The sequence below is a fragment of the Oncorhynchus keta genome, unplaced genomic scaffold (assembly GCF_023373465.1).
Source record: "Oncorhynchus keta strain PuntledgeMale-10-30-2019 unplaced genomic scaffold, Oket_V2 Un_contig_8936_pilon_pilon, whole genome shotgun sequence".
Taxonomy (NCBI): Eukaryota; Metazoa; Chordata; class Actinopteri; order Salmoniformes; family Salmonidae; genus Oncorhynchus; species Oncorhynchus keta.
The window spans coordinates 11,970-72,969 of record NW_026290314.1 but is presented as its reverse complement, the minus strand read 5'-3'; the positions used below and the strand labels follow the sequence as shown (position 1 = coordinate 72,969).

Genomic DNA, 61,000 nt, shown 5'->3' with positions numbered 1-61,000 from the left:
CCGCAACATGCTAACATGGATCACAAACAGACAAGAGTCAACGTGGATTCAGATAGAAGCCCAATCCTGTGGTTCATTGCCCTTAAGCTCAATTATATTCATTAATAACTTTAGTGAAGTGGGCAACATAGCCAAAACCTTTGCGATTTACAGCACCCTACTAGCGTGGAGGGACTGTAAGAAATACCTGGGCATTTCCTCCCAAATATGTTCTCACTTGCCTATAGTAGGCAACCCAGACTTGCCAAAAGCCCTGAGGGATGCCAACTTTAATCTTTGGCATACTCTAGGAATCAGGACCTTTTCAGACCTATTTCATCAGAAAACCACTACACTGAAATCCTTTCAAGAGCTCTGCAGTGAATTCGATGTGCCAAGATCCCATTTTTTTAAAAAATATCTTCAAATTAGACATGTAATTCCCTCATTTACCTCCAAGAGGAGGTTTAGAACTCAGTTGAAACCCTTCTTGTCACAGCACAATCCATTAAAGGCAAAATATCTTACATCTATAGACTCCTTTCTGAGAAAGGAAGCTCCTCCTTTACTCCTTTGAAAATAATCTGGGAAAAGGACCTTGGTCTGACTATCAGTGATGAGTTATGGGCGGAGGTTTGCGACAGGGTATACTGCTCCTCTACCAGTGTAAAAATGAAAGAATCTAATTACACATTTTTGTACAAATTTTATGATACTCCTTTGAGACTCCATAGAATGAAAACAGATATGTTTCCTAACTGTAAAAGATGTACCTCTGAAAGCGGAACCTATATGCATGTATTTTGGAGCTGTAGGGAGATTGCCAGATTCTGGCAATCTGTATATACTGCTGCACAGAAAATACTAGAGGTACAGTTTGATATGACCCCGTGTATCTATCTTCTTAATGCCCAGCAGGACTTTGTTCTTGATCCTGACAGAGAAAATTTGCTTATGACGATTACATACTTTGCTAAGAAATGTATTCTTCTATTGTGGGCCTCTAATACCCCCCCCACATTTAAAATGTGGATTGACCAGTTGTTGACTTTACTCCTCTTGAAAAGCTCACTTATGACCTCCACAAGAGACAGCCCAAGTTTGATAGACTCTGGTCTCCACTATTCAACTATATTTCAAACTGGACAGAGTGAACGGGGTGACTAGGGAAATGCGCAGATACATGTTGTGTAAGGTACTGTAAAACCTAAAAACGAATTATTGTCCCGTCGTCTCAGCGAATGCTTGAAATAGCTGATAAGAACCTTGATAGTGCTGCTGCAAGTGTGTATATGTTGTTGTTGTTTTTTTGTTTTTTGTTTTTGAGTACGTGTGCGTATGTGTGTGTGTATGTATATGTGTGTATGTATGTACGTATGTATGTATGTATTTATGTATGTATATGTACCAAGGAAAATATATAGATTAAGAAAAATAAATGCTTTTATTTGACTTTATCATTCATTTTAATTGTATTTTTATTTTTTCAAATGTATTATTTTTTGACTTTTTATTTTTTTGAAAGCCTGTCACATCTGTGAATGTGGAATGTGTTTTGTTGGTTGATTGAAAAACAAGAAAACTTAATAAAACTTTAAATTGAAAAAAAAAAGTACTTTACTCTATGAAGTATGTTCAACTACTGTGGTCCTCCTTTGCAATTAAATCTAAAAGGATATTGGAATCAGCCTATGCACCGATCAAACAAAATATAATAATGTTTGTGTGTCACGCAAACTAATTTCTGGGATTGGTTATTATGATGGTGCATTTAATGGGTTTCGATGCATATTAGCTTTTTTGATTGAGTTTGTTCCACCAATATTTTCATGTTAAAATCTCAGACCCGGTTCACAGCACACAGCTGGTGAGGTGAAGGGTTGAGGGTGAACCCCAGTAAAGGTGTGAGATCCAGATCATCCTCTGTTACTCCAGGAGGAGGAGAGAAACGAAAGCGCTGCAGGAGGGAGGTGAAGAAGAGGAAGAGCTCCATCCTGGCCAGACCCTCGCCCAGACACACCCTACGACCTGCGAGAGAGACCAAAGATACAGAAAATAGCATGAAGTCTCTCCAAAAGGCTACCAGAATTGTTCTACTTCTTGCAATGAAATTGTGTTTTATAATGAAGTTAATCTACCTGCAGAAAAGGCCATGAAGGCGTCCCTCTTGACAAATCCTCCCTGCTCATCCAGAAAGTGTGAGGGGTTAAAGGTGTTGGGGCTCTCCCATTCGCTATCATCCTGTAGGACCGACGTCAGTAGAGGAATCACAGACGTCCCCTGCAGTAAGGGTGAAGCATAGGACCCCTTATTTTCAGAGTAAAAGTGATGAAACGTTGTTTAATAGGAATGGATTGCAACTTCAGGCAGAAATACACTTATGGCATGCCCATACTCCAATATTTCACAATAATGTGTTGTGATCTGGATGCCGTCTTTTTGCATCCCCCAAATGTGGAATCCTTACCGATATCATGGACAGAAATGGTTTGAGAACATTCCAAGATTTGAAAGATTCATACAACTCCTTTTTTCTATATTTACTACTAAAGTCAGCTATGCTGGTCTACAGAGTCCCTTGGGAAACCCAACTACCAAACCTTCCAGTGATAGATTTATAAATACACTATCTGGGCTCCCAAATGGACTGATCTCTATAATATATAAACAACTTTTGGAAAGCTCATATTCTGAGCTAGCCATTTAAACAGTATGGTCCACAGATCTAATTCAATCTGAACAATCATTTAACTGGAACAGAATATAGATGTCACGTATACTCCCTCTCTGGCGCACTAGGTCACCAGGCTGCTCATTATTATATACACACACCTGTCACCATCATTACGCGCACCAGCACCTCAGACTCACCTGGACACCATCACCTGCCTGATTACCTTCCATATATTACTCCCTTTGGTTCCTTCCCAGGCGTTGTTTGTGTTTCATGTCTGTGTATTGTTTGTTCTCGTTTTGTATTATGTTTAGTTTATTGATTAACTCCCTGAACTTGCTTCACGACTCCCAGCTCACATGTTACAATAGAAAAATATGACCTTGGCATCCTGTAATCCCAACCATCAATTTATACAGGTGGGTGGGAGACATGGTTTCCAGGTGGTGAAGGAGGATGCAGGGTTGGATAGGGACTGAAGGGGGGAATGGATTGGGCTTCTATTTATATGCATTTCTTTTATTGTTTTTGAATCTGTAACTTCCCTTCAAGAAAAAAGACAATTTGAAGTTGGTCACAAAATAAACAAAGAGATTTGGATATCCAGGTATCTGACCTTTTTGATGAAATATCCCTGGAAGGTGACATCTCGGCTGGTGGTGTGAGGGATGGACATGGGTGCAATGTTGGCCAGTCTCTGGGTCTCATGGATCACTGCATCAGTGTAGGGAAGGTTCTTCCTGTCCTCTACCAAGGGCTGACGACTTCCTATGACCCTGCTGATCTCCTCCTGGACCTGGTCTGAGACAGAAAGGAGGGAGGGTTGGAGTTAATACAATGAAATGTACACTGAGAATACAAAACTTTAAAAACACCTGCTCTTCTTTCCATGACAGACTGACCAGGTGAAAGCTATGATCTCTTACTGTCTCTTGTTAAATCCACTTCAATCAGTGTAAATGACAGGTTAACAAAGGATTTTTAAGCCTTGAGACAATGGAGACATTATTTAACTAGGCAAGTCAGTTAAGAACAAATTCTTATTTACAATGACGGCCTATCAAAAGGCCTCCTGAAGGGACAGGGACTGGATTAAAAATGAGTCAAATATAAATATAGGACAACACACACCACGACGAGAGAACACAACACTACATAAAGAGAGACCTAAGACAACACAGCCTGGTAGCAGCACATAACATGGTACTAACATTATTGGACACAGACAATAGCACAAAGGGGAAGGTAGAGAACAATACATCACGCAAAGCAGCCACTGGCAGTAAGACTGTCCATGATTGAGTCTTTGAATGAAGAGATTGAGATAAAACTGTCCAGTTTGAGTGTTTGTTGCAGCTCGTTCCTGTCACATTCTGACCTTAGTTCCTTTGTTTTGTCTTTGTTTTAGTATGGTCAGGGCGTGAGTTGGGGTGTGCAGTCTATGTTCTTTTTTCTATAATTTGGGATTTCTGTTTTTGGCCTGGTGTGGTTTTCAATCAGAGGCAGCTGTCAATTGTTGTCCTTGATTGAGAACCATACTTAGGCAGCCTGGTTTCACCTTTGAGTTGTGGGTGATTGTTTTCTGTTGAGTGTTTGTATCTGCACCAGACAGAACTGTTTCGGTTTCGTTAGTTCACTTTGTTGTTCTTGTTCTGTGTTCTATTTCTTTATTAAAAATATGGACACTTACCACGCTGCGCATTGGTCCGATCCTTGCTACTCCTCTTCAGATGACGAGGAGGAGAACCGTTACAGTTCCAGTCACTAGCTGCAGCGAACTGAAAAGACAAGCGACCCAGGGATGTGTGCGCTTTGGGGACCTTTAACAGAATGTGACTGGCAGAATGGGTGTTGTATGTGGAGGATGAGGGCTGCAGTAGATATCTCAGATAGGGGGGAGTGAGGGTTTTATAAATAAGCGTCAACCAGTGGGTCTTGCGACATGGATTGTGTATGCGTTCCATTCAGAGGTTGAATGGGCAAGATAAAGTATTTAAGTGCCTTTGAATGGGGTATAGTGAAGGTGCCAAGCGCATCGTATGTGTCAAGAACTGCAACGCAGCTGGGTTTTTCACACTCAACAGTTTCCTGTGTGTATCAAGAATGGTCCACCATCCAAAGAATATCCAGCCAACTTGACACAACTGTGGAAAGCATTGGATTCAACATGGGCCAGCATCTCTATGGAATGCTTTCGACACCTTCTAGAGTCCATGCTCCAACAAATTGAGGCTGTTCTGAGGAAGATGTTCCTCAGTTAACGTTTAACCTTCATTAACCAAGCCATCCCTGTCTAGTTTCATAATATATTATTCAATTTGGCCCTTTGCCAATGTTTATAACTTGTAACACCATGAGTGCTTTACTGTTTCATGTCTGTGTGTCACAGGTGGCACCTTAATTCGGGAGGACGGGCTCATAATAATGGCTGGAATGGAATCGAACACATGGTTTCCATATTTTTGATACCACCAGCCGTCCTCCCCTCAGCAGCCTCCTGTGATGTGTGTGCATGTGTTTGTGTTTATATCTATTCTTACCCTGTATATGGGGGTACTTGGCCATTAGCAGCAGACCCCAGCGCAGGGTTGTCCCGGTGGTGTCGGTACCAGCAGCAAACAGGTTACCAACACTAAATACCAGGTTGTCGTCATGGTAGAAAGAATCCATATTGCCAGATTCCTAACAGAAACAAACCCTCAGATGACATGAGTTATGTACAGTCAGTCTTTCCTCAACTCTGAGCCAAGAGAAACTGACATGCATGGTAAATGTAAATGTATTGATATTAGCCCTCTGATTACAATGAAGAGATACATGTGTCATGCTGTTCTGGGCAGATTAAGTTGCTCCTTCTTTTGACTGGACAATAATTAAGATAAGATCAAACTAGAGCTTGCTTTGTGGAGAGTGGTGCTTCTACACCTGCATTGTTTGCTGTTTGGGGATTTAGGCTGGGTTTCTTTACAGCACTTTGTGACATCAGCTGATGAAAGAAGAGCTTTATAAATACATTTGATTAAAAAAAGCAGAGCATCGATTTATCACAAAGTCCTCTCCTCATCTTTACAATCATTGAATCAATATGTTCTGACTATGAGCGTTTACAATCTAAAATAACACCAAGTAACAGCCACACCATTGTATTAACCTTATTTCTAAGGCTACATATTACATTTACATTTAAGTCATTTAGCAGACGCTCTTATCCAGAGCGACTTACAAATTGGTGCATTCACCTTATGACATCCAGTGGAACAGTCACTTTACCATAGTACATCTAAATCTTAAAAGGGGGGGGGGGGGTGAGAAGGATTACTTATCCTATCCTAGGTATTCCTTAAAGAGGTGGGGTTTCAGGTGTCTCCGGAAGGTGGTGATTGACTCCGCTGTCCTGGTGTCGTGAGGGAGTTTGTTCCACCATTGGGGGGCCAGAGCAGCGAACAGTTTTGACTGGGCTGAGCGGGAACTGTACTTCCTCAGTGGTAGGGAGGCGAGCAGGCCAGAGGTGGATGAACGCAGTGCCCTCGTTTGGGTGTAGGGCCTGATCAGAGCCTGGAGGTACTGAGGTGCCGTTCCCCTCACAGCTCCGTAGGCAAGCACCATGGTCTTGTAGCGGATGCGAGCTTCAACTGGAAGCCAGTGGAGAGAGCGGAGGAGCGGGGTGACGTGAGAGAACTTGGGAAGGTTGAACACCAGACGGGCTGCGGCGTTCTGGATGAGTTGTAGGGGTTTAATGGCACAGGCAGGGAGCCCAGCCAACAGCGAGTTGCAGTAATCCAGACGGGAGATGACAAGTGCCTGGATTAGGACCTGCGCCGCTTCCTGTGTGAGGCAGGGTCGTACTCTGCGGATGTTGTAGAGCATGAACCTACAGGAACGGGCCACCGCCTTGATGTTAGTTGAGAACGACAGGGTGTTGTCCAGGATCACGCCAAGGTTCTTAGCGCTCTGGGAGGAGGACACAATGGAGTTGTCAACCGTGATGGCGAGATCATGGAACGGGCAGTCCTTCCCGGGAGGAAGAGCAGCTCCGTCTTGCCGAGGTTCAGCTTGAGGTGGTGATCCGTCATCCACACTGATATGTCTGCCAGACATGCAGAGATGCGATTCGCCACCTGGTCATCAGAAGGGGGAAAGGAGAAGATTAATTGTGTGTCGTCTGCATAGCAATGATAGGAGAGACCATGTGAGGTTATGACAGAGCCAAGTGACTTGGTGTATAGCGAGAATAGGAGAGGGCCTAGAACAGAGCCCTGGGGGACACCAGTGGTGAGAGCGCGTGGTGAGGAGACAGATTCTCGCCACGCCACCTGGTAGGAGCGACCTGTCAGGTAGGACGCAATCCAAGCGTGGGCCACGCCGGAGATGCCCAACTCGGAGAGGGTGGAGAGGAGGATCTGATGGTTCACAGTATCGAAGGCAGCCGATAGGTCTAGAAGGATGAGAGCAGAGGAGAGAGAGTTAGCTTTAGCGGTGCGGAGCGCCTCCGTGATACGGAGAAGAGCAGTCTCAGTTGAATGACTAGTCTTGAAACCTGACTGATTTGGATCAAGAAGGTCATTCTGAGAGAGATAGCGGGAGAGCTGGCCAAGGACGGCACGTTCAAGAGTTTTGGAGAGAAAAGAAAGAAGGGATACTGGTCTGTAGTTGTTGACATCGGAGGGATCGAGTGTAGGTTTTTTCAGAAGGGGTGCAACTCTCGCTCTCTTGAAGACGGAAGGGACGTAGCCAGCGGTCAGGGATGAGTTGATGAGCGAGGTGAGGTAAGGGAGAAGGTCTCCGGAAATGGTCTGGAGAAGAGAGGATAGGGTCAAGCGGGCAGGTTGTTGGGCGGCCGGCCGTCACAAGACGCGAGATTTCATCTGGAGAGAGAGGGGAGAAAGAGGTCAGAGCACAGGGTAGGGCAGTGTGAGCAGAACCAGCGGTGTCGTTTGACTTAGCAAACGAGGATCGGATGTCGTCGACCTTCTTTTCAAAATGGTTGACAAAGTCATCTGCAGAGAGGGAGGAGGGGGGGGGGAGGAGGATTCAGGAGGGAGGAGAAGGTGGCAAAGAGCTTCCTAGGGTTAGAGGCAGAAGCTTGGAATTTAGAGTGGTAGAAAGTGGCTTTAGCAGCAGAGACAGAAGAGGAAAATGTAGAGAGGAGGGAGCGAAAGGATGCCAGGTCCGCAGGGAGGCGAGTTTTCCTCCATTTCCGCTCGGCTGCCCGGAGCCCTGTTCTGTGTAGCTTATATTAATATGGGCTATTTTTAGCCCTTTCCTGTGTAGCTTATCAGAGATAGAAATAATATGGAAAACAACAAAAAAGTAAACAAAACAGATAATCAACACATTCTTTTAAATCAGCTTGAGGAACTGTTTTAGTGTTTGAGTCTGAGTTTACATGTGATTCTACTGATACAGAGAACTGGTTAGATCCTCCCTCAGCTGGCATTCAGTCATATACGTCATTTAAAATAAATTATGTTGAATCAACATCGAATAGATGTTGAATTGACGTCTGTGCCCAGTGGGATGTTAGTGTTGGACAACTGAAGTTAGTTGTGTTTTTCAGCAGTAAAGTGAACCACAAGGTGGTGTAATAAGTACTATAAACCCGGCAGTTTTGTTCCTGGATACTGATTATCCGAATGTCTTGGTAACTTAGACAATATACCACTAGTGTGGCGCAAAATTACTTATTTACTGTTCTAATTATGTTGGTATCAAGTTTATAACACCAGCAAGGCACCTCTGGGTTTTGTGGAATATGGCCAATAAACAAGGACTGTATACAGGCACTGCACTTCGCATCATGCAGTGCCTTTGCTGTGGTAAATTGACTAGATACCACCCCCCCTCTGACCTTATTGATTAATTCTATTCTGTATAGTCATACTGAGCAATATTAATGCAACACTTTGTTATGAATGAGTGAGATGCAGATTCTGCATGAAGTCTTCATACCTCCAGGGTCTGCTTTCGGACGAGGAACGAGTCCACAAAGCCTCTACACATATGAGGGTTCAGAGTCTCCTTCAGGCCCCTCGCCAGCTCTGTCACCTCCATCTTCATATCAGCAATATTCCTTTTCAGACGTGTCAGGTTGTTTATCCACGGACCCAACCAGGGAAACATGTTGTACATCTACACAGAGATTCAGGTAGAATACGCAAAAAACAATATTATATTAATTATAACATAACACACCACAACTATGATTAGATTATTAAATGCATAAATTCAAATGTGATACACATATGCATAAATATGTAATTATTAGTTGTGAGCACCAATAGTGATATTCAATATTATTTGATATCGATATGAGCAAGGCATATTGTAATGTCGGTTTATTATTTTTACTATTGTTAAGGGTGTGTACTGGAGGTGAAGTAAGGTGCAGGAGAGCAGAGTGTAGTGAACAGGCACACTTTTATTCCGGTCCAACGAAAGTACAAAAGTACATAAATGTGCCCAAACACGGAACATAGACAAAACGTATGGCGTGTAACAACACCCACATAACATAAAATCAATTTCACACAGAGGGGAACAGAGGACTAAATACATGCTTTGTGATTAGAGAATGAAAACCAGGTGTGTATGGAACAAGACAAAACAAATGGAAATATGAAAAATGGAGCGGCGATGGCGAGAAAGCCGGTGACGTCGATCGCCGAACGAACAAGGAGAGGAGCCGACATCGGTGGAATCGTGACAAGTATTCTGTAAAAAGAACACATTACTTTTCCTGCATACACAAAACCCTCAAACAGACCCCACAGGCTCTCAATTTAGCATATTTAATTAATTGCCTGTTGATGGTCCTATAATATAGGCCTCCCTAACTAACCAGTATGAATACAATATTATAATAACAGAATATTCACGCCTGTGTAACGGCGTTCTTCGTTTGTCGAAAGAGAGTCGGACCGAAATGCAGCGTGGTGGTTACTCAGGTCTTTAATGAAAAAAGCGATACATGAAATAACTATACAACTACAAAACAACAAACAGAACGTGAAAACTAATTACAGCCTATCTGGTGAACACTACACAGAGACAGGAACAATCACCCACGAAATACACAGTGAAACCCCGGCTACCTAAATACGGTTCCCAATCAGAGACAACGAGAATCACCTGACTGATTGAGAACCGCCTCAGGCAGCCAAGCCTATACAACACCCCTACTCAGCCGCAATCCCAATAACTACAAAACCCCAATACGAAATACAACAAAATAAACCCATGTCACACCCTGGCCTGACCAAATAATTAATGAAAATACAAAATACTAAGACCAAGGCGTGACAGCCTGGCCCAAAGGACAATCTGCTAACAGTTGTCTGAACTTCAAAGAGCCATGGAAGTGAACAGATAAGTGAACATACACAGTTAAAAAATATTTTATGCAAACCGATACGATATGGAATCACAAAAAATTGATATAATTTTGAATATCGGTGCCCATCACTAGTGATTATTTAACCATATTATATAAAATAATTACAATGATATAATTAATAAAATATTTTAGCCATTTAGCAGACGCTCTTATCCAGAACGATTCACAGTTAGTGCATTCATCTTAGTGTCACGACTTCCGCCAAAGTTGGTGCCTCTCCTTGTTCGGGCGGCGTTCGGCGGTCATTGTCCCCGGCTTTCTAGCTGCCACCAATCTATGTTTCTTTTTCCATTTGTTTTGTCTTGATTGTACACACCTGGTTCCCATTACGTTAATATTTATTCCCTATTTAACCCTCTGCTTCCCACATGGTTTTGTGCGTGTTTGTTGTTTGTTTAGTGTTCAAAACTTCTGTGAGCTGGTGTGTTTTCCCTACGTGAAAATATTTTGTTGTTTCTTTTCGAGTAAAGTACGTCTTTTACTCAGTTCTGTGTCCTGCGCATGACTCCGTCCTAACCGCTGCACATTGACACATGACAGAAACACACCCCCTTATGGAGTCAGCAGGTTCACCCAGTCCTCCATTACCAGTGGAGGAACACGTCCAGCAGCACGCGACAATGCTCCAAAATCTTGGCACAGCCATGGATCGCGTGCTGCACACCATGGAGCGATGGGAGAGAGGAGGTTTTCCCACACCCCAATCAACTTCACCCCAACCCACACCGCTGTCCACCCCTCCGTCACCTGGACCCAGCTCTCGCTTCCGAGGGCATATGATGGGACGGCTGCCTGGTGCCAGGGGTTCCTACTCCAGTTGGAGCTCTACCTGGCGACCGTCCACCCGGCTCCCTCGGGACACCAGAGCGTGTCCGCTATCATCTACTGTTTGTCGGTGAAAGCGCTTGAGTGGGCCAATGCCGAATGGGGAGGAATAGATGCAGCGTTGGTCCGCTATGAGGATTTCACCCGCCGCTTCCGGGCAGTCTTCGATCATCCACCTGAGGGGAGCGCGGCAGGGAACGCTTGTTCCATCTCAGACAGGTGATGAGGAGCACACAGGACTTCGCACTGGACTTCAGGACCCTGGCTGCTGGTGCGGGATGGAATGAGAGGGCCCTGATCGACTAATACCGGTGTAGTCTACGTGAGGATGTTCGTCGGGAGCTTGCCTGCAGGGATACCACCCTTACCCTCGACCAGCTGGTGGATTTATCCATTCGGCTGGATAACCTGTTGGCCACCCGCGGACGTTCGGATCGGGATCCGTCCATTCCATCCCCCAGCACCTCCGATCCTATACCTATGGAGCTCGGAGTTGCTGCTCTAAGGATGACTGGAGGGGGGACCGTTTCCTGCACCACCTGTGGCCGCAGAGTGCACACTGCTGGTCGGTGCTGGGGAGGTTCCCCAGGGAGTCGAGGTAGCAGGCAGGGCACTGCACCCGACTCACCCAGAGCTCCCTGTTGCGCACATGTGTGTATGAATAGAATTTCCTGAGTTTCCCCCGCATTCCCAGCATAAGGCGCTAGTAGATTCAGGCGCAGCTGGGAACTTTATTGACCGTCAATTTGCACTTAGATTAGGGATCCCTATTGTTCCTGATGATGTTCCCTTCCCTGTACATGCCTTAGATAGTCGTCCTTTAGGGTCGGGCCTGATTAGGGAGGTCACGGCTCTACTATGTATGATAAAGCATGAGGGTCATTAGGGGAGAATTAGTCTCTACTTGATCGATTATCCTGCGTTTCCTGTGGTGTTGGGGCTTCCCTGGTTGGCCTATCATGACCCCACTGTTTCGTGGCAACAGAGGGCTCTCAAGGGATGGTCACATCAGTGCTCAGGGAGGTGTGTAGGTGTTTCCATAGGGGCAGCTACGGTGGAGAGTCCAAACCAGGTCTCCACCATGCACATCCCTCCTGAATATGCCGATTTGGCTCTCACCTTCTGTAAAAAGAAGGCGACTCAACTACCGCCCCCATCGACAGGGGGATTCTGCGATAAATCTCCTGGTAGACGCAGCACTTCCCAGGAGTCACGTGTATCCTCTGTCACAGGAGGAGACGGCGGCTATGGAAACATATGTCTCCGAATCTCTGGGTCAGGGATACATTCGGCCTTCCACTTCACCTGCCTCCTTGAGGGTTTTTTTTGTGAAGAAGAAGGATGGAGGTTTACACCCTTGCATTGACTGTAGAGGTATAAATCAGATCACGGTGAAGTATAGTTACCCACTGCCTCTCATAGCCAGTGTGACAGAGTCATTGCATGGGGCGCGCTTCTTCACCAAATTGGATCTCAGGAGCGCTTACAACCTGGTGCGTATCTGGGAGGTAGTCTGCTTGGACTCAAGGCGTCGGGCGAGGGGCCTTCAGTACCTCATGGAGTGGGAGGGGTACGGTCCGGAGGAGAGATGCTTGGTGCCGGTGGAGGACATCCTGGACCCTTCCTTACTGCAGGAATGTCACCGTCTCCACCCAGACCTCCCTGCACCTCGTCCTCTGGGTCGTCTAAGAGGCTGGTGTTGGTGCGCTGCTGGAGCCGCGTGTCAAGGGGGGGGTACTGTCACAACTTCCGTCGAAGTTGGTGCCTCTCCTTGTTCGGGCAGCGATCGGCCTTCGTCGTCACCGGCTTTCTAGCTGCCACCGATCTATGTTTCTTTTTCCATTTGTTTTGTCTTGATTGAACACACCTGGTTCCCATTATGTTTATATTTATTTAACCCGCTGCTTCCCACATGGTTTTGTGAGTGTTTGTTCTTTGTTTGGTGTTCAAGACTTCTGTGAGCTGTTGTGTTTTCCCCATGTTGAAATATTTTGTTGCTTCTTTTAGAGTAAAGAATGTATTTTACTCAGTTCTGTGTCCTGCACCTGACTCCGTCCTAACCGCTGCACATTGACACATGACATTTAGATAGCTTGTCATGTCACAGGCATAGGAGGGGGGGGGCGAGGAGGGGTTTATTTAAGATACTTTTTGAGGAGATGGATTTTCAGGTGCTTTCGGAAGATGGGCAGGGACTCTGCTGTCCTAGCTTCAGGGGGAAGCTGGATCCACCATTGGTGTGCCAGGACAAAGAGCTTGGACTGGGCTATGAGGATTTGATTTGATATGTTATACGTATACATCATGAATATAATGATGTATAAGCAGCTTAGTGATGGGTTATAAACTGTACAATAATGGTTTATAATAAGTTTACTGGCACATCAAGTAAAGTATAACTGAGTATGTACATTAATTTGCAAGAATTCATAACAGGCGTCTGTTTCCTAGTTTTATTGATTGCACTGAAACAGACATTTATTTAAAAAATACATTTAAAACAAAATGTTCTGAATAAGCAGACTACCTGAATTGATGCAGAACCTGTAAGGTGAACACTCTCCTTGGCCCTGTCCGCCATGCCTGTGAATAGTGGGTCAGTGTATTCAAACCTGCTGCCATAGACAATGGCCGAGATTATGTTGGAGACGGCATAAAGCACAGGCTGGGTGGTGTCAAATGCCTTACCTGTAATAGACAAAACATCTAATTAATTACAAAATAAGCTTTCCAGAACCCACACAATCACTTAGCTATTTACTAATAATGTGGTTAAAAATAGCCTGATTTTTTACCAGGAAATTAAGCCTAGGCAACTACTAGTGTAGAGATACTGACTCTCTTACCCTCATGTTTTTCCAACATTTCAATCAGGTAGGGGATTTCCTCTAAGATTTTCTCCTCACTCCCTTTCTTGCCCATCCCAAAGTCTCTAAGGTTTGTCAGGGCAAAGCGCCTCATCTCTTTCCATGAGTCTCCATTGGCAAACAGAATCCCTGTAGAGAACGTAGTTTGTTTCCATGACAATTCAAAGTAATTATAATAAATAAATTATTATAATATGCCATTTCATAATGAGCATGTACCATATATGTACCATATATATGGTACAGATATATATATATAATCTGCCAAATTATATTTTCTGGTCAGGATAATCTGTAACTATTTAAGACATCTTAGACATTTATATTATTTTCAGAAGATTAGAGTAAGAACATTTGATGAATTGTGGAAACAGTCTGATCTCTGCATTCACCATTCTAGCCTGATCTCTGCATTCACCATTCTAGCCTGATCTCTGCATTCACCATTCTAGCCTGATCTCTGCATTCACCATTCTAGCCTGATCTCTGCATTCACCATTCTTGCCTGATCTCTGCATTCACCATTCTAGCCTGATCTCTGCATTCACCATTCTAGCCTGATCTCTGCATTCACCATTCTAGCCTGATCTCTGCATTCACCATTCTAGCCTGATCTCTGCATTCACCATTCTAGCCTGATCTCTGCATTCACCATTCTAGCCTGATCTCTGCATTCACCATTCTAGCCTGATCTCTGCATTCACCATTCTAGCCTGATCTCTGCATTCACCATTCTAGCCTGATCTCTGCATTCACCATTCTAGCCTGATCTCTGCATTCACCATTCTAGCCTGATCTCTGCATTCACCATTCTAGCCTGATCTCTGCATTCACCATTCTAGCCTGATCTCTGCATTCACCATTCTAGCCTGATCTCTGCATTCACCATTCTAGCCTGATCTTTACATTCACCATTCTAGTCTCAAATGTCAGAAAGGAGTGGTATTATCTCAAATGAACTTGTCAGCTATTGGATCACTTTCAACCAACCAGAGGACAGCCTAATTCAAGCACAGTATTTGGCAACATTGGTTGTTGTCCTAAACCCAACCATTGTTTCTGCGAGGGCACTGATTGGACCAGACATTTTCTGGCTTATCCCAAAAGCCAAACTATTGGATAAAGGGCAGGCTGATACATGCAGTAAAACAGAATGGTGAATGCAGCAATCAGACTTGTTCCACCAGGCTAGAATAAGACTTTCATCAGATTGTAATGCATTTAATTTCCAACTCATCTCAAAGTGTCTGAAATTGATTGTGTAACTCAATAAAGTTTATTTAAAGTAACTGTTAGGTGAAAATCCCACTTTTAAAAGTTCATAATTTGTTAACTCATACCCACAATGTTGTTGACTCATCCTATGCTCATATTTGTGGCCAACACATACATTGGAGAACAAACGCATGGATTACTGTTTAAGCTTGTTCATAGACTGCTTCAGATTAAGGAAATCAATAAGACGGGTTATCATTTGGGTGAACTATCCCTTTAAGAATGGGACATGGCCAGCAGAAGAGTAAAATATCATTACCATGTCCTTGGTTGAAATCATAGAACACAGGAGTGATGTCCCTGTCCCCAAAGTCCTCTGCCTGGTTGACCAGCGCCTGCTTGACCGTCTTGTATCCTGCCAGAACAACCACTTTCTTGGGTCCAAAGTGAACCGTGAAGATGGAACCATATTTCTTGGAGAGCTGGACAGATAAAGTATACATAAAGTACACCATAGACTCAGTTATGTCTCATAATATTATATGACTAAGCACATAACTGGACATCACATACAGCTTGTTTAACATGTTTCAGTCAAGAAATAGCATGAAGACAGTGGTTTACAGTTTATGTCAGACCTACGTTCAAATACCAGTCAATGTAATTTAATTATTAACAAAATTAATATTTAGACAATGTTTTTTATTGGAAATACATTTGGAAAGTATTGGTGTCAAGCTCCCACTCCCAATGTCACCGGTCTACTAACCACTGGTCCTGGTAACCCATTATTATGCACACCTGGCAACCCATCTTTATGCACACCTGGCAACCATCATTATGCACACCTGGCAACCATCTTTATGCACACCTGGCAACCCATCATTATGCACACCTGCCAACCATCATTATGCACACCTGCCAACCATCATTAGCACACCTGCCAACCATCTTTATGCACACCTGCCAACCATCATTATGCACACCTGCCAACCATCATTATGCACACCTGCCAACCATCATTATGCACACCTGCCAACCATCATTATGCACACCTGCCAACCATCATTATGCACACCTGCCAACCATCTTTATGCACACCTGCCAACCATCATTATGCACACCTGCCAACCATCTTTATGCACACCTGCCAACCATCATTATGCACACCTGGCAACCATCTTTATGCACACCTGGCAACCCATCATTATGCACACCTGGCAACCCATCATTATGCACACCTGGCAACCATCATTATGCACACCTGGCAACCCATTATTATGCACACCTGCCAACCATCTTTATGCACACCTGCCAACCATCATTATGCACACCTGCCAACCATCTTTATGCACACCTGGCAACCCATCATTATGCACACCTGGCAACCCATTATTATGCACACCTGGCAACCATCATTATGCACACCTGTGACTCATCAGTCACACCTGGACTTCATTACTCCCTTGATTACTTACCCTTTAAAAAGCACTCTTTTGTTATCAGTCATCAGATAGTATTGTTTGTTTCCATGTCAGAGTTCTGGTCATGTCATTATCTGCACCGGTCATTAACTGCACCAGTCATTAACTGCACCAGTCATTAACTGCACCAGTCATTAACTGCACCGGTCATTAACTGCACCGGTCATTAACTGCACCGGTCATTAACTGCACCGGTCATTAACTGCACCGGTCATTAACTGCACCGGTCATTAACTGCACCGGTCATTAACTGCACCGGTCATTAACTGCACCGGTCATTAACTGCACCGGTCATTAACTGCACCGGTCATTAACTGCACCGGTCATTAACTGCTCCGGTCATTAACTGCGTCATTAACTGCACCGGTCATTAACTGCACCGGTCATTAACTGCACCGGTCATTAACTGCACCGGTCATTAACTGCACCGGTCATTAACTGCACCGGTCATTAACTGCACCGGTCATTAACTGCACCGGTCATTAACTGCACCGGTCATTAACTGCACCGGTCATTAACTGCACCGGTCATTAACTGCACCGGTCATTAACTGCACCGGTCATTAACTGCACCGGTCATTAACTGCACCGGTCATTAACTGCACCGGTCATTAACTGCACCGGTCATTAACTGCACCGGTCATTAACTGCACCGGTCATTAACTGCACCGGTCATTAACTGCACCGGTCATTAACTGCACCGGTCATTAACTGCACCGGTCATTAACTGCACCGGTCATTAACTGCTCCGGTCATTAACTGCACCGGTCATTAACTGCACCTATGTTACAAGTGGCATGTATTTACAACTACTTGTTGTTTTTATTTGATGCAGTTGTTTTTGCTGTGTATTACTAAATACTCAAACACAAAATGTCAAATACTTCAGTACACTATGTATTTGAACCCAGGTCTGTTATAACAAGATCCCTGAAGGGATATTTCTAGGGTGCATCTCGGAAGCCGAAGACGTGGATGTCGATTATGTCAGCCCCCCGCACCTCTCTGATTCAGAGGGGTTGTGTTAAATGCGGAAGACACATTTCAGTTGAATGAGTTCAGTTGTACAAATGACCAGGTATCCCCTTTACATTCAATATTCTCAAGTGATCTCATCTCTTTCCTTGCAACACATTGGTCACTGTCACAAAGTATTTTGTCCATAGCCTGGTTCCCAACAAAAAACAGATCTGGGACCAGGCTACTTGGGCAGGACATATCTATTGAAATACACTACAGAATAGAACACTAAACAACATTAACCAGCTAAAAGCATATACAATGTGCCAGAGTTCATTCATCAGTTTGCTTACTGAACTTTTCAAACCTGGTGAAATAGCAAAAAAATGACATACAGTAAGTGAGATAAAACAGATCAAATCTCACAGATCAAATCAACACCAACATGTTTTGTTCTGAAAGCAAAGGATGACTTCATCTTACCTCGCAGAGAGTGCAGTAGGGCTTCTTGAGGTCCAGCTGGAGCATGTTACCAAGCAGGGGCAGCGGCCTCGGTCCTGGAGGCTCCTTCCCCCGTTCCTCAGAGCTGGAACCAGAGGAGCGGAGGTAGAGGACCAGTAGAAACAGCACAGTACCCAGCAGGGTCACTGTGCTTGATGTCTGTAGAAGACCTTCTATAAGAGACATCTTGAGACTGAGCTCATACACCTTATACTGGGCTCCGTCCACTAATGATCAGACAACAGATCTCCAAGGAATGCTATTTATTTAACCTCCCCACACCACCCTATTGGAGCAAGATGGGAAGAGGGAGGGTACAACCTCAGAGGAGGAGCTAAACAATGCAACTCCAGCAGGTCTGTCTACATATAATTGTGAAACTCACATGATCTCACCTGCAGGTCATTGACAAACTCTCCATATGATTTGTGTCCTGGTCTTTCCAAAAAAGGTAATACATCGAAAGGCATTTATACGCCCGGTGAAATGGAATTAGGCTGATAGACCAGATTAACACATGTAAACTTTATTCCATCACCAAAGGGATGGTGAGGGTTACATAGATAGAATGAGGTTAAATCTAATCATATTTGGGATTTGATTGTGTTACTAAAGATCTTCAGAAATCCCCCTCTGTTGTCTATATACTTTGAAAACTCTATAAATATCATATAAAAAATATAATAAATTACTGATTGACATATTTACATCTCCAATCATATATAATAACTTTTTAGACACTTGAAGGTGTTCCACATTTGATGTTTTATTTGTTTAGTGTGAGTCCATGATGATCAGGTAAATGGTCTGGTAAAACTATCTTCAGTGCAGACAGTGAGAGAAAGAACAGGTCAGGCTGGATCCCAATAATCCCTCTGCCATGAGGTTACAAAGGGCAGTGGGAGGAAGAACAGGTGAGGCTGGATCCCAATAATCCCTCTGCCATGAGGTTACAAAGGGCAGTGGGAGGAAGAACAGGTGAGGCTGGATCCCAATAATCCCTCTGCCACGAGGTTACAAAGGGCAGTTTACACATTCCAAAGACAGAATACATTTCCAATCTCTGTAAAAATCTGAAAACCTCTTCTTGAATAGAGGGAAGCATAACTAACAGAAGTCACTTTAGCCCTGCATATACAGATACTTCATTAAAATACAACATTAAAAATATGCTTTTTCATCATAGTCCTATATTCGTATATCATGTGTAGTCTAAGCCAGAAGTCCACCCACAATTTAATTTGCTCTCCAAAAGTTTTTGTCATTTCTTTTTTAAGATTTTCAAGGATTTGAGTGGAGATCTGCTTCCCCAACCTCCCACTCTCGATGGGTTAGTATTTCTCATCTCTCCTTTAAATTGATCAAATGAGGTTCACTACCCATGGTGCTACTGACAAATCTACAAAGGTAGATTTGTCATTTAATTTGTAATCAGATCCACATCTCTGGCTTTTGAAGTACTATAGATTATTTAGGTTAGGAACCTAAAGGTGTACGCACAAATCTATATAAATAAATGTTTTCTTTACACAGCTAATCAGACAAGTTTTTGAGAGATTGTGGTTGTGAAAAAAAAGACACATGGGTCTGTATCCATGTGTTTACCCTGCCCTACAGCCACATCACCTCTGACATCTGCCTTTATCAAATGGATCACTGCTCTATTACAACATTTTCATAAATAAATTGTGACTGACACCCACATAAGATCTTTGTTGGACAAAGGAATTCAGCTCAAAATTACTTAAGTTTAGGAAATCTGTTTGCAAATACTCCCAAAAATAGATATACAGGTTCATCCAGGTAACTGCCAAAATAAAGGAAACACCAACATAAAGTGTCTTAATACAGTGTTGGGCCATGATGAGATAAAACAGCTTCAATGCACCTTGGCATAGATTTCACAAGTGTCTGGAACTCTTTTCTTCCATGAGAAATTCCATCATTTGTTGTTTTATTTATGGCTGTGGAAAACAGTCCCAGGCGCCACTCCAGAATCTCCCATAAGTGTTCAATTGGGTTGAGATCTGGTGACTGAGACAGACATGGAATAGGGTTTACATTGTTTTTATGCTCATCAAACCATTCATTGATTGTGGATAGGGGCATTGTCTTCCTATAGGGGTATAATCATGATTTTACATGACCCTAAGTATGATGAGATGTTAATTGCTTGATTAAGGAGGGTAGGAACCACACCTGTGTGAAAGCACCTGCTTTCAATATACTTTGTATCCCTCATGTACTTGTGTTTCCATTATTTTTGGCAGTTACATGTATGTGGTCTGTCTCAATGTAATCAAAGTATGAAATTAGTATGGTATTGTGAAATATAATATCTGTTTGGGCTTACTTGCTGTCAATTTGCAATGTACAAATGATAACAATTATGTTCCGGCCCAATGACTATCTGCTCAAGAAAAAAATCTTCCTGCGGCTGAATGTAGTTGCCTACCCTCCTGGTCTAACCAGTGTGGAAATACACATTGGGCCCAAACTCTCTCCTCTGCAATATTGCCTCATAAATTGCCCCTGTATCATGGGCTTCCGATGTGCTGTCATCGTGGTTGGGTGATTACATCCAAACTCTGCAAACTCACAAAAGTGCACAACACACAAGAGTTGAAACAAAGGCTACTTTCTGTCAAAAAGGTGTGATTGCTGAGGGTTATGAATCAGGGTCATTTAACATATGGTGTAAAGTCTGGTAGAACCTGACCCAGAGATCATTGACCGTTCTTAATCCTACATAGCTCCCTGTTAACCAGCAAGTGAATAGCCAACTTGTCCCAAAAGAGCAGAGGGGGAAGTTGGAGAAGAAATGGCATAGAGGAGGTGTGTTACTTTTTGGAACAGTATTTTCGCTCACGGCTTTGTGCTTACAGGAGCAGTCATGTTATATATAGTGTAGGTTAACAGCAAGGATAATCCTCTATCATATGCCTTGATCATACAGATATCAAAAGATATAATTAACCCTTGCAAAGGCTTCTGGGGTTGATCTCAAAGGCTCTCAGTTGACTTATTGTCTGCTGTGGGTTGATATTCAAACTGGCTAGGTAGGTTTAGACTCTCAGAGCATTCACATCTGAGTAAAGCCAGCGTGTCTATGTATGCTTGTGACTCAACACTATACACATCAGCTACTAAAAGGAGTGAAATTACTGCAGCATTTAACCCATAAGAGTCTAAGCCCTGCCTAAGCCGGGGGGTCTAAGCCATATGGAATTATATAAGAATGTCATACCAAGGATCATTTAGCTATTTGATTTAGAATTTTAAGACCCCTTTTTTTAGTGGACTTTACTGCTATAAGCCCATAGAAATGCATTGAATAACAGATTCACAACATGGAACAACAGATAGTCCCCCCAAAAATCAAAAGGAAGTTTGTTCTGAAGTGTCTGTCCTATATCTGAGAGATATAAGATCAGGAAAACATATACACTAATGGTCAAAAGTTTGGACACACCTACTCATTCAAGGGCTTCTCTTTATTTTGTACAATTTTCTACTTTGTAAAATAATAGTGAAGAGATTTAAACTATGAAATAACGCATATGGAACCATGTAGTAACCAAAAAAGTGTTAAACAAATCAAAATATAAATTATATTTGAGATTCCTCAAAGTAGCCACCCTTTGCCTTGATGACAGCTTTGCACCTTCCTGGAATGCTTTTCAAATAACAGGTGTGCCTTCTTTAAAGTACATTTGTGGATTTTCATTCCCTCTTAATGTGTATTCTACAATGTAGAAAATAGTCAAAATAAAGAAAAACCCTTGAATGAGTAGGAATGAGTAGGTTCTAAAACCGGTAGAGTATATATATTTATATATATTTTAGAGGTATTTAACCCCTTATTTTTGGCACTAAACAATCTAAACCCTGTCTAAGCTGGATCTGTCCTATATCTGAGAGATATAATAAAGATCAGAACATTTAGTTTTATTTATTTGTACATATATACAGTGCCTTCAGAAAGTATTCATACCCTTGACTTATTCCACATTTTGTTGTGCCTGAATTCAACATTTATTAGATGTTTTTCTGATCCATCGACACACAATACCTCACAATGATTTGAGAAATGTTTCAAATTGATTGAAAATGAATATAGAAATATCGAATTTACATACACATATTTACATACATTCAACCACTCCACAAATGTCTTGTTAACAAACTATAGTTTTGGCAAATCGGTTAGGACATCTACTTTGTGCATGACACAAGTAATTTTTCCAACAATTGTTTACAGACAGATTATTTCACAATTCCAGAAAATGATGTCATGGCTTTCGAAGCTTCTGATAGGCTAATGGACATAATTTGAGTCAATTGGAGGTGTACCTGTGGATGTATTTCTAGGACCTACCTTCAAAGTCAATGCCTCTTTGCTTGATATCATGGGAAAATTAAAAGAAATCAGCCAAGACCTCAGTAAAACCATTGTAGACCTCCACAAGTCTGGTTCATCATTGGGAGCAATTTCCAAACGCCTGAAGTTACTACATTCATCTGTACAAACAATAGTACGCAAGTATAAACACCATGGGACCACGCAGCCATCATACCGCTCAGGAAGGAGGCGCGTTCTGTCTCCTAGAGATGAAGGTACTTTGGTGCAAAAAGTGAAAATCAATCCCAGAACAACAGCAGAGAACCTTGTAAAGATGCTGGAGGAAACAGGTACAAAAGTATCTACATCCCCAGTAAAACGAGTCCTATATTGGCATAAACTGAAAGGCCGCTCAGCAAGGAAGAAGCCACTGCTCCAAAACCACCATAGAAAAAGCCAGACTACGGTTTGCAACAGCACATGGGGACAAAGATTGTACTTTTGTAGAAATGTCCTCTGGTCTGATTAAATAAAAACAGAACTGTTTGGCCATAATGAACATCGTCATGTTTGGTGGAAAAAGGGGGAAACTTGCAAGCCGAAGAAAACCATCCCAACCGTGAAGAGCGGGGGTGGCAGCATCATGTTGTGGGGGTGCTTTGCTACAGGAGGGACTGGTGGACTTCACATAATAGATGGCATCATGAGGAAAGGATATTATGTGGATATATTGAAGCAACATCTCAAGACATCAGTCAGGCAGGAAGTTAAAGCTTGGTCGCAAATGGGTCTTCCAAATGGAAAAGGACTCCAAGCATACTTCCAAAGTTGTGGCAAAATGGCTTAAGGACAACAAAGTCAAGGTATTGGAGTGGCCATCACAAAGCCCTGACCTCAATCCTATAGAAAATGTGTGGGCAGAACTGAAAGTGTGTGAGAGCCAGGAGGCCTACAACCTTGACTCAGTTACACCATCTCTGTCAGTAGGAATGGGCCAAAATTCACCCAACTTATTGTGGGAAGCTTGTGGAAGGCTACCCAAAACGTTTGACCCAAGTTAAACAATTTAAAGGCAATGCTACCAAAAACGAATTGAGTGTATGCAAACTTCAGCTCTAACTATTCACACCCCTGAGTCAGTACTTTGTAGAAGCATCTTTGGCAGCGATTACAGCTGTCAGTCTTTCTGGGTAAGTCTCTAAGGGCTTTCCACACCTGGATTGTGCCTCATTAACACATTACTCTTAAGAAACATTATTCAACTATGTCAAATTGGTTGTTGATCATTGCGAGACAATCATTTTCAGGTCTTGTCATTGATTTTCAAGTAGATATAAGTCAAAAATGTAATTCGTCCACATGAACATTCACTATCTTCTTGGTAAGGAACTCCAGTTTAGATTTGGCCTTGTGTTTTAGGTTAATTCATCTCCCAGTGTCAAGTGGAAAGCAGATTGAACCAGTTTTTCCTTTAGGATTTCTACTTTGCTTAGTTCTATTCCGTTTATTTTTTATCCTGAATTACTCCCCAGTCCTTAACGATTAAAAGCATACCCATAATATGATACAGCCACCACTATGCTTGAAAATATGGAAAGGAAAGGGGAAAGGGGGATACCTAGTCAGTTGTACAACTTAATGGCCCGTGGAAAAGTGAGAGTGGTACTCAGTAATGTGTTGTATTGGATTTGCCGCAAACATGCAGTATTACTTTAGTGCCTTGTTGCAAACAGGATGTATGTTTTGGAATATTTTTCATTCTGAACAGGTTCTTCTTTACACTCTGTCAATTAGGTTAGTATTGTGGAGTAACTACTATATTATTATCCTTAGTTTTCTCATAGTCAGTCATTAAACTCTGTAACTGTTTTAAAGTCACCATTGGCCTCACGGTGAAATCTCTGAGTGGTTTCCTTCCTCTCCGGCAACTGAGTTTGGAAGGAAGCGTGTATCTTTGTTGTTACTGGGTGTATTGATACACATCCAAAGTGTAATTCCTAACATCATGGTGCTTTTTACCCATCTACCAATAGGTGCCCTTCTCTGTGAGGCATTGGAAAACCTCCCTGGTCTTTGTGGTTGAATCTGTGTTTAAAATTCACTGCTCGATTGAAGGACCTTACAGATTATTGTATGTCTGGGGTACAGAGATGAGGTAGTCATTGAAAACTCATGTTAAACACAGAGGGAGTCCATGCAACTTATTAGGTGACTTGTTAAACAACTTCTTAGGGCTGAAATCCCGTTAACGGGATCGATATGACAACAGCCAGTGAAAGAGCAGGGTGACAAATTCAAAACAACAAAAATCTCAATTAAAATTCATCAAGCATACAAGTATCTTATACCGTTTTAAAAATACAATTCTCGTTAATCCAGCCACAGTGTCTGATATCAAAAATGCTTTACAGCGAAAGCACCACAAACGATTATGGTAGGTCACCACCAAGCCACAGAAAAACACAGCCATTTTTCCAGCCAAAGATAGGATTCACAAAAAGCACAAATAGAGATAAAATGAATCACTAACCTTTGATGATCTTCATCAGATGACACTCATAGGACTTCATGTAACACAACACAAGTATGTTTTGTTTGATAAAGTTCATATTTACATTTTTAAAAATCGGTTGGTGTCCTTTGCTAGTGGTTTCTTTGGAGCAATGAAGGCCTGATTCACGTAGTCATAAGTTCCTAGTTTTTCAGCCATGGACCCAGCCAGGGAAACATAAAGTACACCGATCTCCTGATACAGAAAGGGTAAGCATTAGCTCATATTCGCCTACCTCCTCATGCCTTTTGCACACATTGTATATAGACTGCCCATTTGTTTCTACTGTGTTATTGACTTGTTAATTGTTTACTCCATGTGTAACTCTGTGTTGTCTGTTCACACTGCTATGCTTTATCTTGGCCAGGTCGCAGTTGCAAATGAGAACTTGTTCTCAACTAGCCTACCTGGTTAAATAAAGGTGAAATAAATAAAATAAAATATCATTCTGCACCAAGACGTCCATAGGATTAGTTTTCCAGATCTGGATCTGGTAAACTGACTCTTAGTTTCCTGAGAAAAAAAGATTGAGAAACAAAGTGCACTAAATAAGTAGACGGTACCTTAATAGGTGCAGAGCCTGTAAGGTCTATGGTCTCATTGTCTGTCCACCATGCCTTGGAACTGAGGGTCATTGTATTCAAACCTGCTGCCGGACACAATGGAGATGATATTGAAGGCAGCACAATTGCCTGTTTGCTTGTGTCAACCGCGGGTCTGGTACCTGTCACACTGTTGACATTTTTTTTTTTTGCAATCTACTTGAATTGACTCCAGCAAACTGTGTTCTTGGAAGTTGAAAATGTATTAAATTTCAGTTTCAGTCAAAGTCCTACAAATAGACCTTTGAATGACAGTAGTTGGCTAACTCATGTGTTTGTTTAGGTGAGTCTGTACTTCTTCTGCGTTCCAAGCTAAGATTTCAGGGTGAGCAATTATTCAAATTCTCAAAACATTTGTACTATAACTTTTGGTTGAAACTCTAAATAGAGCTTATAGCCACACAGGTCAAGTTAACAACTATTTTAGGAAATACAAACTAGCAAAAAAAAAAAGTTTTTTAAAAGCAACTCAGGAATTCTCCTCAACTCACAAAGGGTGCAGTAGGGCCTCTTGAGATTCAGCTGGAGCATGTTACCAAGCAGGGGCAGAGGCCTGGGTCCTGGAGGCTCCTTCCTCCGTTCCTCAGAGTTGGAACCTGAGGAGAGGAGGCAGAAAAAGTACAGCCCCCAGCAGGGTCACCATGCTGGGAGTCTGGAGGAGAAGATCTTCTACATAACGCATCTTGTCAATCTGTGTTCACAGAAGTTCTACATTGGGCCACTGAGGACTTCCTTATTGATCTCTACGCCCCACCCTCAGGTACACAGGAATGTGGGGGAGGGACATGACTGGGGGTGGGATCTATTCAGGTGTAACTGCATTATGCATAGGGCCAATTGAGATGGAGAGAGGCACTTGGCCCATAGCCTGTTTTAACATGTGCAGCATCATGGAGGGCTTTCACCGTTTGAAAGTAGTCAACTGTGTGGATGGACCATTTCAGTTTATCCGTGATGTGTACGCAGAGGAACTTAAAACGTTCCACCTTCTCCACTGCGGTCCCGTCGATGTGGATAGGGGGATTCTCCCTCTGCCGTTTGCTGAAGTCCACGATCATCTCCTTTGTTTTGTTGACGTTGAGTGAGAGGTTGTTTCTCATGGTCTGAGAGTCTTTAGTCTTTGGTTACCTCCCTAACCAAGGCTCTTGTTCCCCTATTGCTCAGTTTGGCTGGGAGGCCAGCTCTAGGAAGAGTGTTGGTGGTTCCAAACTTCTTCCATTTCAGAATGATGGAGGCCACTGTGTTCTTCGGGACCTTCAAAGCTGCAGAAATGTTTTTGTACCATTCCCCAGATTTGTGCCTCGACACAATCCTGTCTTTGAGCTCTACGGACAATTCCTTCGACCTCATGTCTTGGTTTTTGCTCTGACATGCACTGTCAACTGTTGGACAGGAAAATGCCTTTCCAAATCATGTCCAATTAATTGAATCTACCACAGGTGGACTCCAATCAAGTTGTAGAAACCTCTCAAGGACGATCAATGGAAACAGGATGCACCTGATCTCAATTTCAAGTCTCATAGCAAAGGATCTGAATACCTATGTAAATAAGGTATTTCTGTTATTTTTAATACATTTGCAGAAATTTCTAAAAACCTGTTTTTGCTTTGTCATCTGGGGTATTGTGTGTAGATTGCTGAGTAATTATTTTTTAAATCCATTTTAGAATAAGGCCGTAACATAAGAAAATGTGGAAAAAGTCAAGGGGTCTGAATACTTTCCGAAGGCACTGTATACGCTGACAATATTTTAACATAACAGCCTCAACAGAATGTAGAACATGGATATCACGTAGATGTCATTGTCTGTCATTATCTCATACTGTAATCCGTCTATACTGAGCAGAGAATTGACTGATTAAACGTAATCACAAAACTGAATAAGAGGTAGGAATACAGTTTAACCTCGATTGTCTTTTAGGTCTGATTGTGTTTCACACTTTCTGAAGAATCAGTTAGCATATTGTGAACATGAACAAAGAACTGACACAAATCCTTCTCACACCTATAAAATACTTTTCTTCAGGCTTCCTGGTAATATGAATGTCTTTGACCAACCCCTACTTTTCCATTCATGGGAGTGAAAGAACAGGTTCTCTGAAATCACCAGAGAAAACCTGGGTTGTAACCACTGAGGGTTTCTGTGCCTTCCCCTCTGAAATCACCAGAGAAAACCTGGGTTGTAACTACTGAGGGGATACACACAGGTCATGCTCTGATTCACAAACAAAGCATACAGGGGTTAACAGTATATGACCACAGTGTACTACTGGCTGAGTCCAGCTGGTCCAGTTTTATTTATCTGTAGAACAGCTGGCTTATTATTAGAAATACCTCATCATTGATTATGTATAATGGGAGTGTGGTGTTTCTAAAGTAAAGGAATACTTGTTTTTGTTCCAATTTGCATAAAGCAAATTTAATTTAAAAAATAATAGCAGTAATTACACAGTAGACAAGGTTAGTTCCATGATACAGTACATATGAGTACAATGATGAAGAGTCCCTTTTTAAATATGATACATTGTATTTCATCCTAATCATATGCCTCATCGTCACAATGTTTTCAAGTTCTCTTTCACTGGCTGTAAGACATGTCCATATAGATGAACTAGCATCTATAATATGTAGAAACATAACAAAAACATAAGTTGTCAGGACAGAGCCCTGTATAATCAATAAGGCCTATTTTGTGTCTTCCAAACATGAACGTCAGCCTCTATTTAAGTCTGTAACCACTTGCCTATCAGTTTGTCAACTATCCTACGCAGTGCTTAAGTTCAACCATCCCAGAAACAGCCATTGTTGCAGAGGTTTACTTCAAAAGTGCTTTTAAAAAATAAAATAAAAGTCAACTTGCTAGATTGAGTGAGCTATGAGGGGGGTGGGGGGGCAGAGTTGATCCTTCATGGTCCTTATGAGAGGCTGTTTCACAGTCAGTTGCATTGAGAAGTTAACCATTTTCAGAAACATTCTTTTAAAAAGGACAGTTTACTTTTTTTTTAACTGAAAACAGCAACAAAAATGTCAGCTACCCCTTTAAGACGTTTACACTATGCTCCCATGACTGCTGTTGATAGTTTAGATACATAACCACATCAACCAGGGTAGCATTCGGAGAACATAGGAGAGTGAACATGTCTAGACACAATTGGACTAAATATTGGACTTGGCCTAAACATTTTCCACAAAGCAAAAAAAATGTATAAATGGAATGCTGGAACAAGACGCAGGAATTCTCTGTCTCTACAGAAATACTTTCATTCTTGTGGAAGCTATTGTCTTTAAACCTCACATTCTCATTCAACCTCTTCATTCAATTACATTAAGAAAGGGTATGCAAATGAGATAACAAAACAGCCAATGGAGGGAAAAGGTGCCTGATTTGTTGACTGGACGGTGTGTTACTCTATAGTAAAGTACTCTAAACTCTATATTAAGAGGACGTAACAGTGCATTGGTCCATAGCTGTAATGCATCTACACATTGATAAGCAAAAACATCATTTTGTTTCAGCCTTCAGGAATAACATTGTAGTACTGTAGTAGTATAATTGACAGCAGTAAAGGGACAGCACACAAACAAATAAAGTTAACATGAAATGCTTAAGCTGCAGTTAAATTAGTGTGGGTAAACTAACCAAAAAATACCTCACTTAGAGGGATAGTTCAGGGATTTCACAAGATCATTGACTTATCCCTTAAAGTCAAATAACATATCAGTACCTCAGCAGGTTGACATAGTGATTCTGTAACTATGACACTGTATCAAACTTACTGTAGCCCGTAGAAAGGGAAGTTGTGCTTCAGTCAGTGGACACAATGCTAAGGATAGAAACCACACAGTCCAACATGCCCAAATCCTTCAAGACGTTTTTTCTTTCTGAATCTTGCAATTAGGAATTTTGATGATGGTCTGAGGTCATCTCAATACCAAGCACACTTTGTGTGCCATGCAATGCAGTGCAGAGAGGTTGTTGTTCTTTCAGACATGCAATTGTTAGCTACTGTTTCTGCAAACCAATCTAATGATTTCCTACAGGAAGTGGCTTCAGTACCATTAATCTATTAAATCATTTACATCCGACCAAAAATGATGAGCAAGCGTTAGAGCATAGCATTTACCCTGGCATGGCATTAGCATGGCATTTACCCTGGCATGGCATTAGCATGGCATTTACCCTGGCATGGCATTTACCCTGGCATGGCATTTACCCTAATAAAGAAAAAAAAATTGTTGATTTGTTTTACAATTCCATCACTTGAAGTGCTTCATTGTATATTTCAATAATTTCACGAACAATAACCACTGTGCACAATTGTTTAGGATCACAGTAAGAATCATATGAGACAAAAATCATTCATAAAGAAAGCTGCATACAAGTTCACAAAAAGGTCTGTCACACATTCACAACCCTGCCTGTCACACATTCACAACCCTGCCTGTCACACATTCACAACCCTGCCTGTCACACATTCACAACCCTGCCTGTCACACATTCACAACCCTGCCTGTCACACATTCACAACCCTGCCTGTCACACATTCACAACCCTGCCTGTCACACATTCACAACCCTGCCTGTCACACATTCACAAGGCTGGGTTGTATTATACAGAGTAGACCATCATATCCAGTGGTATCCAGTTGTATACATGGTCTTTAAACGTCAAAGACAAAAAAGGGGTAACATCTAAGATTTCTTACTTGGTCGTATAGCAGACCCCCCCCCGAACTCCCTAACCCTAACCTTGCCTCTGTACTGACCTAAATGTCCAACACACTAACTGATTGAACAGAAGAGAAAGGAGTGGTTGATGGTTAAGACCCAGGCTTGGATCAACAGGTCCAGTCTGGTTGGCGGTCCAAGCCCAGCGGGGTTAGAGGGAGCTGGGGTAACACGGCCACGTTGAAGACCGGGTGTCCAGGGATTCAAACTCTGCTCCATCACTGCACAGTGTCTGTCTGTGTGTATGTAGATCAAGACCTGGTCAGAGCTCAGTGGCGCGTCACATAGTCGAGCCCATGTACACAGGTCAGCCACACAGAGTGGAGAGATACACACGACGGATGGACAGACAGAAAGAGAGAGAAACAGAGCGAGATGGAGCTCCCCCTCACTGTATCTATTTCCTGCTGCAGTGCTGGAACTGGGCGAAGCTGAGGAACACCTGTTCCAAGGAGATCTGGCTCACAGCGTAGTCGTCGATGTTGTACTTCTCTTTGGCTGCCTCTAGGGTGCCAAACACCTTGGGGAGGATGGGGGGATGAAGAGAGGGGATACAAAGAGGGAAATCAGAGGGTGAGTCAGTGCTTAGCCTGAAATCAAAAGCTGAATCTGACAACGTCAATAGTGTGGAGTAGTCAGATACAATTCATTACACTATTTCTCCACTAGATGGTGCTATTACAGTCTAAAAGACAGGCTGCCTGACAGGTTAGGTCTCCATTAGACGGTGCTATTACAGTCTAAAAGACAGGTTAGGTCTCCACTAGATAGTGCTCTTACAGTCTAAAAGACAGGTTAGGTCTCCATTAGACGGTGCTATTACAGTCTAAAAGACAGGTTAGGTCTCCACTAGATAGTTCTCTTACAGTCTAAAAGACAGGTTAGGTCTCCACTAGATGGTGCTCTTACAGTCTAAAAGACAGGTTGGCTGACAGGTTAGGTCTCCACTAGATAGTGCTCTTACAGTCTAAAAGACACGTTAGGTCTCCACTAGATGGTGCTCTTACAGTCTAAAAGACAGGTTAGGTCTGCACTAGATAGTGCTCTTACAGTCTAAAAGACAGGTTAGGTCTCCACTAGATGGTGCTCTTACAGTCTAAAAGACAGGTTAGGTCTCCATTAGATGGTGCTCTTACAGTCTAAAAGACAGGTTAGGTCTCCACTAGATAGTGCTCTTACAGTCTAAAAGACAGGTTAGGTCTCCACTAGATGGTGCTCTTACAGTCTAAAAGACAGGTTAGGTCTCCACTAGATAGTGCTCTTACAGTCTAAAAGACAGGTTAGGTCTCCACTAGATAGTGCTCTTACAGTCTAAAAGACAGGTTGGCTGACAGGTTAGGTCTCCACTAGATGGTGCTCTTACAGTCTAAAAGACAGGTTGGCTGACAGGTTAGGTCTCCACTAGATGGTGCTCTTACAGTCTAAAAGACAGGTTAGGTCTCCACTAGATGGTGCTCTTACAGTCTAAAAGACAGGTTAGGTCTGTCTCCACTAGATAGTGCTCTTACAGTCTAAAAGACAGGTTGGCTGACAGGTTAGGTCTCCACTAGATGGTGCTCTTACAGTCTAAAAGACAGGTTGGCTGACAGGTTAGGTCTCCACTAGATGGTGCTCTTACAGTCTAAAAGACAGGTTAGTTCTCCATTAGACGGTGCTCTTACAGTCTAAAAGACAGGTTAGGTCTCCACTAGATGGTGCTCTTACAGTCTAAAAGACAGGTTGGCTGACAGGTTAGGTCTCCACTAGATGGTGCTCTTACAGTCTAAAAGACAGGTTGGCTGACAGGTTAGGTCTCCACTAGATGGTGCTCTTACAGTCTAAAAGACAGGTTAGGTCTCCACTAGATGGTGCTCTTACAGTCTAAAAGACAGGTTAGGTCTGTCTCCACTAGATAGTGCTCTTACAGTCTAAAAGACAGGTTGGCTGACAGGTTAGGTCTCCACTAGATGGTGCTCTTACAGTCTAAAAGACAGGTTGGCTGACAGGTTAGGTCTCCACTAGATGGTGCTCTTACAGTCTAAAAGACAGGTTAGGTCTCCACTAGATGGTGCTCTTACAGTCTAAAAGACAGGATTAGGTCTCCATTAGACGGTGCTCTTACAGTCTAAAAGACAGGTTAGGTCTCCACTAGATGGTGCTCTTACAGTCTAAAAGACAGGTTGGCTGACAGGTTAAGGCCAAGGAGAAGGGTTAGGGAGTGAATAGGGACCGGCTGAGAAAGAGAGATTGTTACCTGTGCCCAGGTAAGAGTCTTGTCAGTTAAGTGGTAGTGCACCATGCCCTGGTGTTCATCTGTTAGTAGACTTCCTGTGGAGAGAAGGAAGTGATGTCATGTTAGACCAACCCCCTAAACCAGGTATTCCCAAACTGGGGTAGATGTAGCCTCGTTTCACTGCCAAAAATAAAATTAAACCATCTAGTGCTTATCGAAACAAAAACACTATGTCAAATACAGGCAGCCTAGTCAAATAATTAACATCCAATCACATTAACCGTTACACTCTCGCGGGAAACCTTCCCTCTTACGCAGACATTTAGAAACGAAACATGAGGAAATGTGAAAAATAAGCCACGGGGGTATTTTGAGCTAGAATAGACGACTTTTGCGTAGTAGTACATGTATAAAAGCAACTGATACCATTAATAAGAAGGGGCTTGAAGCGTCTTATATGGTGAGCTACCGAGTGGCTCGGACAGGCAAGCCCCAGACTATTGTAGAGGAGTGGCTCGGACAGGCAAGCCCCAGACTATTGTAGAGGAGTGGCTCGGACAGGCAAGCCCCAGACTATTGTAGAGGAGTGGCTAGGACAGGCAAGCCCCAGACTATTGTAGAGGAGTGGCTCGGACAGGCAAGCCCCAGACTATTGTAGAGGAGTGGCTAGGACAGGCAAGCCCCAGACTATTGTAGAGGAGTGGCTCGGACAGGCAAGCCCCAGACTATTGTAGAGGAGTGGCTAGGACAGGCAAGCCCCAGACTATTGTAGAGGAGTGGCTAGGACAGGCAAGCCCCAGACTATTGTAGAGGAGTGGCTCGGACAGGCAAGCCCCAGACTATTGTAGAGGAGTGGCTCGGACAGGCAAGCCCCAGACTATTGTAGAGGAGTGGCTCGGACAGGCAAGCCCCAGACTATTGTAGAGGAGTGGCTCGGACAGGCAAGCCCCAGACTATTGTAGAGGAGTGGCTCGGACAGGCAAGCCCCAGACTATTGTAGAGGAGTGGCTCGGACAGGCAAGCCCCAGACTATTGTAGAGGAGTGGCTCGGACAGGCAAGCCCCAGACTATTGTAGAGGAGTGGCTAGGACAGGCAAGCCCCAGACTATTGTAGAGGAGTGGCTCGGACAGGCAAGCCCCAGACTATTGTAGAGGAGTGGCTCGGACAGGCAAGCCCCAGACTATTGTAGAGGAGTGGCTCGGACAGGCAAGCCCCAGACTATTGTAGAGGAGTGGCTAGGACAGGCAAGCCCCAGACTATTGTAGAGGAGTGGCTCGGACAGGCAAGCCCCAGACTATTGTAGAGGACTTCCTGCTGCCGCGGATATGGCTGGGACAATGCGCTGGTTATCAAGGGGCAAAGTATTGACACTTTTTTAAATTGAGAGACGAGCTTAAAGTTTTCTTTACTGACCATAATAGTCACTTGTCTGACTGCTTGCATGATGACGAGTTTCTCACACGACTGGCCTATCTGGGTGATGTTTCTTCTCGCCTGAATCATCTGAATCTAGGATTTACAGGGACTCTCTGCAACTATCAATTTGCGGGACAAAATTGAGTCTATGATTAAGAAGTTGGAGCTCTTCTCTGTCTGCATTAACAAGGACAACACACAGGTCTTTCCCATCATCGTATGATTTTTGGTTTGCAAATTAACTCAAGCTTACGGACAATGTCAAATGTGATATAGCGAAGCACCTGAGTGAGTTGGGTTCGCAATTACGCAGATACTTTCCCGAAACAGACGACACAAACAACTGGATCCGTTATCCCTTTCATGCCCTGCCTCCAGTCCACTTACAGATATCTGAACAAGAGAGCCTCATAGAAATTCAAACAAGCGGTTCTGTGAAAATGTCATTTAAACAGAAGCCACAGACAGATTTCTGGATTGGGCTGCACTCAGAGTATCCTGCCTTGGCAAATCGCATTGTTAAGACACCGATGTCCTTTGCAACCATGTACCTATGTGAGAGTGGATTCTCAGCCCTCACTAGATAAATACAGGCACAGACTGTGTGTGGGAAATGATTTAAGACCGAGACTCTCCAATATAACCCAACAGTGCAGAGTTATGTGCATCCTTTCAAGCACACCCTTCTCATTAACCTGTGGTGAGTTATTCACAATTTTTGATGAACAAAAAAGTGTTATATGTAAGATGGTTAAATAAAGAGCACAATTATTATTATTATATTATTATTATTATTATTATTATTTGTTCTCTGGTCCTATAAGAGTTATTTGCCACTTCCCACGAGCCGGGTTGTGACAAAAACTCACACTCATTCTTATGTTTAGTAAATGTATCGTATGGTGTGTGTGTGTGGCAGGCTTATTACAATGATGGAAGAAAAACATTTGAGAGTGTGCTGACCCTGGTGCTAAACAGCTGGAGGTTGACTGTTTGAAGGGGTATGGGACTATAAAAGGTTTAGGAACCACTGCCCTAAACCATTGGCAGTCATACATCTTGGATTATCTTTGAACCAGCCTCAGGGGGTGGGGTGCATGCACGTGTGTCTGTGTGCATCTGTCTGTCGTCTGTCTGTCTGTCTGTCTGTCGTCTGTCTGTCTGTCTGTTGTCTGTCTGTCTGTCTGTCTGTCTGTCTGTCTGTCTGTCTGTCTGTCTGTCTGTCTGTGTTTGTCTGCATGTCTGTCTGTCTGTCTGTCTGTCTGTCTGTCTGTCTGTCTGTGTCTGTGTGTGTCTGTCTGTCTGTCTGTCTGTCTGTCTGTGTGTGTGTGTGTACACTACGTGCGCCTGTATAAGTTTGTTTGTGTGTGTGCACCCGTGTATGTTCATGAGTCTGACTCAGAGTGTGTGTGTCTCTCTGACCTGGGAAGGTGCTCTCAATGAAGTCCTTGAAGAGTTGCAGGTCGCTATCCTCCACCTCCTTGTGCACTCGTACTTTAGCCAGTAGTGTGTATCCGCTGCCAAACTTACTCTTCAGGTGCTGGGGACTGCCCAGACACTTAAACTGACCGTTCACCATCACAGCCAGCCGGGTACACAGGGCCTCGCATTCCTCCATACTACAGCAGAGAGAGAGAAGGGGAAGAAGAGAGGAACAAAAGAGGAGAGGGAGAAAGATAAACCCACGACAACATCTATTTTATTCTCTGAGTCACTCTGTTCCTTCCTGTGACACAGTAATGACTGTACTGGAAGGTGGAAGATGATGATGATGGCGATAAAGAGGATGGTGTGTGTGTGTGTGCTCACCTGTGAGAGGTGATGATGATGGCCTTTCCAGACTCTCGGGTGCGCGTCACAGCGTCCCACAGCAGTCGCCTAGCAACCGGGTCCATGCCAGTGGATGGCTCGTCCAGGAAGATGACCGGGGGTCCACCAATCAGAGCCACAGCCGCACTCAGCTTCCTCTTATTGCCCCCACTGGAGGGAGAGAGAGTGAAAGGGGGGTTACGAAGTGATTTGAGGGAGAAGGGATTGGGGGGCAAGTGGGAGGAAGGAAGGAAGGAGGAAAGGCAGTGTGTTTGTACTCAGTAATATCTTGACATTCATGAGCTGTCTCTAGAGAGAGAAGGAGTAGTGTACACTATAGGACAAGATATGTCTCTAGAGAGAGAAGGAGGAGTATGCACTATAGGACAAGATACAGTGGGGCAAAAAAGTATTTAGTCAGCAAACCAATTGTGCAAGTTCTCCCACTTAAAAAGATGAGGCCTGTAATTTTCAGACAAAATGAGAAAAGAAAAAAATCCAGAAAATCACATTGTAGTATTTTTAATGAATTTATTTGCAAATTATGATGGAAAATAAGTATTTGGTCAATAACAAAAGTTTCTCAATACTTTGTTATATACCCTTTGTTGGCAATGACAGAGGTCAAACGTTTTCTGTAAGTCTTCACAAGGTTTTCACACACTGTTGCTGGTATTTTGGCTCATTCCTCCATGCAGATCTCCTCTAGAGCAGTGATGTTTTGGGGCTGTTGCTGGGCAACACGGACTTTCAACTCCCTCCAAAGATTTTCTATGGGGTTGTGATATAGAGACTGGCTAGGTCACTACAGGACCTTGAAATGCTTCTTACAAAGCCACTCCTTCATTGCCCGGGTGGTGTGTTTGGGATCATTGTCATGCTGAAAGACCCAGCCACGTTTCATCTTCAATGCCCTTGCTGATGGAAGGAGGTTTTCACTCAAAATCTCATGATACATGGCCCCATTCATTCTTTCCTTTACACGGATGAGTCGTCCTGGTCCCTTTGCAGAAAAACAGCCCCAAAGCATGATGTTTCCACCCCCATGCTTCACAGTAGGTATGGTTGGATGCAACTCGGCATTCTTTGTCCTCCAAACACGACGAGTTGAGTTTTTACCGAAAAGTTATATTTTGGTTTCATCTGACCATATGACATTCTCCCAATCTTCTTCTGGATCATCCAAATGCTCTCTAGCAAACTTCAGACGGGCCTGGACATGTACTGGCTTAAGCAGGGGGACATGTCTGGCACTGCAGGATTTGAGTCCATGGCGGCGTAGTGTGTTACTGATGGTTGGCTTTGTTACTTTGGTCCCAGCTCTCTGCAGGTCATTCATTAGGTCCCCCCGTGTGGTTCTGGGATTTTTGCTCACCGTACTTGTGATCATTTTGATCCCACGGGGTGAGATCTTGCGTGGAGCCCCAGATCGAGGGAGATTATCAGTGGTCTTGTATGTCTTCCATTTCCTAATAATTACTCGCACAGTTGATTTTCTTCAAACCTATTGCAGATTCAGTCTTCCCAGCCTGGTGCAGGTCTACAATTTTGTTTCTGGTGTCCTTTGACAGCTCTTTGGTCTTGGCCATAGTGGAGTTTGGAGTGTGACTGTTTGAGGTTGTGGACAGGTGTCTTTTATACTGATAACAAGTTCAAACAGGTGCCATTAATACAGGTAACGAGTGAAGGACAGAGGAGCCTTTTAAAGGAGAAGTTACAGGTCTGTGAGAGCCAGAAATCTTGCTTGTTTGTAGGTAACCAAATACTCATTTTCCACCATAATTTGCAAATGCATTCATTAAAAATCCTATAATGTGATTTTCTGGATTTTTTTTCTAATTTTGTCTGTCATAGTTGAAGTGTACTACCTATGATGAAAATTACAGGCCCCTCATCTTTTTAAGTGGGAGAACTTGCACAATTTGCAGCTGACTAAATATTTTTTGCCCCACTGTATGTCTCTAGAGAGAGAAGGAGTAGTGTACACTACTCCTTCTCTCTCTAGAGACATATCTTGTCCTATAGTGTACACTATAGGACAAGATATGTCTCTAGAGAGAAGGAGCACAACAAAAATAGCAAGAAAAGAGCTCTGTGACCTGCAAGTGCCCTACAAACACACCAGATTAACGATTTTGTATGTGTACAATAGACGGCCTCCTGTAGTATGATACTGTGAAGAGATTTCAGCCACAAAAGTACAAAGGGAAAGAACACAATGATTCATCCAGTTCCACACACACACTGTCCCCCACTCCCAAACCAACACACCCACACACTGTCCCCCACTCCCAAACCAACACACCCACACACTGTCCCCCACTCCCAAACCCAACACACCCACACACTGTCCCCCACTCCAACACACCCACACACTGTCCCCCACTCCAACACACCCACACACTGTCCCCCACTCCAACACACCCACACACTGTCCCCCACTCCAACACACCCACACACTGTCCCCCACTCCCAAACCAACACACCCACACTGTCCCCCACTCCCAAACCAACACACCCACACACTGTCCCCCACTCCCAAACCAACACACCCACACTGTCCCCCACTCCCAAACCCTACACACCCACACACCCACTGTCCCCCACCCCCAAACCAACACACCCACACACTGTCCCCCAAACCACACACACACACACACTGTCCCCCACTCCCAAACCAACACACCCACACTGTCCCCCACCCCACTCCCAAACTAACACACCCACACTGTCCCCCAAACCAACACACCCACTGTCCCCCACACTCCCAAACCAACACACACACACCCACTGTCCCCCACTCCCAAACCAACACACCCACACCCCCACTGTCCCCCACTCCCAAACCAACACACACACACACACACAGTCCCCCACCCCCAAAAACACTGTCCCCCCACCCCCAAACAACACACCCACACACTGTCCCCCACTCCCAAAACCAACACACACCCCAAACCCTACACTGTCCCCCAAACCAACACACCCACACACCCCCACACTGTCCCCTGTCCCCACCCCAACACACACCCACACACTGTCCCCCACTCCCCCAAAACAACACACCACACACTGTCCCCCACCCCCAAACCAACACAAACACATACTGTCCCCCAACCCCCCCAAACCAACACAAACACACACTGTCACTGTCCCCCACCCCAAACCAACACACCCACACACTGTCCCCAACACACACCACACACTGTCCCCCACCCCCAAACCACACACCCACACACTGTCCCCCACCCCCCAACACACCCACACACTGTCCCCCACCCCAAACCAACACACCACACACTGTCCCCCACCCCCACACACCACACACACTGTCCCCCACTCCAACACAACACTGTCCCCCACTCCCAACCAACACCCACACACTGTTCCCCCACACCACACTGTCCCCCACCCCCAAAACACACTACACACACTGTTCCCCACACACACACTGTCCCCCACCCCAACACACACCACACACTGTCCCCCACCCCAACACACCCACTGTCCCCCACCCACACACACACACACTGTCCCCCACCCCAACACACACACACACTCCCCCAAACCAACACACCCACACACACACACACACACACACACACACACACAGTCCCCCACCCCACCAAACCACACACTGTCCCCCAAAACCAACACACCTCATACTGTCCCCCACCCCCACACCCCACCCCCCCCACAAACACATACCAACACACACACACACCCCACAACACACCTACACACTGTCCCCCACCCCCAAACCAACACACACACTGTCCCCCACTCCCAAACCCCCAACACACCCCACACTGTCCCCCCCCACTCCCAAACCAACACACATACCACACACTGTCCCCCACTCCCAAACTAACATACCCACACACTGTCCCCCCTCCCAAACTCCCAAACTAACACACCTGTCCCCCACCCCAAACTAACACATACCCCCACACACTGTCCCCACACCCACACCCCCAAACCAACACCCCCACACACACTGTCCCCCCACACTACTCCCACACAAAACACCACACACTGTCCCCCACTCCCCAAACTAACACACCCACACTGTCCCCCACCCCCAAACCAACACACTACACACACTGTCCCCCACTCCCAAAAAACACCCACACACTGTTCCCCAAAACACACACCACACCCCAAACTGTCCCCCACCCCAAACACCCACCCAACACACACACACACAAACCAACACACTGTCCCCCCCCCCACTGTTCCCCAAAACTAACACACCCACACACTGTCCCCCCCCCAAACTCACACAAACTACACACCCCACCCCCACACCCACTGTCCCCCACTCCCAAACTAACACACACACACACTGTCCCCCACTCCCAAACTAACACACCCACACACTGTCCCCCACCCCCAAACTAACACACCCACACACTGTCCCCCACCCCCAAACCAACACACCCCCCCACACACTGTCCCCCACCCCCCAAACCAACACTGTCCCCCACCCAAACAACACTGTCCCCCACCCCCAAACCAACACCCCCAAACCCCCCAACACACACACCCACACACACCACACTGTCCCCCCCAAACCAACCCACACACTGTCCCCCACCCCAAACACCCACACACTGTTCCCCCACTCCCAAACTAACACACCCACACTGTCCCCCACCCCCAAACCAACACACTACACACACTGTCCCCCACTCCCACCACCAACACTGTCCCCCACAACACACCACACACTGTCCCCCACCCCAACAAACCAACACACACACTGTCCCCCACCCCAACACACCCACCCACTGTCCCCCACACTGTCCCCCCCCCCCAAACAACACACTGTCCCCCACCCCCACCAACACACCCACATACTGTCCCCCACCCCAAAACCACACAAACACATACTGTCCCCCACCCCACACACATTGTCCCCCACCCCAAACCAACACACCTACACACTGTCCCCCACCCCAAACAACACCCACACACACCCCCACACTGTCCCCCACCCCCAAACCAACATAACACACTGTCCCCCACCCCAAACCAACACACCACACACACTGTCCCCCACCCCCAAACCCACACACTGTCCCAACCCAAAACTAACATACCCACACACTGTCCCCCACCCCAACACACACACTGTCCCCCACCCCCAAACCAACACACCCACACTGTCCCCCCCCCAAACCACCCCAACACCCCAAACACCCACACACACTGTCCCCCACACAAACTAACACACCACTGTCCCCCACCCCCAAACCAACACACCCACACACTGTCCCCCACCCCAAACCAACACACCCACACACTGTCCCCCACTCCCAACCACACACTACACACACAAACAACACACCCACACACACCCACACCCCAAACCACACACACACACTGTCCCCACCCCCAAACCAACACACACCCCCACACCCAAAACACACACACCCACACTGTCCCCACCCCCACACACACCCACACTGTCCCCCACCCCAACACACCCCACACAAAAACACCCACACCACTGTTCCCCACCCCACAAACCCAAACCAACACCCACACACTGTTCCCCACCCCAAACCAACACACACACACACACATGTCCCCCACCCCCAAACCCACTGTCCCCCACTCCCAAACTAACATAACACACTGTCCCCACACCACTGTCCCCCACTCCCAAACTAACACACCCACACACTGTCCCCCACTGTCCCCCCCACACACTGTCCCCCACCCCAAACCCCAAACCAACACACCCACACACTGTCCCCCACCCCCCAACACCCCCAAACACACACACACCCCCACTCCCAAACAACACACACTGTCCCCCACCCCCAAACCAACACACCCACACACTGTCCCCCACCCCCAAACCAACACACCACACACACTGTCCCCCACCCCCAAACCAACACACCACACACTGTCCCCCACTCCCACACCAAAACACCCACACACTGTTCCCCACTCCCCAAACTAACACACCCACACTGTCCCCCATCCCCAAACCAACACACTGTTCCCCACCCCCCCACACCAAAACACCCACACTGTCCCCCCACCCCACTGTCCCCCAAACCACACACTGTCCCCCACCCCAACTGTCCCCCACCCCCCACCCCACACACCCCACACTGTCCCCCACACCCACACTGTCCCCCACCCCCAAACTGTCACCCCACTGTCCCCCACCCCAAACACACACACACACTGTCCCCCACCCCAAACCAACACACCTACACACTGTCCCCCACTGTCCCCCCACCCCAACACACACACACACACTGTTCCCCACCCCCACACACCCCAACACACCCACACACCCACTGTCCCCCACCCCAACACCAACCCACACCCAACACACACACACTGTCCCCCACCCCCAAAACCAACACCCCCCCCAAACAACACACACACACACTGTCCCCCACCCCCAAACCAACACACCTACACACACACTGTCCCCCACCCCCAAACCAACACACCTACACACACACTGTCCCCCACCCCCAAACCAACACACCTACACACACACTGTCCCCCACCCCCAAACCAACACAAACACACAGCCCCTCCCCCTCACTGCTTACCTGTAGCTGCGGCACAGTTTGTCAGCATGGGGCTCCAGTAGTAAGGACCGTAGCACGTTCTCCACGCAGCCTGACACGTATTTCTCGGGTATCCCCCGGAGCCTAGCATACATGCTCAGCGTTTCTCTTCCTGTCATGTGATCCAGGACAGCGTCGAACTGCGGGCAATAGCCAATCCGCTGCTGTACCTACGACACACGGGAGAGAGGGTGGTGTCATGCAAGGTGATTTTGTTTCACAGTATATTAGAACTGGTTGGTGTTCAGGAGGCACAAAGCGTAAGAAAACAATCCCTAATTAAGAAGGTCCTATCTGTACACATACAATAAGAAATGCTAGTTTTTGTTTTCTGTTGCAAAATGCTTTGCTACGGTGTGCCCTAATTAACTTTTAAGTAAGGGCAGCAGGTAGCTTAGAGGTTTGAGTATACCCGAGCCGACAAGGTGAAAAATCTGCCGATGTGCCCTCGAGCAAGGTAGTTAACCTTAATTTGCTCCAGGGATGCCGTACTACTATGGATGACCCTGTCAAACAACACATTTCACTGCACCTATCCTGTGTATGTGACATTTAAAAAAAAGTTTATTTGAAAAACAGTGAAATGTTTTCCTCTCTCTCTCCAACCTTCTTGACATCCCTCAGAATGCTGTAGCCGTCAATGTAGGCATCGCCAGAGGTGACAGTCTCGTCCCCGGTGAGCATCTTGAAGGTGGTGGTCTTCCCTGCGCCATTGAAACCCAGCAGGCCAAAACACTCTCCTTTCCCCACTGCTAGAGAGAGTCTGTCTACCGCCAGTACTGTTTCTCCACTGCTGTATACCTGGAGGGAGGGAGGGAGGGAGATCACTGCTGTAGAACTGGAGGGAGGGAGATCACTGCTGTAGAACTGGAGGGAGGGAGGGAGGGAGGGAGGGAGGGAGGGAGGGAGGGAGGGAGGGGAGGGAGATCACTGCTGTAGAACTGGAGGGAGGGAGGGAGGGAGATCACTGCTGTAGAACTGGAGGGAGATCACTGCTGTAGAACTGGAGGGAGGGAGGGAGGGAGATCACTGCTGTAGAACTGGAGGGAGGGAGGGAGGGAGGGAGGGAGGGAGGGAGGGAGGGGGAGGGAGATCACTGGTAGAACTGGAGGGAGGGAGGGAGATCACTGCTGTAGAACTGGAGGGAGGGAGGGAGATCACTGCTGTAGAACTGGAGGGAGGGAGGGAGATCACTGCTGTAGAACTGGAGGGAGGGAGGGAGATCACTGCTGTAGAACTGGAGGGAGGGAGGGAGATCACTGCTGTAGAACTGGAGGGAGGGAGGGAGATCACTGCTGTGTGCCTGGAGGGAGGGAGGGAGATCACTGCTGTGTGCCTAGAAGGGAGATGGAGGCCTAGAGGGAGGGAGATCACTGCTGTGTGCCTGGAGGGAGGGAGGGAGATCACTGCTGTGTGCCTAGAGGGAGGGAGATCACTGCTGTGTGCCTAGAGGGAGGGAGGGAGATCACTGCTGTGTGCCTAGAGGGAGGGAGGGAGATCACTGCTGTGTGCCTAGAGGGAGGGAGGGAGATCACTGCTGTGTGCCTAGAGGGAGGGAGGGAGATCACTGCTGTGTGCCTAGAGGGAGGCAGGCAGGCAGGCAGGCCCTCACCACTATTGGATGACTCTGGGAGGGAGACCAGACTAACAGACAGATTGCTGTACCTTGCTGAGGTCCTGCAGAATGAGTGGGCTCCCCACCATAGATTCTACTATGGGCTGACACTCCAGAACCCTCTTCCTCTCCTCCGCTACGTCCCTGTCCTCCGGCAGTAGGGCCGCATCCCCCATCAGAGGCAACTAGGAGACATACTGACTGTCATTATCGATGAGGTCTTTTTATACTATTGGCATAATACAGCTGTAAGAAATTACAGCAGGGCACAGTAATGTTGAATTTTGACATGTACCCAACCACACCAACATTTTACCAGTTTTTCAGAAATCAGAAATTCTTAAAAGAGGAGTATAATTTGCTCTTGACAACAGCCCTATATAAACAAATGGGGCATTAGTTTAATCTCACTCAGGGCATCAGGTGGGCACATTTTGTGAAAACTCCGCTCACCCGGGGCATGAGGCAGCACCCTATAGTCAACTCTCTGGCCCCTCCCCTTCTAACCTGTTTACGTCTGCTGGCGAGGTGGGTGAGGAAGCGGCGGAGGGTTTTGACACACTGCATCTCGATGATGAAGAGGAGGGTGATGAAGACTACACCCTGCAGGGACAGGGCCACCAGGAAACGCCCCACCCCCGGCTCCGACATGGAGAAGTAGTTCTCCTGGTACGTGATGTCTGGAAGAGGGAGGAGCAACAAGACCAGTCAGTGCTACGAAAGGTTAACTAGAAAATAGCATGACAGGCTCTTCATCATCCTCTTTACCATCGTCATAGTCAGAATCATTTTCATCAACATTATTAGGATCAAAATATTACCACCATTACATATCATGTAACACAGTGGTATTGAAACTTTTTCAGCAGAGACCCCTTTATTGTTCCCCAGCATTTCAGGATACCCATTGTATTTATTTTTTTATTCTGGTGACCCCACCCTAAACATCATCATTTTCTTTTTCAAATTATCTTTCTCAATAACATTTGTATATTGTCCCATAAAATAATCCTCTACATTTTTGGTCCCCACCCCCCTCCCAAAGAAGCTACGAATACAATAGGTATTCCTACTGAACTATGGACACTGTGATACAGCTCCGGCTGCTGTCTCCCTGCTGTAGGAGAACACCGTACACTACTCACTGAAGGCACGGCAGAAGGCCGTGGTCACGGGGTTGGGGGTGCAGAAGGTGATGAACTGGTAGTTCTGGTAGAACTGGCTGAAGGACATGCCCAGGCAGTAGTTAGGGAAGAGCAGGAACACCTTGTCCAGGTTACGAGACAGGTCCTGTAGATATAGCTCTGGGAGAAGGAGAGGATGGGAAGGAGAGGAGAGAAGGGGAAACAGGAGAAGGAGAGGATGGGAAGGAGAGGAGAGAAGGGGAAACAGGAGAAGGAGAGGATGGGAAGGAGAGGAGAGAAGGAGAGGGGAAACAGGAGAAGGAGAGGATGGGAAGGAGAGGAGAGAAGGGGAAACAGGAGAAGGAGAGGATGGGAAGGAGAGGAGAGAAGGGGAAACAGGAGAAGGAGAGGAGAGAGAGAGGAGAAGAAGAGGAGAGGAAGGAGAGGAGAGGAAACAGGAGAAGGAGAGGATGGGAAGGAGAGGAGAGGAAACAGGAGAAGGAGAGGATGGGAAGGAGAGGGGAGAAACAGGAGAAGGAGAGGAGGGGAAGGAGAGGAGAGGGAAACAGGAGAAGGAGAGGATGGGAAGGAGAGGAGAGAAGGGGAAACAGGAGAAGGAGAGGATGGGAAGGAGAGGAGAGAAGGGGAAACAGGAGAAGGAGAGGATGGGAAGGAGAGGAGAGAAGGGGAGAAACAGGAGAAGGAGAGGATGGGAAGGAGAGGAGAGGAAACAGGAGAAGGAGAGGATGGGAAGGAGAGGAGAGGAAACAGGAGAAGGAGAGGATGGGAAGGAGAGGAGAGGAAACAGGAGAAGGAGAGGAGGGACAGGAGAAGGAGAGGATGGGAGGAGAGGAGAGGAGAGAAGGGGAAACAGGAGGAGGAGAGGATGGGAAGGAGAGGAGAGAAGGGGAAACAGGAGGAGGAGAGGATGGAAGGAGAGAGGAGAGGAGGAGAGGAGGGGAAACAGGAGGAGGAGAGGATGGAAAGGAGAGGAGAGGAGAGAAGGGGAAACAGGAGGAGGAGAGGATGGAAAGGAGAGGAGAGGAGAGAAGGGGAAACAGGAGGAGGAGAGGATGGGAAGGAGAGGAGAGAAGGGGAAACAGGAGGAGGAGAGGATGGGAAGGAGAGGAGAGAAGGGGAAACAGGAGGAGGAGAGGATGGGAAGGAGAGGAGAGAAGGGGAAACAGGAGGAGGAGAGGATGGGAAGGAGAGGAGAGAAGGGGAAACAGGAGGAGGAGAGGATGGAAAGGAGAGGAGAGGAGAGAAGGGGAAACAGGAGGAGGATGGGAGGGAAAGGAGGAGAGATGAGATAGTCAAGGTAAGGGAAATTCATCAAATGTATTTCCACAGCATATTTTGCCAGCCTAATCCCCAGTTCTGAAGGAAATAAGTGCACCAGTGTGCAGTAGGGGGTCGTTCTTTTTCCTAGCAGAGAAACAGGCTCTAAATCGCCAAATCTTAATGATTCCCCATGTAGTTAGAAGTGTAGTCTGAGCTGCCAGCAGGTCCAGTGTTCCAGTACACCTAAGGGCTTTTCACACCTCAGAACCAAACTGGGCCAAGCTGTACTGGCTACGCATCCCCACAGTTGCTGGACCATCCTGAAAATATCAGAGACGGCACAGTTTGGTCTGGCTCTCACCTGGGATGGTCATGATGGTGACGGTGAGGAAGGTGGCGGTGCCGCTGATGATGTTGAAGATGGTGAGGCGGGTGTAGGCGGTGGCAGCGGTGGAGAACAGGAAGCTGAGCAGGTACATGAGGGGGATGACGGCCCAGCCATATAGCAGCAGGAGTAATAACACGTCAACCAGGTGGTTGTCTGCTACGAAGGCCTTGACCCCAAACGCCCGGAACACCACCTGTTGGGACGGAGTGAAACACTGTTTGGATAGCAGCTAGTTTTCAGTTTTACCCTCCCCACTCACACCATTAACAGACAGTCCTAGAAAAAGTCTTGCTTCAGAAATTGCTCTTGCTAAGAAACTTAGTTTCTTTTTGACCATTTTCATTGAAAACAATCACAGTAAGGTACTTAATTGTTACCCAGAAATGATTTGATATTAAAATAAAAAACAGCTGCATTGGGCCTTTAAGTAAATTCAGATGGTATACTGACCAGCATGAGCATGCAGGGCAGGAAGAAGTTGACCAGGTCCCAGAGCAGTGCAGAGAACCAGAAGTTGGAGAGGTAGACGCCGCTGACCTGCTGTACGTGCTTGGACTTGAGTGAACGCTCTGTGACCAGGAGCAGGGCAAAGGTACTGGACAGGGATGCCATGCCATACATCAGGTTGATGGCGATGGCAAAGCCCGTCTGACCTCTGTGTCGAGGAGGAAAGTAGTGAGAGGGAGGGGGGTTACTATTTATTATTTAAACAGTCCCTTTAAACTTTCCATGCAAAAAAGCAATTTTAATTGAATTGAGATAGAGAGACGGAAGAGAGAGAGTGAGAGAGACGGAAGAGAGAGAGTGAGCGAGACGGAAGAGAGAGAGTGAGAGAGACGGAAGAGAGAGAGTGAGCGAGACGGAAGAGAGAGAGTGAGCGAGACGGAAGAGAGAGAGACAGCGAGACGGAAGAGAGAGAGAGCGGAGACGGAAGAGAGAGAGAGCAGAGACGGAGAGAGAGAGAGAGAGAGACGAGAAGAGAGAGAGAGAGAGAGCCTTGACGGAAGAGAGAGAGAGAGCGAGACGGAAGAGAGAGAGACTGAGCGAGACGGAAGAGAGAGAGTGAGCGAGACGGAAGAGAGAGAGAGAGCGAGACAGGAAGAGAGAGAGTCTTGACGGAAGAGAGAGAGAGAGCGAGACGGAAGAGAGAGAGAGAGCGAGACGGAAGAGAGAGAGAGAGAGTAGAGAGACGGAAGAGAGAGAGTGAGCGAGACGGAAGAGAGAGAGAGAGAGCGAGACGGAAGAGAGAGAGAGAGCGAGACGGAAGAGAGAGAGAGAGCGAGACGGAAGAGAGAGAGAGAGCGAGACGGAAGAGAGAGAGTGAGCGAGACGGAAGAGAGAGAGAGAGCGAGACGGAAGAGAGAGAGTGAGCGAGACGGAAGAGAGAGAGAGAGCGAGACGGAAGAGAGAGAGAGAGCGAGACGGAAGAGAGAGCGAGAGTGAGCGAGACGGAAGAGCGAGAGAGAGCGAGAGAGAGCGAGAGAGAGAGAGAGCGAGAGAGAGCGAGAGAGAGCTAGCGAGAGACGGGAGAGAGAGAGAGAGAGACTTTCCATGGAAGAGAGAGAGAGCGAGAGCGAGACGGAAGAGAGAGAGAGAGACGGAGAGCGAGAGAGAGCGAGACGGAAGAGAGAGAGAGAGAGAGAGAGAGAGAGAGAGCGAGACGGAAGAGACGAGAAGAGAGAGAGAGAGAGCGCGAGACGGAAGAGAGAGAGAGCTAGAGAGCGAGACGGAAGAGAGAGAGAGAGAGAGAGAGAGAGAGAGAGAGAGGAGAGAGAGAGAGAGAGCGAGAGAGACGAAGAGAGAGAGAGCTAGAGCGAGACGGAAGAGAGAGAGAGCTAGAGCGAGACGGAAGAGAGAGAGAGAGAGAGAGCGAGACGGAAGAGAGAGAGAGAGCTAGAGAGACGGAGAGAGAGAGAGAGAGAGAGCGAGACGGAAGAGAGAGAGAGAGCTAGAGAGAGACGGAAGAGAGAGAGAGAGAGAGAGCGAGACGGAAGAGAGAGAGAGAGCTAGAGCGAGACGGAAGAGAGAGAGAGAGCTAGAGCGAGACGGAAGAGAGAGAGAGAGAGAGAGAGGAGAGAGAGAGAGAGAGCGAGAAGGAAGAGAGAGAGAGCTAGAGCGAGACGGAAGAGAGAGAGAGAGAGCGAGACGGAAGAGAGAGAGAGCTAGAGAAGAGAGAGAGAGAGCGCGAGACGGAAGAGAGAGAGAGAGAGAGAGCGAGACGGAAGAGAGAGAGAGCTAGAGCGAGACGGAAGAGAGAGAGAGAGAGAGAGAAGAAGAGAGAGCGAGCGAGACGGAAGAGAGAGAGAGCGAGAGAGACGAAGAGAGAGAGAGCTAGAGAGCGAGACGGAGAGAGAGAGAGAGAGAGCGAGACGGAAGAGAGAGAGAGCTAGAGAGAGAGCGAGACGGAAGAGAGAGAGAGAGAGAGAGCGAGACGGAAGAGAGAGAGAGAGAGAGAGAGAGAGCGAGACGGAAGAGAGAGAGAGAGAGAGAGAGACGGAAGAGAGAGAGAGAGAGAGCGAGACGGAAGAGAGAGAGAGCTAGAGCGAGAGAGAGAAGAGAGAGAGAGCGAGAGCGAGACGGAAGAGAGAGAGAGAGAGAGAGACGGAAGAGAGAGAGAGAGAGCGAGACGGAAGAGAGAGAGAGAGAGAGAGAGCGAGACGGAAGAGAGAGAGAGAGAGAGAGACGGAAGAGAGAGAGAGAGAGAGCGAGACGGAAGAGAGAGAGAGCTAGAGCGAGAGGAAGAGAGACGGAGAGAGCTAGAGCGAGACGGAAGAGAGAGAGAGCTAGAGCGAGACGGAAGAGAGAGAGAGAGAGAGAGCGAGACGGAAGAGAGAGAGAGAGAGAGCGAGACGAAGAGAGAGAGAGAGAGCGAGACGGAAGAGAGAGAGAGCTAGAGCGAGACGGAAGAGAGAGAGAGCTAGAGAGAGAGAGAGCGAGACGGAAGAGAGAGAGAGAGAGCGAGACGAGAAGAGAGAGAGAGAGAGAGAGAGAGAGCGGAGCGAGAGAGGAAGAGAGAGAGAGAGAGAGCGAGACGGAAGAGAGAGAGAGCTAGAGCGAGACGGAAGAGAGAGAGAGAGAGCGAGACGGAAGAGAGAGAGAGAGAGAGCGAGACGGAAGAGAGAGAGAGCTAGAGCGAGACGAGAGAGAGAGAGAGAGAGGAAGAGACGGAAGAGAGAGAGCTAGAGAGAGAGAGAGAGAGCGAGACGGAAGAGAGAGAGAGAGCTAGAGCGAGACGGAAGAGAGAGAGAGAGAGAGAGCGAGACGGAAGAGAGAGAGAGCGAGAGCGAGACGGAAGAGAGAGAGAGAGAGAGCGAGACGGAAGAGAGAGAGAGCTAGAGCGAGACGGAAGAGAGAGAGAGCGAGAGCGAGACGGAAGAGAGAGAGAGAGAGAGCGAGACGGAAGAGAGAGAGAGAGAGCGAGACGGAAGAGAGAGAGAGCGAGAGCGAGACGGAAGAGAGAGAGAGAGAGAGAGAGCGAGACGGAGAGAGAGAGAGAGAGAGCGAGACGGAAGAGAGAGAGAGAGAGAGCGAGACGGAAGAGAGAGAGAGAGAGCGAGACGGAAGAGAGAGAGAGCTAGAGCGAGACGGAAGAGAGAGAGAGCTAGAGCGAGACGGAAGAGAGAGAGAGCTAGAGCGAGACGGAAGAGAGAGAGAGAGAGCGAGACGGAAGAGAGAGAGAGCTAGAGCGAGACGGAAGAGAGAGAGAGAGAGAGAGAGAGCGAGACGGAAGAGAGAGAGAGCTAGAGCGAGACGGAAGAGAGAGAGAGAGAGCGAGACGGAAGAGAGAGAGAGAGAGCGAGACGGAAGAAGAGAGAGAGAGCTAGAGCGAGACGGAAGAGAGAGAGAGAGAGCGAGACGGAAGAGAGAGAGAGCTAGAGCGAGACGGAAGAGAGAGAGAGAGAGAGCGAGACGGAAGAGAGAGAGAGCTAGAGCGAGACGGAAGAGAGAGAGAGCTAGAGCGAGACGGAAGAGAGAGAGAGCTAGAGCGAGACGGAAGAGAGAGAGAGAGAGCGAGACGGAAGAGAGAGAGAGCTAGAGCGAGACGGAAGAGAGAGAGAGCTAGAGCGAGACGGAAGAGAGAGAGCTAGAGCGAGACGGAAGAGAGAGAGAGCTAGAGCGAGACGGAAGAGAGAGAGAGCTAGAGCGAGACGGAAGACGAGAGAGAGAGAGCGAGACGGAAGAGAGAGAGAGAGAGCGAGACGGAAGAGAGAGAGAGCTAGAGCGAGACGGAAGAGAGAGAGAGCTAGAGCGAGACGGAAGAGAGAGAGAGAGCGAGACGGAAGAGAGAGAGAGCTAGAGCGAGAGCGAGACGGAAGAGAGAGAGCTAGAGCGAGAGACGGAAGAGAGAGAGAGAGAGAGAGAGCGAGACGGAAGAGAGAGAGCGAGACGGAAGAGAGAGAGAGCGAGAGCGAGCGAGACGGAATAGAGAGACGGAAGAGAGGAGGGTAAATACATTTTAAAAAGAGTCAGGAGGAAATTAAAGAAGGGCATGGAGCTGGGAGGAGTCACAGAAAAAAAGAAAGAAAAGTAAGGGAGGCAGATTATGTATTGAGTGGTGAGGTCGGCAGGCAGAGGGGAAAAGGAGGGAGAGAAAGAGATGGAGTATTATGAAACAATAAATATCCTGATAGCCAGGAGAACATCTTCACCAGACCTCTATCCTCTCATCCTTCTTTCACTCTATCCTTCCTCCCATCAATATACCTTCCCTGACCGAACCACTCCCTCTCCATCCTCTCACCTCTAAAAACACCTCCTGATGAATGGTGTTGGTCAATATCTCCCCCTCAGACTAACTTGTTATCAGCCTCTGTTGCTTCCCCATCGATCCAGCCAGCATCCAGCAGGGACGGGAGGTCATTGACTGGATGTGCATCCATCCCAAATGGCACCCTATTCCCTACATAGTGTACTACTTTTGACCAGAGCCCTATGGGCCCTGGTGAAAAGTAGTGCACACTGTAAGGAATAGGTTGCCATTTGGGAAGTACCCTGGTTTAATTGGGGTTTAGTGGCTGTAACAGATGTGTTGACCGCCAGGTGTTTAAAGGATAGGCCAGAATAAGGACCCAAAACAAGGTGGTTGATGGAAAAGTCAACTTCTATCTAACAACAATAAGGAAGTTATGAACTGAGTCAGAGTGGCTCAACTAAACATTCACTATCATTTCCTATCCCTTCTCCTCTTTTCATAACACCCTCTCCACTTCCATACCACCATCCCTCCCTCCCTCCTTCCCCTCCATCCCTGCCATACTCCCCACTCACTCCGTCAGCTGACTCTGGGCGCTCTCGGAGACGTTGCGGGGCATGGGCATGTTTCCAGTCATAATCGATGCGTTGGGCCCGGCCAGCATTTTGAACAGGGTGTTGTCCACCATCATCAGGGCTGTAGCGGCCGTGTGGTAGCCCTGGTTATTGAAGTAGGCCGTGACCTCGGCAAACTTCCCCGTGCCGCCTCTGAATGATGCACCCACCACGCAGCGCTCGTTGAATGCCCCGCCCTCCTCCTCGGTCTTGGTGAGCACGTACTCCGTGAAGTCTGAGGAGAAGAAGCAGGGGATAGGGTGGATCAGTAAAGACAAGCTTTTTCCATGTCTGCATCTCTATGGTCTAAAGCAGCTTCCACCATGCGTGTTTGAGATTCACTACATTGCAGACAACTGCACAGAATCACTGATCTACAAATCACCTTTCATCTCAAATAACTAGTTATTATGTGGTACTGTGATCCTGTGATCTCTTCCAACATGCTGTCACGCTTACCCCTAATATTGACGTCCTGGGCTTCCTGGGCGGCCAATTGTGAAGAATACACCTGTGCCAGGGCAATTGCCAGCGGTCCCTTGCCGGGCTCCAGGGCCACGGGCACGGTGGTGGGGCCGTAGCGGCCCAGTGCCAGCCTCAGCTGCGGTGAGTCGTGGCGCCCGGGGAGGGTCTTTGCCACCACCAGGGCCAGCACGGTGAACACCAGGGGCACCAGGAACTGGGCCACAATCACCTTCCAGTTCCTCCAGCTATAGAGCGCCCGCTTCAGGAACATGGCATAGAACTGCTGCATGTACAGTCTGGCCTGGAGAGGAGGGTGGGAAGACAGACAGGTGAGAGAGAGAGAAGAGATTATTTCCATATCACCCCTGATTTAATACAGTATGTTCCTATATTTTGTAAGCTCCTAAACCTTCCTACTAATAAACCATATTAATGACAGAAAGAGAAGATGTGTACAGGCAACCTTCTATATTGACATTTAGCTCACTTCCTGTCTGAACCCACACATAAAAACTCTCTTCTCTCACCCCGGTGTTGAGCTTGATGTTAGAGCAGTCCTCGGAGATGAGCGTGCCGCTGTCAGTGAAGTCGGTGACGTCCGTCATGCCGCTGTAGCTGCTGGTGTCGTCCATGGTCCAGTCGTGGGAGCGTCTCTCGTGTTGGTACTGCAGCGGGGGAAGCTGGATGGCCTGGATGTCCAGGCTAGAATCCACCAGCTTCCCCACTCTGGAAATACACAAGAATGTACAGCTTAGTACAGTAGCAGTGTATCGAACCCAAACCCTGGATGTCCAGGCTAGAGACCAACATCTTCACCCCTCTGAGGACTCACATAAGGAAATACAAACATTTTAAAAAGTACACTTCTCTAGTCTGACAGTAGACAGGGATGAATACAACTTAGTGGACTTCTCTAGTCTGACAGTAGACAGGGATGAATACAACTTAGTGGACTTCTCTAGTCTGACAGTAGACAGGGATGAATACAACTTAGTGGACTTCTCTAGTCTGACAGTAGACAGGGATGAATACAACTTAGTGGACTTCTCTAGTCTGACAGTAGACAGGGACCAATACAACTTAGTGGACTTCTCTAGTCTGACAGTAGACAGGGACAACAATACAACTTAGTGGACTTCTCTAGACAGTAGACAGGGACCAATACAACTTAGTGGACTTCTCTAGTCTGACAGTAGACAGGGACCAATACAACTTAGTGGACTTCTCTAGTCTGACAGTAGACAGGGATGAATACAACTTAGTGGACTTCTCTAGTCTGACAGTAGACAGGGACCAATACAACTTAGTGGACTTCTCTAGTGACAGGGGACCAATACAACTTAGTGGACTTCTCTAGTCTGACAGTAGACAGGGACCAATACAACTTAGTGGACTTCTCTAGTCTGACAGTAGACAGGGACCAATACAACTTAGTGGACTTCTCTAGTCTGACAGTAGACAGGGACCAATACAACTTAGTGGACTTCTCTAGTCTGACAGTAGACAGGGATGAATACAACTTAGTGGACTTCTCTAGTCTGACAGTAGACAGGGACCAATACAACTTAGTGGACTTCTCTAGTCTGACAGTAGACAGGGACCAATACAACTTAGTGGACTTCTCTAGTCTGACAGTAGACAGGGATGAATACAACTTAGTGGACTTCTCTAGTCTGACAGTAGACAGGGACCAATACAACTTAGTGGACTTCTCTAGTCTGACAGTAGACAGGGATGAATACAACTTAGTGGACTTCTCTAGTCTGACAGTAGACAGGGACCAATACAACTTAGTGGACTTCTCTAGTCTGACAGTAGACAGGGATGAATACAACTTAGTGGACTTCTCTAGTCTGACAGTAGACAGGGACCAATACAACTTAGTGGACTTCTCTAGTCTGACAGTAGACAGGGATGAATACAACTTAGTGGACTTCTCTAGTCTGACAGTAGACAGGGACCAATACAACTTAGTGGACTTCTCTAGTCTGACAGTAGACAGGGACCAATACAACTTAGTGGACTTCTCTAGTCTGACAGTAGACAGGGACCAATACAACTTAGTGGACTTCTCTAGTCTGACAGTAGACAGGGACCAATACAACTTAGTGGACTTCTCTAGTCTGACAGTAGACAGGGATGAATACAACTTAGTGGACTTCTCTAGTCTGACAGTAGACAGGGATGAATACAACTTAGTGGACTTCTCTAGTCTGACAGTAGACAGGGATGAATACAACTTAGTGGACTTCTCTAGTCTGACAGTAGACAGGGACCAATACAACTTAGTGGACTTCTCTAGTCTGACAGTAGACAGGGACCAATACAACTTAGTGGACTTCTCTAGTCTGACAGTAGACAGGGACCAATACAACTTAGTGGACTTCTCTAGTCTGACAGTAGACAGGGACCAATACAACTTAGTGGACTTCTCTAGACTGACAGTAGACAGGGACCAATACAACTTAGTGGACTTCTCTAGACTGACAGTAGACAGGGACCAATACAACTTAGTGGACTTCTCTAGACTGACAGTAGACAGGGACCAATACAACTTAGTGGACTTCTCTAGTCTGACAGTAGACAGGGACCAATACAACTTAGTGGACTTCTCTAGTCTGACAGTAGACAGGGACCAATACAACTTAGTGGACTTCTCTAGACTGACAGTAGACAGGGACCAATACAACTTAGTGGACTTCTCTAGTCTGACAGTAGACAGGGACCAATACAACTTAGTGGACTTCTCTAGTCTGACAGTAGACAGGGACCAATACAACTTAGTGGACTTCTCTAGTCTGACAGTAGACAGGGACCAATACAACTTAGTGGACTTCTCTAGTCTGACAGTAGACAGGGATGAATACAACTTAGTGGACTTCTCTAGTCTGACAGTAGACAGGGATGAATACAACTTAGTGGACTTCTCTAGTCTGACAGTAGACAGGGACCAATACAACTTAGTGGACTTCTCTAGTCTGACAGTAGACAGGGATGAATACAACTTAGTGGACTTCTCTAGTCTGACAGTAGACAGGGACCAATACAACTTAGTGGACTTCTCTAGTCTGACAGTAGACAGGGACCAATACAACTTAGTGGACTTCTCTAGTCTGACAGTAGACAGGGATGAATACAACTTAGTGGACTTCTCTAGTCTGACAGTAGACAGGGACCAATACAACTTAGTGGACTTCTCTAGACTGACAGTAGACAGGGATGAATACAACTTAGTGGACTTCTCTAGTCTGACAGTAGACAGGGATGAATACAACTTAGTGGACTTCTCTAGTCTGACAGTAGACAGGGATGAATACAACTTAGTGGACTTCTCTAGTCTGACAGTAGACAGGGATGAATACAACTTAGTGGACTTCTCTAGTCTGACAGTAGACAGGGATGAATACAACTTAGTGGACTTCTCTAGTCTGACAGTAGACAGGGATGAATACAACTTAGTGGACTTCTCTAGTCTGAGTCTGACAGTAGACAGGGATGAATACAACTTAGTGGACTTCTCTAGTCTGACAGTAGACAGGGATGAATACAACTTAGTGGACTTCTCTAGTCTGACAGTAGACAGGGATGAATACAACTTAGTGGACTTCTCTAGTCTGACAGTAGACAGGGACCAATACAACTTAGTGGACTTCTCTAGTCTGACAGTAGACAGGGATGAATACAACTTAGTGGACTTCTCTAGACTGACAGTAGACAGGGACCAATACAACTTAGTGGACTTCTCTAGTCTGACAGTAGACAGGGATGAATACAACTTAGTGGACTTCTCTAGTCTGACAGTAGACAGGGATGAATACAACTTAGTGGACTTCTCTAGTCTGACAGTAGACAGGGATGAATACAACTTAGTGGACTTCTCTAGTCTGACAGTAGACAGGGATGAATACAACTTAGTGGACTTCTCTAGTCTGACAGTAGACAGGGATGAATACAACTTAGTGGACTTCTCTAGTCTGACAGTAGACAGGGATGAATACAACTTAGTGGACTTCTCTAGTCTGACAGTAGACAGGGATGAATACAACTTAGTGGACTTCTCTAGTCTGACAGTAGACAGGGATGAATACAACTTAGTGGACTTCTCTAGTCTGACAGTAGACAGGGATGAATACAACTTAGTGGACTTCTCTAGTCTGACAGTAGACAGGGATGAATACAACTTAGTGGACTTCTCTAGTCTGACAGTAGACAGGGATGAATACAACTTAGTGGACTTCTCTAGTCTGACAGTAGACAGGGACAATACAACTTAGTGGACTCTCTAGTCTGACAGTAGACAGGGATGAATACAACTTAGTGGACTTCTCTAGTCTGACAGTAGACAGGGATGAATACAACTTAGTGGACTTCTCTAGTCTGACAGTAGACAGGGACCAATACAACTTAGTGGACTTCTCTAGTCTGACAGTAGACAGGGACCAATACAACTTAGTGGACTTCTCTAGTCTGACAGTAGACAGGGATGAATACAACTTAGTGGACTTCTCTAGTCTGACAGTAGACAGGGATGAATACAACTTAGTGGACTTCTCTAGTCTGACAGTAGACAGGGATGAATACAACTTAGTGGACTTCTCTAGTCTGACAGTAGACAGGGATGAATACAACTTAGTGGACTTCTCTAGTCTGACAGTAGACAGGGATGAATACAACTTAGTGGACTTCTCTAGTCTGACAGTAGACAGGGATGAATACAACTTAGTGGACTTCTCTAGTCTGACAGTAGACAGGGATGAATACAACTTAGTGGACTTCTCTAGTCTGACAGTAGACAGGGATGAATACAACTTAGTGGACTTCTCTAGTCTGACAGTAGACAGGGATGAATACAACTTAGTGGACTTCTCTAGTCTGACAGTAGACAGGGACCAATACAACTTAGTGGACTTCTCTAGTCTGACAGTAGACAGGGATGAATACAACTTAGTGGACTTCTCTAGTCTGACAGTAGACAGGGACCAATACAACTTAGTGGACTTCTCAGACTGACAGTAGACAGGGATGAATACAACTTAGTGGACTTCTCTAGTCTGACAGTAGACAGGGATGAATACAACTTAGTGGACTTCTCTAGTCTGACAGTAGACAGGGACCAATACAACTTAGTGGACTTCTCTAGTCTGACAGTAGACAGGGACCAATACAACTTAGTGGACTTCTCTAGTCTGACAGTAGACAGGGACCAATACAACTTAGTGGACTTCTCTAGTCTGACAGTAGACAGGGATGAATACAACTTAGTGGACTTCTCTAGTCTGACAGTAGACAGGGATGAATACAACTTAGTGGACTTCTCTAGTCTGACAGTACACAGGGATGAATACAACTTAGTGGACTTCTCTAGTCTGACAGTAGACAGGGAGGGATGAATACAACTTAGTGGACTTCTCTAGTCTGACAGTACACAGGGATGAATACAACTTAGTGGACTTCTCTAGTCTGACAGTAGACAGGGACCAATACAACTTAGTGGACTTCTCTAGTCTGACAGTAGACAGGGACCAATACAACTTAGTGGACTTCTCTAGTCTGACAGTAGACAGGGATGAATACAACTTAGTGGACTTCTCTAGTCTGACAGTACACAGGGATGAATACAACTTAGTGGACTTCTCTAGTCTGACAGTACACAGGGATGAATACAACTTAGTGGACTTCTCTAGTCTGACAGTAGACAGGGAGGGATGAATACAACTTAGTGGACTTCTCTAGTCTGACAGTACACAGGGATGAATACAACTTAGTGGACTTCTCTAGTCTGACAGTAGACAGGGATGAATACAACTTAGTGGACTTCTCTAGTCTGACAGTAGACAGGGATGAATACAACTTAGTGGACTTCTCTAGTCTGACAGTAGACAGGGATGAATACAACTTAGTGGACTTCTAGTCTGACAGTACACAGGGAAATACAACTTAGTGGACTTCTAGTCTGACAGTAGACAGGGACCAATACAACTTAGTGGACTTCTCTCCTGACAGTAGACAGGGACCAATACAACTTAGTGGACTTCTTAGTCTGACAGTAGACAGGGACCAATACAACTTAGTGGACTTCTCTGACAGTAGACAGGGATGAATACAACTGACAGTGAGACAGGGATGAATACAACTTAGTGGACTTCTCTAGTCTGACAGTAGACAGGGACCAATACAACTTAGTGGACTTCTCTAGACTGACAGTAGACAGGGATGAATACAACTTAGTGGACTTCTAGTCTGACAGTAGACAGGGACCAATACAACTTAGTGGACTTCTCTAGTCTGACAGTAGACAGGGACCAATACAACTTAGTGGACTTCTAGTCTGACAGTAGACAGGGACCAATACAACTTAGTGGACTTCTAGTCTGACAGTAGACAGGGATGAATACAACTTAGTGGACTTCTCTAGACTGACAGTAGACAGGGACCAATACAACTTAGTGGACTTCTCTTCTGACAGTAGACAGGGACCAATACAACTTAGTGGACTTCTCTAGTCTGACAGTAGACAGGGACCAATACAACTTAGTGGACTTCTCTAGTCTGACAGTACACAGGGACCAATACAACTTAGTGGACTTCTCTAGTCTGACAGTAGACAGGGACCAATACAACTTAGTGGACTTCTCTAGTCTGACAGTACACAGGGATGAATACAACTTAGTGGACTTCTCTAGTCTGACAGTAGACAGGGATGAATACAACTTAGTGGACTTCTCTAGTCTGACAGTACACAGGGACAAATACAACTTAGTGGACTTCTCAGACTGACAGTAGACAGGGATGAATACAACTTAGTGGACTTCTCTAGTCTGACAGTAGACAGGGATGAATACAACTTAGTGGACTTCTCTAGTCTGACAGTAGACAGGGACCAATACAACTTAGTGGACTTCTCTAGTCTGACAGTAGACAGGGACCAATACAACTTAGTGGACTTCTCTAGTCTGACAGTAGACAGGGACGAATACAACTTAGTGGACTTCTCTAGTCTGACAGTAGACAGGGATGAATACAACTTAGTGGACTTCCTAGTCTGACAGTACACAGGGATGAATACAACTTAGTGGACTTCTCTAGTCTGACAGTAGACAGGGATGAATACAACTTAGTGGACTTCCATACCCAGTCTGACAGTACACAGGATGAATACAACTTAGTGGACTTCTAGTCTGACAGTAGACAGGGATGAATACAACTTAGTGGACTTCTAGACTGACAGTAGACAGGGATGAATACAACTTAGTGGACTTCTCTAGTCTGACAGTAGACAGGGATGAATACAACTTAGTGGACTTCTAGTCTGACAGTAGACAGGGACCAATACAACTTAGTGGACTTCTCTAGTCTGACAGTAGACAGGGATGAATACAACTTAGTGGACTTCTCTAGTCTGACAGTAGACAGGGACCAATACAACTTAGTGGACTTCTCTAGACTGACAGTACACAGGGATGAATACAACTTAGTGGACTTCTCTAGTCTGACAGTAGACAGGGACCAATACAACTTAGTGGACTTCTCTAGTCTGACAGTAGACAGGGATGAATACAACTTAGTGGACTTCTCTAGACTGACAGTAGACAGGGATGAATACAACTTAGTGGACTTCTCTAGACTGACAGTACACAGGGATGAATACAACTTAGTGGACTTCTCTAGTCTGACAGTAGACAGGGACGAATACAACTTAGTGGACTTCTCTAGACTGACAGTAGACAGGGACCAATACAACTTAGTGGACTTCTCTAGTCTGACAGTAGACAGGGATGAATACAACTTATTGGACTTCTCTAGTCTGACAGTAGACAGGGACCAATACAACTTAGTGGACTTCTCTGAGTCTGACAGTAGACAGGGATGAATACAACTTAGTGGACTTCCTAGACTGACAGTAGACAGGGACCAATACAACTTAGTGGACTTCCCTAGACTGACAGTAGACAGGGACCAATACAACTTAGTGGACTTCTCTAGACTGACAGTAGACAGGGACCAATACAACTTAGTGGACTTCTCTAGTCTGACAGTACACAGGGACCAATACAACTTAGTGGACTTCTCTAGTCTGACAGTACACAGGGACCAATACAACTTAGTGGACTTCTCTAGTCTGACAGTACACAGGGATGAATACAACTTAGTGGACTTCTCTAGTCTGACAGTAGACAGGGACCAATACAACTTAGTGGACTTCTCTAGTCTGACAGTACACAGGGATGAATACAACTTAGTGGACTTCTCTAGTCTGACAGTACACAGGGACCAATACAACTTAGTGGACTTCTCTAGTCTGACAGTAGACAGGGACCAATACAACTTAGTGGACTTCTCTAGTCTGACAGTACACAGGGATGAATACAACTTATTGGACTTCTCTAGTCTGACAGTAGACAGGGGCCAATACAACTTAGTGGACTTCTCTAGACTGACAGTAGACAGGGGCACCAATACAACTTAGTGGACTTCTCTAGTCTGACAGTACACAGGGATGAATACAACTTAGTGGACTTCTCTAGACTGACAGTACACAGGGATGAATACAACTTAGTGGACTTCTAGTCTGACAGTAGACAGGACCAATACAACTTAGTGGACTTCTCTAGTCTGACAGTAGACAGGGACCAATACAACTTAGTGGACTTCTCTAGTCTG

The 61,000-nt window shown here is 46.0% G+C and overlaps 2 protein-coding genes and 1 long non-coding RNA gene across 23 annotated transcripts; 1 reads left to right on the top strand and 2 right to left on the bottom strand.

Annotated features, from left to right (window-relative positions):
• Positions 1 to 395: 395 nt before the first annotated feature.
• On the bottom strand, positions 396 to 18,147 carry LOC118376239 (cytochrome P450 2K1). Its single transcript, XM_052512664.1, has 9 exons — positions 17,880 to 18,147; positions 15,273 to 15,435; positions 13,718 to 13,867; positions 13,399 to 13,559; positions 8,603 to 8,782; positions 5,194 to 5,335; positions 3,270 to 3,454; positions 2,118 to 2,259; positions 396 to 2,007 (listed from the first exon to the last, which is right to left on the bottom strand). The coding sequence occupies exons 1-9, from the start codon at positions 18,081 to 18,083 to the stop codon at positions 1,820 to 1,822; spliced, it is 1,515 nt and encodes a 504-aa protein (XP_052368624.1). The 5' UTR covers positions 18,084 to 18,147; the 3' UTR covers positions 396 to 1,819.
• Positions 18,148 to 27,779: 9,632 nt separating this feature from the next.
• Positions 27,780 to 53,149, bottom strand: LOC118382111 (phospholipid-transporting ATPase ABCA3-like; the record flags this gene model as incomplete). The annotated part of the gene is made up of 14 exons (XM_052512663.1): positions 27,780 to 30,639; positions 32,353 to 32,426; positions 35,171 to 35,367; positions 35,558 to 35,728; positions 42,142 to 42,329; positions 42,766 to 42,960; positions 43,825 to 43,959; positions 44,282 to 44,454; positions 44,920 to 45,078; positions 46,541 to 46,760; positions 47,018 to 47,222; positions 51,836 to 52,109; positions 52,334 to 52,640; positions 52,867 to 53,149. Coding segments are annotated over 14 exons (2,704 nt in total), but the record flags the coding sequence as incomplete, so codon positions are not given.
• On the top strand, positions 30,648 to 32,354 carry LOC127927006 (uncharacterized). Of its 21 annotated transcripts, none has more exons than XR_008125916.1 (5): positions 30,648 to 31,312; positions 31,442 to 31,594; positions 31,642 to 31,990; positions 32,038 to 32,147; positions 32,278 to 32,354. It is a non-coding gene; the product is annotated as an uncharacterized LOC127927006 (long non-coding RNA). The 21 variants fall into 21 exon arrangements; XR_008125923.1 differs by having other exon boundaries at positions 31,442 to 31,551; positions 31,642 to 31,696; positions 31,795 to 31,990; positions 32,038 to 32,334; XR_008125914.1 differs by having other exon boundaries at positions 31,642 to 31,696; positions 31,795 to 31,990; positions 32,038 to 32,334.
• Positions 53,150 to 61,000: the final 7,851 nt, after the last annotated feature.

Excerpts from the sequence above, each read along its gene's own strand:
- LOC118376239 (XM_052512664.1), bottom strand. The coding sequence starts at position 18,083 with ATGTCTCTTATAGAAGGTCTTCTACAGACATCAAGCACAGTGACCCTG. Across the intron at positions 8,783-13,398 it reads CAGGTTCTGCATCAATTCAG|ATGTACAACATGTTTCCCTG; the intron begins GTAGTCTGCTTA and ends ATCTCTGTGTAG. Across the intron at positions 2,008-2,117 it reads CTTCATGGCCTTTTCTGCAG|GTCGTAGGGTGTGTCTGGGC; the intron begins GTAGATTAACTT and ends TCTCTCTCGCAG.